Source organism: Anser brachyrhynchus (genome assembly GCF_964034855.1).
Source record: "Anser brachyrhynchus genome assembly, chromosome: 4".
In the NCBI taxonomy this organism is placed as follows: Eukaryota; Metazoa; Chordata; class Aves; order Anseriformes; family Anatidae; genus Anser; species Anser brachyrhynchus.
The window spans coordinates 75,589,038-75,661,126 of NC_137698.1; the positions used below are offsets into that span (position 1 = coordinate 75,589,038).

Here is a 72,089-nt window from a genome sequence, read left to right on the forward strand (position 1 = left end):
AACATGCATATGCCTAGGAAATTAGTAGGAAACATGTTTAATTCTACCGGAGAGGTTGGAGGCACTTGTTAACTGCTAATATATCCAAAAGGTGTCCCTCCCTATCTTTCTTTGAAGATGGAGTTCATTTCTTCATGCTCTCCTCCCTCCTTTAATTGCTGCAGTCTCAATTCTCCAACCTGAATTTCACATCCCTCTTGTCCACACTCTCATTGCCTCTGAATCTGGCACTTGATTAGTGCCAGTGAATTAGTACTCTTTCTAGCACACTTGTTAGAACTTTTTACAAGTGTTATCAGTGATGATACAGTAGCACCAAATGGGGCAGATTGTGAAAAGTAAGAGAATGTTCTAGAGAAAATTATCCCAAATGGACAAAGAAGACACAGAGAAGACTCTTATCCAAAAACACATGGGTTGTTTCTGTACTAGCAAATAAATTAAGTATAAGTGTGTTCACTGTGCTAAAAGTCATTCAAGGAAGACCAAGAAAATTTCTTCCATTAATAAATTGTGGTTTAACAGTAAGATAATGGATAGAACATACAAGTATTAACAGACCAATAGATAACACAAAAGAACCCTGTGAGACAGTTCTGGTCAGTGTAGTAAGGAAACTGTAATAGTACAGTGGAGCCAAAGATGGTCAGAAAATCAGCCTTTGCCTTCCTTTTTCTTTAACATACCTAAATTCCAGAACTTCAGTAGCCTACGGATACTTAATAAACAAGGTTCTTTTTGTTCTTCCAATTTTGTCCTTGCTATTAGGAGGCCCTGTTTAACTCTTACCTCTGTACCCTACACAATCTGCATTGATTAGATGCAGTTCATGAGGTTTTAGTCTACACTCAGAGCATGTAGTCTCAAACTTTCATGCAATAGTGTTCCAGGTGATAAATGGCCAATGCAGTAGTGATTATGCACATATATTCTCTGACTCCTGTGTTTATTTTCTGTTTTCCTTTTCCAAAACAAAATTTTGCACAGCTTATACCAAGCATGTCTCTGTGGAAGTCAAATAATTCAAACAGAAGAAAAGTGAAGTAACATTTTTCTCCTCTCCAGCACAATAAGTCTCTTTGAATTGTTGTTAGTAGAATTTGTTGGATCTTTGACTTGTCTTAAGCTTGGTTCCTGTGATTTCCTCCAGAGAGCAGGTAAGAGAGAGTAAAAATTGTGTGTTGGATTTTTTAGCTTCTATGTTAAATGTCCTGTAAAAGTCATTAGTTTGAACCGAACTCCTAATTTTGATTGACTCCTTTCTGTCTTTATTATTTTCCAGTAGATCCCCACTGTTGTGTACTCTTTTACTTTTCCTAAAGCACTTCCTTAGGACACAAATACTTTTTTCTAATTTTTTCCTTCTCTCCAGCTGTCCTATTTGTTTGTTAATTCCTTCCTTATCATCTCAAGAGCAAGTTAGTACATTTTTAACGTCTAGTTTCCCCTTTCTGGATCAGTGTGGGATTTATAAACCTAATTATAGTTGCTGTTGATAACATGATGTCACAGATTGAGTTAATAGAAAAGGAAGACATAATGATATGGTTTAAAAATCTACCACCCTCTGTCCTAGGAAGTCCTTCAAATGGGCATGAACTGAATGCACTGAGTTTAAGAGATATTAGCAAATCACAATAAAACAAACTAGATTTCACAGAGCTATCCATTTCCTGAGCTCACTATTAACTAACCTCCAGTATATTGGTGACATGCCAGCAGACTGATTTGCAAAATTTCTCTCTTTATAACATGCTATAAAGTACTTAATGTGAGCAAAGGCAGATATATCCCTATCTTAGAGAGCTTCAAAATTACAGCTTAATTAAAACACTGTGGGACACAAAGGGAAGACAAGGGCACAAGATAAAAATCAGAGTTTTTTATTCTTGCACAATGATTTCCTATTACCCTAAAAAGAATCATATCGGGGAATATATGTCTCTCAGCAAGAAATCTTTTATGACACTGTAAATACAGCTAGTAAATGCTAGGGTTTTCATTTTGTTGGACAGGGAGAAGCGAAGGTCAGTCAGAAAAGAAGAGAGTCTTTGAGGTATAAAAAGGTCCCTGGAACAAGGTGACCAGGGAAAGAAGAAGAAGAAAGAAGAGCCTCTTCTGGGCAGATTCCTGGCAAAAAGGCAGCAAATCTGGGTGGTAAAAGCCAGGCTAATGCAATGAAAAGACATGGAAATAAATCTCTGTTTGTGCCAGGGGAAGGACCGAAGTCACCTCCACAGTGCTGCAAATTTTGAATCACTTTTGGAGCTTCACTGTTGTGGGAAGCAGCTTTTCGTGCTCATTTAACTCCTGCTCTGTTTATCTTTGGGTTTGGGTGCTCATGCAGAACCTATTACACAAAAAGTACACAGAGTGGAGAGGAGGATGATAAGCTGTGTGATAAATGCATGTTTATGTCATTACATTTTGAAAACGTGATATTGCTTTTATCGAGGGAGAAACAGCCAAAGTGAAGGCCTCTCAGAATCAATAGCAAAACAGCTGCTTATTTCAGCCTGGCCCTAAACACTTACCAGAGATAAGAAACATTTCTGGGGACATGAAAAAGCAGTATCTGGCTACTTTTTAGAGACATGACTATGTTGAGGTGAATCTAAACTGCCAATAAATATTAAAGCTGCTAGGCTCACTTATGGAGAGCTGCAACGCAGGAAGATGAATAGGCCTGTCTTAGTTCAGGGTGTCTGAATGCCAGAAAGAAGCAGGGCAAATGACACTCAGAAACAAGCAAAGAAATTATTGATTAAGGTGAACGGACTGATTTAAAAAGAAAGAGAAGGTGAACCTGGAATGATGTAATGCAGGTTGCTTTAGAGTTTCTTCTGCATTGGAGACGTGCTGCTGCAATCCTGCCAGGGGGTTTATGTCTGTAATGGGCTTTGGGGTTTGGTTCCAGATTCAGAATACATATTTAATCACTTATATGTAGGATTAGTGTTTGGGGTCCTCATCATTTCATACATACATTGCATACAAAATATGTATATAAAATTTATCCCTGAGTGGGAACTGTGGGATACTGACATTCTTTGTCTAGGTAAATGAGTTAGGATTTTCTACCTGTGTTAGAGAAATGAAGCGATACAGAAGGTGATATCATACAAGGTCATCCTGAACAGCATAGCGTGCTGGTTTAATTCACAGCCCCATAATAGTAACTGGAATATCGTTAGCCAAACTGAATTATGTAGTAAAAACACCACAAAAGAATTTCAAGCCAGCATGTTTTATTTTGCAACTGAGATGGGCTGCGAACCCAACTGGTGGTTTTCAGGGATCAGCCAGTGAGCAATAATTCAATGCATTCAGTCATGTGTCCACCTTCACATAATTCAGGAACCAACAGAGGGAAAACCAAAGCAAATAAAGCCAAGGTTTTTTTTTTTTTTTTAAATTTTTCCTTTTTTTTTTTCTCTCTGAGTTTTATCGAACTAAAAATAGAAGTATGAAAGGAGGTTGAACAGGCATTAAAACATATACACAAGAATTTTTTGGCTTCAATAAAAGGATAATTAGAAACAGCCAAAGTTTAACATTAGCCTATTTGTACTAGTTGCATATCAATATCAGAGCTCGAGACTGGCCAGATTGAAGTAACTTCCTTCTTGTGGGTACATGTTACCTTGCAAGAAAAGAGATAAAATACCTAGAGCAACACATAATTAGTTAATATCAGGAAATAGTTCTTTTTTTGTTAAAATCATCAGTTTTGTTGAGATCCATATGTGGCTGCCTCTTGGGCATTTTTTTTTAGCACAATTAATTGTAGCTGATGGTATTAACTGTCTTTTGCATTTGTATGTCAGATATGGTAAGAGTTTTATTGCACACAACCTCTTTCTGATCTTTGTTTTCAGAAGTAAGACTGGGGGAGACTGAGAAGAAGAGAATGAGAGAAATATCAGCTCCCTATGTGGAAAAGCCTCACAGACGTCCCAAAGGAGGCTTACGGTATTCGTGTTCAAACTTTGTGGTAATAACGGGGTTTAATTTAATATTTTATTGAGTGATTTTTTCAACCCCTTTTTTCCCCATGCCTAATTTTTCCCATGGAGCTGTCGATGCTGCTGGTTCTGTCTTAGGGATAAAAAAGCATCAGATGTGCTCATGGACAGCACTCACTTCACAAAGTCTTAAAATAGCAGCATGTATTGATGTGTGGATGATATTAAGTCTGTCCCAGAGAACAGTTAGGAGGAGTGTACAAGTTCCCACTTTCAGCCCCAAACATGGCTGTATTTGATGGCACATGCACTTACAATTGAGTGCTCATCATAACTATCCCATAGCAAAAAGCATGCTATAGGGCTGTGGTCTCTGTTTCTGAAATATATGCTGTTATAGCTTAGGAGTCTATAAATGCAAAAGCCAGAATGGCTAGTGCAATCATTTTCTGTTATCGTTTTTACAACCTGGGCCAGAAAAAAGCCTTATGATTTATTATGCATCCCATAAACACAGAGCCTGCCTGAGAGGTCTTAATTGCAGCCAGTCTATTCTGGCCTGCACAGGACATGGGGGGAGCATTGAATTAACACGTGAAGAAAATTGAATAGGTCATTACTCAAAGTTCCTCCCTGCCTAGCAATTTGTGCTGGCATTTATAGACACACAGATTAAATCCTGAATGGGTTTCTTATGGGATGAAATGGGACACCGTATAAAAACCAAGATGCACTTTACCACACAAGGAACAGGCGGACCCGGCTCTTCTCATTCAGTTTCTACTTGTGCTTGTCAGTGGGGGAATTTTTCCATGCAGACAGATAGACGGACAACAGCAGAGTACCAAGCAGTCTGCAAATGTAAACTTTGTGTTTATCAAAACTAAAATCCATTGACAACCTTCACTTGCCTTTGCACAGGGCTTTGAGCAACCTGGGAGAAAAATCATCAAAGTGTTGGCAGTTTTAGATCAAACTGTAGATTTCCCTTAAGTCATGCTACTATAGTAGGATGTTTGTTGCCAAATTTGGAGGAGTAATCAACAATTTCCTAGTCTTAATTGGAAGCACTCAAGCGGCAAAAAGAAATATGAATATGAGCACCAAGCTCTCAAAAACAAGGTTTGTTCATGATGCCAGCTTAGAAATGAAGAACTCAGGAATCCTAATTGACTACCGAAAAATCTGGACAAGTACAACTACATCTTTATTGCCATGGGCTTTATTATCTTAGAAGTTAAGAGCTTATTATAGTGTAATGCAACATTTAAATATCTTTTAAACTTCAAATAATTATCTATTTTGATAACAAAACTCAGGATAAATAAATCTTAAAACTAATTATATTCAGATGAATTATTGAATTAATCTCTTTGTTTGCTTTTAAGATTGTTGGTAGTATTGCTGTAGGACTCGAAGACCCCATGGAGATGAAGGTCTTCCTGTGACAACTTCAGTTTTTAAGACTTCAGCTGAATCTGCCACAGTGACAAGGGATAGAGAGGGAAACAAACACAGAAAGTCCATGAGTTTTGTGCTCACAGAAACAGAGCTACTAAAAATCATGCCTGTATTAATACAGATACTTATCCAACAGGCAACACAACCTGGAAATTAAAAACCTGCTCTCTATTTGTTGACTTACTAATCCTGCAAGTGTTTGCTGCAGAAGGCTATGATGTGAAAAATAATTTTAATTCACACTACAGAGATGTGTTTTGAGACTTTCTACGTGACTCTATAAGCCACGATAAATCTGGTATAGAGAAAGAGAGAACAAAAGAGAGAGAGAGAAAGAAAGAGAAGGAGGAAAGCAGGGAAGGAAGGAAGGAAGGAAGGAAGGAAGGAAGGAAGGAAGGAAGGAAGGAAGGAAGGAAGGAAGGAAAAGACAAGCCTGAAACAAGGTGGAAGATAGAAAGATAAACTCAGAGATTGACTTAAACTCATTTAGCAGCTAAAGAATCCAAAGATACCAACTCTCTGTTATCAATGTGAGCTGTGCTTCAGGCAAAATTTTCTTGGTGCATTATTGACCTTTAAAATTATATCCTGCTCCCAAATATTGCTCCATGCTGCTATGTTTTATTATACTTGGCTTTCTTGCAGCAATTGTTTATCAGTCTGCTCTTCTGTGTTTACCTTAAGTCTTTCAGAAGCAATTATATAGAAGATGGACATAACCCAAAATAACAGGCACAGCACAAAGCAGAACACAGAAAAACAAAGCTCAGGGTGAGGGGGAAAAAATCGGGGAGGGACTAACGCTGAAAGAAGGAAAAGGTAAAATAAATAATATAAAACAATCCTTTCAATCCCATTTGCTTGCAAGTACTTTGACAGTACTGCAGCATAAGATATAGGAAGACACAAAAATGAGCGCCCTTGATCAGACCACAGGACAGGCACACATTCTGAGTAAAGCAGAGCTGAGGGAGGCTGATTTCACAGGACTAAAAATGATCTTTTGTTAGACTAAGACCCTAGAGTTAGGCTAAGCCACAATTTCACCAGGGAGGGCTGCTTAAATGTTGTTTTGCTAAGTGCAAATGGATTGGCCCATATATAGTACAAGGAATCATCCTACTACAGCCAAGCAGGGTTTCCATGTGATTTCAGACACCACTGAGATGCTGGACATGGGTTGGTCTTCCCTGCCTGCTGAGTTTTGCCTTGAATATTACAGTAGATGAAAATAGAATATAATTTCCTTCTAGATGTGACTTTCCTTGAAAGAATTTTCTTTGTGGGAGTGTTTCCAGACCATAGATATCCAGATAAAAGCTTAATTGTTCCTGCTCCTGTTAACGTCAGTCTAAAGATTCCTCCTGATCTTCAATCAGAGAGGTAAAAATAATTCCGTTTCTCTACATGAATGGCTTAAGTACTAGACCCATAAATGAAGCCAAGGGGAAGAGAGCAGCGCACTGCTTTCCTGGGCCATTTGTAACGCCTCATGTGGTAGAAAAATGCTGTAAAAAAAAAAAAAAAGAAAAAAAAAAAGATGAAAGCCTGAAAAAAAAAAGTAAGCCTGTCCTTAAATCTTCCTTTGATTGATATGACAACTTGCTCATTTGTCAAGTATAATTTTACTGTCATATTGGACAAGAATGACATACACACAACGAGTTTTCAGCAGGCACATGTCAGCCACTGGAGGGACACTGGGCAAACAACAGAGGGATCTTCCTTTATTCCTTGTTCTTCATTTTAAATTAATTTTAGAATTATGAGAAACGTCAGATTGACAACCTAGCAAGCACTGAGCAAAGTCACGTGGACAAAAGGACAGATTATCCATATTTTGCAGCTACTGGAAAATCATTCTTCAGTCCCTGAGAGTTTCTTTTAAGAAGCTTGGTTACATTCTTGGCCACTGGTAAGATTCACACACCTCAATAGGTGACCAAACCCAGGCAAGAATTTGTAATCGTACCTAGGGGTCACCTAAGCCCCACTTATTTTCTACTTTTTATCATAAACAATTCATCACTAACTATGTTGGCATTTTTCTCCTATGCATGAAAAAACTAAGCAATGAGTATTGAAGAGGTAGATTCTGCCTGGTTGAATTAAAGAACCCTTTGCAGAGTAGTCCCTAGATCTGTGGAGGCCTGCTTAGATGACCTATATTCTCTAAAGCATTCTCCTTCTGTAAAGCGTCATGAAATAGCCCTTTGCTGTTTCACGACTATTATGCAGATAAATACATTGTAATGATTACAAGGTGCTTGGAGACCAAGAAGACTGTAAGCATTATTAACGAATTACAATGTGGGTGTTGCACTGAGAACCCCGAGCTCATTTTCATGTAGACCTAATCAGTGCTTGTCAACAGCTAACTATTTTTTACTTTCACCAGCAGATACTAAACCCAAGTTGTGGTGTACAGTTCATTTGCCAGCATATCACAGTCAGATGTATTCAAATGGGTTACCCCAGGACTTGCATTCAGCTTCCCCAGTGCATATGTTCAAAGAGGGCAAATTCAGGTGGTGCAAGTAATCAGAACAGTTGTATTGCCTAGTTTCAGGCTGACAAACTTTGAACTATAACACTTTGCTTGTGATCTAACACAGGGGTGTACTTTTTAAGGTGACAAGGCACTTCTTTCACTTCACTGACTAGCTCTACTTCTGAATATTCTAACTTTGGGAGAGGGAATATCTGTTTTTTGAGAACTGGTAATCGATTTGCTCATGACTCAGAGAAGAGGCCACTGAATACAACAGGAACATTTACATAGACTTAATGGGCTTTGTGTGGGATAACATAGTAATGTGAGATAACATAGGGTATTATTACTTCTTCACCTAATAATCCCACACAGAGACGGCTTTACACATATTACATTGCTTTACAAGAGTAAAATTAACCACTTAATCAATTTAGCCTCCACATTAAATTACTCTGTAAATTATTTTTCTAATCCTTCTTTCCATCATGATGACTAACATCATAAACACCATTTCTATTTATTTTCAAATATCTGTGTGTGATGTCTGAAGTATACAAATCCTCTTTATCACAACAAACCACAAGGGAAAATGTATGTGTGTTGGTGCGAGTCTTCGTGTGTTTTATTAGGAATTTAACTCATTTTACTCTGATACCATCACGCACGCCTGTGTGTTTTAGGACTCAGAAAAATGCATTCTTCCACTGTTTCATTAATCATGTCAGACCTTCAGTTAAATTTAATTTTATGTACCAATCTGAAGAAATTCATTTTGTGGATTTTATCATTAGGCAGAACAGTTAGTGATTTAATATTGCCTTGTAGAGGAAACAAACAGAGCAAAACATGCAAGTGGTAATAACTATTGTTTTCTCATTTGGAAGCAGGAATTAATAATCAGCTGATTTTTCTGCTTTAAACACATTTTCTCTTAGTTAGTCTTGTGAGGGGATTACAAATTCGGGGAAAGTATATCTGAATAATCCCTCACCTTTTGTAGCATTAGACACAGCATTCTACTCAATGCTAACAGTGAGCATGGTAGCATTCTGAGGATATATTTTAGACCCGTGGACAGCCTCTTGGCTTACCCTTTGGCCTAAATGGTTCTCAAACAGTCAGGTGAATGACAGCTGCTTGGGCTGAGTCCAAGACAGAAGGAAGTCTCACTGGGTTAGGGACCTTCTCCAGAAATAAATCTCTTCCTTCTTCACACATGACCCAACTCTCATGCATACTAAGCTTGTACTTACTGTTCTGGCCATGCCAAAGGTCTTTAAATTTAATGCAGATAAAAATAATGTCCTTCAGGACAGATCCCACCCTCCAAAATCATCAGGACAAATATTTCTTTTAACTGCAATTAAGAGACATGTTTGGAAGTGTGCTGGAATTGGTATTTTTTTTCAAGACACATGAAACTGTACAGAGAAATGTGAGTCAGGCAAAAATTTTTAAATCTTCCCATGAATCTTCTTCATATTACATTGGTTTTGCCCTCTTAATGGAAATTAAAATTATTACTCCTTTTTCATCCCTCTGCCTGTCCTCACATTTTGGACAACAATGTAGCTATCACAAGTGGAGGGTGACGGATTGCCATCGGTTGACAGGTTGATCTCTTCAGTTCCTTGCACCTTCCTCTGTGCCAAAATATCAATTTCGGATCTTTCTTGACTTTCCTCCACATCCTTTCCTGCTACAGTTCACCCCAATGGCTTCCTCCTTCCTTCCAGAAGGTGGATATGCTCACAGTCTCCCTCTAAGCACTTACTCACTACATCACATCCCTCCTCACTCCCCACAAGCTTTCTCTTATTTTATTGCTTGCTAGTAAGGACAGAGGAAGGATGTAATTTCTGTGCACAATTATTACAAGTACAATGCACAATTATTACAATTACAATGTAGACAGAGCCTTTGTCAGCAAGGAGCCACATAACTCAGTTTTTAACTTTCCCTCAACTTCTTCTTCTCATCTCTTCTCTTTTAATAAAGTTTAGCAGAAAATTGTCTTGAGGAACCCCTTGTTGGTCATGCTGAGTTAGCTATTAGATACGGGTACAGGATAGGACCATGGAAGTCTTCACAGAATCCTTGTGATATCGTAATCTTCCTTTAATGTCTTAAATTATTTCATGAGAGTGGAGTTTTCTTTGGTCCACAGGGCAGTTCAGCATCCAAAAATGATTTGAACCCCTTAGGATAATTTGGGGCTATTTATGCAAGACAAGGTTGAATGAGAAGAGTTATGATCATGTTCTTTCTTACTCTGCAGTATTTCTCCATTTATAGCCCGGTGTTTTGCTTAAGTATTCTTATAGGAAATGAAAGTTTGAATCCCTTCTAACAGAGAAAGAAAATGAACCTGGAGAAGTGCTTTAATAAATCAATTTTAGGTTCAGTGGATTGATTTGTAAGTTCTTTTATTTGCTCCAGCATTTTGATCTCACATCCAGAGTGCAAGCCTGTTAGATAGCTCCCTGGTCTCCCCAAGTAGAACTACCAGTTCTGGACTCCCATGGGTGTTCTGTGTAATGACTGATGCCCTCAGGCAACGTCAGAAGAATGCTGACAGGTAATTTGGAGATTAATATGGGAATTAGATGTGAAACAGATACTGGCAATCACACTCTTCAATCCCAGCAGAAATGACACTTAAGAGCTCAAACAGAAAATTAGATTTTTTGAAAAGTTTTGAATAAAAAATTCCAGCACCCTCAATGTCTCTGTATTTGGTGTGTGTCAGTTTGTAACAGTAGATGAACAGGAGTTTGATTCTAGACCCTGAAATCATGCGATCCCCAATTAAATTTACTTTCTTATTTTGTTTTATACATCTCCGTGGTACAGACCTTGTATTCTTCATAAAGAACCACTTTCCACAAGAAGCAATTTACTTTGACTTTGACTTAAAAAAAAATAAAATAAAAAAGTGTAGGTAGAATTCCTTTTTGAAACAGGAACTTACCGCATGGAGCAAGAGGGGAAAAGGCATCAAATATCACCACTGGGTTGCAACCAAACATGGGAACGAAAGGAAATGTCTTACAGAAAGTATGAAAAGTCTGAAGGCAGCAGTGTCCAATATAAACAACTTTTTCAAGTGAGTGCAATTCTCATTAACATGTTCTGGGACTCGTTCCTCCCCTGTGGTAGATCACAGAAGGGGTTTTATAATTTGCTATGGCTTGTAGTAAATAGACTTATTTCCCCATCTAAAGCTCATTGAAGTCAATGAAAAAAAGACACTCTTTCAATTTGGTGGACCTTGGCTCAGTCCTCTTGGCATTTAGCTAAGGTAGCTGAAACTTGTCCTGCCTGAGCCATCCACAGGTTTTGTTAAACATCTTTCACTCACGTAGTGAGGTAAAATAGGCCACAGTTGAATGCATTGGCAATAAGGATTGCCAGAAATCTTGCTTCCTTGTTAGCAACACTATATGAGATTAGAAATCTGTTAAACACTCTAGATGACTTTGAGGCAAAAATCACAAAGGGAAAATGTGCATGTGAAAGCCAAAAAGCAATTGCACACAAATTAACTGTTTTGTTTGGGATCAAAGTAGATAAAAATTGAGGGGAAAAAAAAGGCAAAAAAAGGAGTAGATTTGCTTCGACATTGCTGTAAACATCTGTTGTAGTAAAACAACATGGACGCCAGAACAAGATGCGTCACAGGAGACCAGCACCTGGCTTGGCAGAGCAGCAACTGAGGCCCCAAACTGGCCATGTGCTTTGCTGTAGGTAATGCTTGACAGAGCAAGATGTTTCAGAAAGACATTCTTAAAATGCGGTGTACTGAGCCAGGAGCCATCCAATTAAGGGTGCTCTGCAGGGAGGGAAAGGCAGAACACAGCATTTTACCTTTATTTACCCCATTCCCTAGGGCATTTTATTTGTAGGGAAGCCCTTCCTATTTAGGACTGATAACTCTTCTCCTGAAAGTGGGAACCGAGATCCTTTCTTGCAGAGCCTGGCAGTGCATTATTCCAGTATTTCACTGCACAGCAGGTTGTTTCTACTAGGTATTTACAAAATACCTCTTATCAAAGCACCTGGGGGAAATGGAGCAGATTGGAGTGCTAGTCTCATCAGCTAGATTCAAACCCAAGCATCCTATGTTCAAATAGAGCATAATATGCTGCCAGGCAAAAGAGCTCGCCATCCATATTGCTGAACATTTCCATTGTACAGATAGGAATCAAGTGTATATTGCCCCGAAAAGTCACAAAAGTCATTCCAGGTCATTATGTTAGAGATTGTTTTTCTGTGTGAAGCTAAGGGAAGTCTGTTACTACTACCTACGGATCTTTGTCTACCTTGACAGCAATCCTACACTAGATATACTTAACTGAAAGCATTTCCTTTTTGTATTTTATTGTATTTTATTGTATTTATTTTATTTTATTTTATTTTACTTTATTTTATTTTATTTTATTTTATTTTATTTTATTTTATTTTATTTTATTTTATTTTTTGTTTTGTTTTGTTTTGTTTTGTTTTGTTTGTTTTATTTTGTTTTATTTTTTGTTTTAATTCTTCATTTCTTCTTCAATAAAGAAATTCTTCTTTATTTTTTATTTTTAATTCTTCAGTCAATTTCAATGAAACAGAAGAAATCGGTGCTAAGTTTGAAAGCCCAATTTTTGTTCCATCTCCTCCATTTAAGCCACACAGCATCATCTTCACTTGTGTAACATGCCAGGGACTAAGCAGAGGGGCAGAAAACATAATAAAACTGGTGTGATGGCAGGACAAACCTGGCAAACCCTCAGTATAAGCTGAACAACTGCAGGAAGTGTTATTTTCACACATCCAGTCAACTTTCGGTTACTCCCCTTTCTTATTTTCACAGAAAGAGCAATTATAAAGGTGTCTAACCCAATTGCAGAGCAGAAGCTAGTTGGGCTAATCCTTGCTAAGGAAAATCATCATCACTACATTATGGCTAACTTTCCTGTGAAATCTAATCAGGTTGCTGAGGCAGACACTGACTGTCAAAATGATTTTACTCTGTCAGAACCTGACATATTGTGTCCATGCTTCCTGTTTTCCCATGGACACTATCACTGTAAACATCACCCATACAGCTAATTTTGCTGTGTCAGTTGCAGGTTAAGTGCCCTGACAATTTAGAGAATAAATATACATAGTTTTGACATTTCATGATCTTTTGGGACATGTAGAAATAAAGGAATACGGGATAAGAAGAAGAAATATTTTAGTTTTTATCATTTATAAAGGTTTAGATGGTGGGTAGGTAAGTAAAAGACCATGTAAGTAAAAGACCACAGGACCAAGACAGTGTGAGTTGTGACTTTACACAAGGGATAGGAATGTGGAATTGTATGAGACAGAAACACAGATATACATCCTCTGGAACAAAGTGCAAGCGTGAAATAAATATGCATCTACTCTAGCAAGGCGTGTGATCACTGCTTTCTGACTGCATGCTTACCAAGGTGTGGAGTCGATCACCCTCCAAGATATGCCCCTGCAAAACATCTAACCCTCCATCCTGTGATACATGATAGGAATATAGCAGTAGCCTTTTAAGCCACATGTGAACTAAACACTGTTATTTATATCCCCAGCTGTGCCTGGGTGATTTCTTTGTATTATTTTTTTATTGCAGACAGAGAGGGATACATAACACCTGCTGTACTCTGTCTAATTTTAAATATGTTGAGCAATGGGATTTCTATTTGTTTCCTTATGAGGCTATTCTGCAGTCTAACAGTTCTCACTGTATTGGAACATCTTTCTTTGTAATTTCTTATTCCTTAAATTCATCCCATCACTCGCGAAAACCTGCACAGACCGTTTCATGATGAAATGACTGTTCCCAGGATAAATTTTAGTGTTCTGCTCCTGACCAAGGCTAAACAATTTCATCTGTGCAACAGATGATTTCATGGTTATGGAGTGAACATTTTTTTAGACTACCTGGTACTTTTCTATAGGTCTCTCCTCTATTTTTTGGTACTTTGCTTTATAGGTTTTTTTAAATTCTGCTTAGCCTGGTAGACATTTACAAGTTCACATGTTTCCCAGCCTTATTTCTTTACAAATTCAGACACCAGAAACCTACATAAGGGGAAGTGGGCTGGGGGAATAGTTACAGACATTTTATTTGGTGGGTGTTTTAACTTCTGTTTTACTCTGATTTGGCAATCTGCCCTACAAGGGTATCCTTAACATAAGTTTGCTGTGTGTAAATTCTTGACAAATGGTAGTCAATTGAGAATGCCAGAAAAGTCTCTCTCTATTTTCTAACAGCCTGCAGAATCGCAGATTCCTCATTCCTTAGCAGCAAGACTTTTCAGCATGATTAATTATTTTCAAATCTCCATAGCTTCATGACAACAAGAGACAAGATACGTAGTATAAATTTGCAAATAGAGTATTTATTAGAGAGAGTAAGAAGAGGAACATTTCCACTATCCTACAGAAGTCAAAATCATATGCCAGGGTATCTGTCTTGAGCAACTTCTCTGAGGACTAAGTTAATTCTACCTTCCCCCCCCTGCATCCCTCCCTCCACACACGCACCATGAAGTATTGCATAGCAGATCTGTTGGGAAAATAAGTCTTATTTTGCACAATTCTTCTGCATCTCTCTGGAGCATAGTCTTGAAATAGTTTGTCAAATTCAGGTGTCTGCTATTCGTGACACATAAAGACAAACTAAAAAGGGTTTGGAAAAAGTGTAACTAAAGAAAATCAGATAAATTTTTGATGCTGATGTAGATCATCAGAGTTAGGAAAGTGCTGAGCATATATCTTGGATTTCATTGATGCTGAAGTGTTTGCAAGTGTGAAGACAGTGACTTAACCATACCTTGCACCTTGAAGCTGAACTTTGAGCAATAATATATATATTTTTAATTAACAGTAATTAACATCTGGAACACTCCTAACAAGATTGTTCTCTTCAGATTGGAGCCTTTCAGTTTGGGGTGGAGAGCTTTGCAGAATATAAGGTATAGCTCAGTATTGCTAGCAAGTTACTGCTATCTTCTCTAAAAACAAACAAACAACAAACAAACAAAAACAATATGATGAATGATCCCCTCTCCATCTTATAACTATTTATCATCTCTCCAGTGTCCTTCAGTTATCTTATAGTCAAGAAGCCTTGTGCCTGGGCACAGCTGCCCTTGTGGTGCTTGGCATGGTCCCAGAAGTTCCACCTTGCTCAATGTAACTCATGGTATCAGCTGGGGAATGAGTGAGGCCCAAACCTTGCTCTTCTGCTGCTGCTGATAGGCAGAAAGGGGATGGTATAGAGCGAATGCCAAAGGAAATGGTAAGTTTGAACACACCATCAGCAGCTTCCAAGGAAAAGTCATTGTTACGAGGAGATCGAGTACATATTTTGAAGGATAAAGATCAAAGGCTGAGTATCATGGAGCAAGGAAGACGATTACGTGTGAATTTGGAACTGCTGATTCAGTATTTCTTGCTTTTCTCTGAGTGCCTTTTGAATCAGAGAGGAGGTGTCAATCATTGTGTCTACACAGACAAAACAGAAATGACACAAAAGTGCTCGGTGAAAAAGGACGTATCCAGGTCAAGGACCAATTTACAATTAAAGGCAGAGAATTTGACAAAAGAGCAAGGTCGTGATTGCAGTGGTGCTGCAACAATTCAATCATCGGCAAGGCATTGTGCAGTAGCATGTTCTGAGGCTGATTGCTTTGTTCAGTGGGAAGACAGATGAATAACTGTCCTTCATCTTATTACCTGCAGTCCAAAATGGTTATGAAGCAAGGAACACTGTAATTCTGATGAGGCAGACCTGCTTTACACAGATACCATTAAAGACTCAGCTTCAGAAAACTCTTTTGCCAAAAAGAGGAAGCAAAGTAACAAAAAATAGATTATTTAAGAACCAAAGTCAATGGTAGTGAAGACCACCAATTGATTTACAGGTAGAATAACTCCACTAGATGTTTGTCAAAGGTAAAACATTTCCATTCCAATGCCATTTCATCAAGAAGTTCTGCATGCAGTGAAGCCACTTTTAATTCAGAATTCAATAAGCAGATCCACACTTTGCACAATACAAACAAGCCAGTTCTTTCATTGTTGTTGTTGTTTATAACTATTATTATTTTCCTGCTGAGCAACCTATCCTACTGATGATAAATTAAAAAGTCATTGAGTTTGTAATTACACACTCTCATACCAGGTTCAGTTTCCAATTCATAGGTGAAGAAATAGCGAAGACACTCAAGGCTGAGTGACAAATGGTCACTGCAACACTAGTGGTTATCAGACTAGAACTCATAGCCATCAATTTGGGGTATTTCACTCTGAGCATGCAACAGGTATGCGGGGTGGAAGTTTGCAGCTTTGGCTTTTCACGCCCACTGCCCAACTATAATTAGGCCAACTCTGAGGAAAGGAGGTGAAGATTAGCCATGGAAAATTATTAAATGTATAATTATGACAGATATCATAATAATTCAAGGATTGGGGGAGAAAAATAGAACTTGGGGGGAATGCGAGAGGTGAAATGACAGAGAGGGATGTCAAAATGAAGACCAGAGACATAACATCACACAAATCTTGACCTCCAATTCTTACTCTTAATTGATTTTTATATTTTATTACTGGTTAATATTATCTAACAAACAACAAAAAAGCAGACAATGTAGAGAATAAATGTTTTTTATTGTTTTTGTTTTTATTGTTAATAACATAAATGTTTTTATTGTGTTTTTGTTCCTCAACAAATGAATATTTTTTGATTCCTGTTAGAAAGTAAACATTGTGCTGCTTTTACACAGGGCCACAGCAGTGGCTATTATTAGTTTATTCCTGTTAATTGCAGGATGTCTTCTTTCTCAGTAGGTATTGACCAAATCTGCACACGATGGGAAACATTTGCTTCTGTATAAGCAATAAGTCATTATACATTATCTAGGCTGGTGGTTTTGGAAAATATTAAATCCACATTATGTCAAAACAGAGGAGATGGAGTTGTAATCACACTGATGTATGACACACAATTAAGAATGTTTGTAAATTTGCATTTATGAATAAAATGCAGATTTAAATGGATATTCAGCTGACAACTAATGTGGTTTTAAGGACACAAGGTCCTTAAGGACACTAAGGTATGTTCATATAATCTAAATCAATGAAGCATGTGTGCTGAACAAACATGAACATGGATGACATTTCTTAGTGAAAAACTCAAAAACAGAAAAATACTAGCAGGTTTAGAAATAGAAAAATACTGGCACCATCAGCCTCAACATGCTTTTGAAAGGACTAAATACTGGCAGCAGGACTGTGTGCTGGATCACCTTGAGGGACAGCAAATATTGCTCTGCTCAGATGAATTATGAAAAGGTGCACAGGTTCCTCATAACTCTTCCTGTACTTGAATGTCTCCCCAGCATGTAATCCGTAGCTATCCCTCACTGTTTACCAAATCAATTTGCTTTCACTTTGCTGCATGAAGGAGAATATTAGAGCACAGCTGACATTTGAATGTGCTGGAAAACTTTGGTAGTTTTTTCCTTTCTCTCTTCTATCTCTTTTTCCGGATTTGGTGACCCTCCAGTGTTTTTATTTGCAATATTTCATACAGACAGGTTTGGCTTTATTACAGCCTCAGGCATCTACACACAGATGTTCATAAGTAATGTTTGGAAGCACTGAGTATGTGTATTAAATTTTTGCCTTAGGCAAAACTGATGAATATTTGAGTTGGGAGAGAACAGGTATTTTAGTGAACACAGTAGTGTAAAATATTCAGAAACTGTGAACTATTAAAAGATGTTGGAACAACTAGGATGTCTGCTTTTCCCATCCATGCCTACAAATGAGATACCTCCAATTTTTCTAGAAGAAAGAAGGGCTAAACAGGCCTTTGCCAGCTTGAAATGTATTTCAAGGAGATTGGTAAAACAAAGAAAACTGAGCCAAAAATGGTAATTGCAAGAAAAATAGCAAAATCCAGTTATCCATCTATGAAAGGTAGCCATTGTCACTGGCATGTTATTTAACACACTGCTCACTCCTTAGCAGCTCCATCCCAGGCACATGTTGATAAATTGAAGCAAGATCTAAGAAAAAGAATGATTAGTAGGAAGAAGGGGCTGTCTTTTGAAAGATCAGAGGAGCTAATTAGGTTGAGCTTGACTAAAGGAGAACTTGGGAGAGGAGCATGAATTTACCTGTATCTGTAGGCTGAATAGCAAACCAATACCAAAACTAGGGTTAAGTAAAATCATAACAAAACTGGTGAGCTGGGAGGGAGAAGGGGAAAACAGTTCATTTACTATAAAATACCTGTTGAAAGTGGAAATGAAGATTCTCAAAAATTTAGGTTGAATTTGATATATATCAGACCCCCTGCTCCAAAATGTCGTAGGTATATATTTGAAACATTTTTTTCAGTGGTTTTGAATGCCTTGTTTTGACTGTTTCACATTTCACATGATGCTTCGTGGTTGCATATAGTTACACTTCATTGTTTATTACAATGAGAAAAAGTAAATGAACCAAAGCATCTTGTTTTAAATTAAAAGGACTATTTTATTTAACCCCAAAAAATGCTGGAGAGGGGGGCTTTTTTATGGTGAGAAAAATTAAATGTTCTTCATTTTCCATCAACCTTGAATAATTTCCATCCCCCCAGTTTGGCAACAACCACCCCCCAAATCAATTATTCACAGAGCCCTATTCCTGGGGGCACAATTAAGAGTAATTGGAAGAAATTAAGTGAGAGAAAATGTAGGCTTCAATAGTAGGTTTATCTTTTTCTCCTGGTGAGAAATACAGCCTTGATCCTGCAAGACTCTGAGTGTTGCTTGTGAGATAGATACTCAGTCTCATATCAGCATCCCTTGGGAGCTGTGAGCATCACTGGGGCACTATTAAACATCCTGAGAGCACAGTTCAAAATGGCATTTAGTCATAACTTCTTGGAAATATTTTTCAGCTTATCAGACATTAAGGTTCACTTTCATATTCTCTGTAAATCAACAGGATAATTTGTGTTGGTCATCAGTGATTCTATATTTATTTCGCAAAGATTTGACTCCCTCACAGGCAAACCATGTTACCTGGCAGGCCATATTGATATTTTGTAGTGTTGTATTTTTAGTCAGAAAGTTGTGCAATATGAAAGTGAGTGCTTTAACAAAGTCTGCTACATTTATCAGTATGTTTTCTAACCAAAACAGTAATCTCCTTAAAGAATGAAATCAGATTTGTTTGACAAGGCCCATTTTCCAGAGACAGATTTGATTGGCATTAATTATATTCACAGTTTTTACCCAGAGAACTCATGTAAGCTTTTCTATTATTTTGCTTGGGATAGATAGATGTTAGGTCTCCAGCTTCTTCTATGCTTATGTAATATTACGTCACATATAGTCTTTCCATATTTTGGAATTTCATTGGAATGAAAAGATTTATTAACATTCACAGAAATGCATGAAACGTCTTCCTTGCCAAATCTATCCACGTCTTCTAAAAGTTATCTGAACTGGTTGATCTTGAAAAGTGGTGCTCCTGATACATTTGGAGATTTATTCCTTGACTAAAACACAAACAGAGTAGTCATCACCAAAAATGTGTTATAACTTCTTGTTAATTTTCAGGTCAACACTTCATAGGGAGCATTTCTTGATATTCTTTGATATTATTCATAATTGGTATCTCTCTCTCTAGCAAATAATTTATTTGAATATATTTTTAAAAGAAAATCTGATTTCTTCTATCCCTATAAAAATAGGGATAGAAATTCCCACCATGTTTGACTGATAATTTTCCTCAACACTGGGAAATGACACTTTTTTTAGCACTGAAGCAAATTATTACTGCAGAGGACTGCCCTCTATTTATTCTGCTTATAATCAGGTCATGACCACTGGTGCCTTAACAACCGCCATCTTCTAGCCCACTGATTAATTCATTTCGATTCATCCTACTCAGATTCCAAATAGAGTTACCCTGCATTGTGTGTGCTACTTTTTTATTGAAAATTAATGTTAGTCTGATGGAAGCAGCCTGGAGGACATCAAACTAGCAGCAAAGGTGAAGACACTAAGGAGAAAACACAGTACATAGTTAAATCAGCATTTCAAAGATAAAAGAATGTTTTGAAAAATGAAGGGAGAGTTTTGAAGCTCTTTGAGAGGATGCTGAGGATGGAGGCCAAGCAACCCAGAAGAAATACAGGAAAAAGAAATCAAATCACCTTCTTATCTGGCTCTCACATCACTTTGGGAAGGCACAGAAAAATACGTTAAGAAGTGAGGTATGGCTAATAAAAATGGTCCCAAAGTATTTGAAAAGCCCTTTTTTGAGTTTAGGTGAATGTGTATTTATTTGATCTAAATATTTCCAAAGAGCAAATGAGTTCGTTTTAAGACAAAATCCATCTGTTTTTCCAACACTGTTAAGAAACAGTTTTTTTTTTTTTGTCTAAAATTAACTTGTCTGACACATTGTCATGCTTGGTTACCACAGCAACAGTGGAAACAACTATGCCACATGATTTATTTTCTATCCGAATTTAACCACCTTACTTTTTACTTTACATGTGTATCTATATGTACATAACTCATGGCTTTGCACCAGGTTCTTATCCGGCTGAAATAAAGAATACATCCTGCTCAATTGACCATCTTTAATAACACTGTCCAAAACAATATTTCTAACCTGAGATTTACTTTCTGATGATGACACTGCCAGCAGTTTTACTAGTTCTTTATAAGCAAAATATGTAACGCTCTTCCCTGCTGAACCTCTGGTTTCAGCACACCTTGGTCCTGACATCCTCAGAGTATTTTGAGCAAAAGCACAGGGCTGAAAAACATTTGTGCATCATCATAGCTGAGCAAGCAGAACAGACACTTTTTGCTGACATTTTCCTAACATTTTTACCTGCTTTCCCCACTGGAAAATTTCAAAATGAGGCCAGCTCTAATGGGGTCCTAATATTACTGGTTTATAATGGGAATCCAGAAGCTTAAATCAATGTGAAACATCACCATTATAACGATGTAGTCAAACTGCGGATTTTAACAATCTGCCTTAAAAGTATGTGCAAAGTATATTTAATCCTTCCTTGCTACTATAATTTCAGTCTGCCATACATATCCATAACAAAGCAAACATGGAGACTGGTCACCTTCCTACAAAGTTGTTCTTGGGCAGTATATAAGGAATTTATAAACTTTGCTTTCAATGCAAGCAAAGCAGGAAAAAAAAAAATTAGTATCACTTTTAAAGTCTTATAAAAGTGAGTTTAAAATTTAATTTAATATGAAAGAGAAGAAAGGTTATATCTGGCTTTGGTCTTTCAAAGTTGTCAGTGTGTTCAATGGCCCTAGAAAGCCCCAACCTGCAAGAAAGAACTTGAAGCTAGAAGGAAAAATCGATAAGAAGAATTTGTGCTGACAGTATCAGAATCAATAATTATTTGAAGGATCTCTTCCTTGCCCAGGAAAAAGTGCAAAGCAAGGGAAGAGAGGGACTTGGGCAACCTGCCCACCACAGGCCAGCAGAAAATGTGAGGAGGACTGGAAAGCCATATGACATCCTTCATAGCTTGGAAAATCTTTTAGCTAAGTGCCAGGCAAAGCAACAGTGAATTTAATTCTTCATGCATAAGTCACAGAATGATGTTAAAAAAATGCTTGTATTGCACTCCATAGGCTGTTAAAATTACCCTTCTTAGTTGTGCGTATTTTTCTGCGACTTGAGTCATTTATATGAGCAACTATAATCTTAATGCCTGCTACTGAAAAAAATAATGCTAATTAGATCCACTGATTGATTAAATCCCTAATTGCGACAAAACTACTGAGAATCTCCTTCTACACAAATGTCTTATCCTCTTCTCCAATCCTTCTTGCTCTATCACTGAGGCCCACAAGGAAGATTGGTGTTAGATATCAACTGGGACATCATCAAAATACGAACAAGTGTGGTTAAATAAATCATGCATTTATAGTGAACAAACACAAGAGGGTGCAATAAGCATGTCCAGAAACCTTTTAGCTGTCATGGAAAAATCTTAGGCTCAGAAACTACATCTCTAATGTATATCCATTGATCCGTATCTGTAACTTAGGGCACACCTGCGTCAGGGCCACTGCCGAGTTAACCATCAACATTTAGTGTACAAGATGAGGCACCGTGAATCTGGATTCATGAAGCATGTGTGAAGTAGTGTTTTTTTGGAAAGAAAGGATGATGCTCTGTCTGAGTCAGGACCAGAGGGAGCAAACCAAGCAACATGCTAATGAGTAAAAAAAAAAATAAAATAATAATCACAGAGATGCTATTATAGAAGGGGTAGGTCATGTGTAGAAACTCACTGTCCAACTCCTGGTATGGAGCATCACAGACTAGTTAGCAAGAATGATCACTTATCACAAAATGACAACACACATGCTCTGTGTCATGGAAGCTGACAAAACCACTTCCTTTTGCTCCATGATACTCAGTTATCCCTCTACTGAAATCAGATTGGACCGAAACCAGGACTTCAAAAATCCCAGGCCGCTCAGCTAGCTGTTGTTAGACCCAGATCTTCCAAGTTTCTATCCTCTGCTTTAGAAAGCAGGAAGAACTTGTTTGTTATTGCTGTCTGCCTCAGCTATGTCCCAGATGTCTGGAGAGCCTTGGACATCATATTGCGACTGCTAAGTAGTCCTTCTCTGGAGACAGATACAATATGTCATCACAAATGATATGGAACTTTTAACGATAGAAAGGCCTGAGGTCCAGTGCTGAGGTTAAAGTCTGTAGCCAGGGATGATTTCCTAAAAACACTTATTCTCCGGTTATCTGTTTGACTAAGGTGGCATAAGGGAACAAAATCCCACTAATGGTAGCTGAACGTACCTGTCCTATGAGGCCAGGATTCCAGCCCATTAACCTTTTCTGCATATAAAATAAGATGAATGCATAAAATGCAGTTGTAATTTTCTACTTGATAACTCTCTCCGATTGGGCTTCCAGCTCAGTAGTGTTCTATTCTTGACTTAAGCAGTACAAGAACTGCAAATTGATTTTATCAAAGTTTAATTAAATTTGTGCTGTGACCTGCAATGCAGTGTAATTCACACAAGTTAAAACTCTGATTGCAGCAAGGCCAAACATGGTCATAAGGGCTTGTCCTTTGGACATTGCTGCAATAAGTAGGGCCCAGCACAACTCATTCTAGTTTATCCGTTATAGTCCTGGGCAAGTGAAGACTACTTTTGTAGCTGCTCTGTGTCCACTCAAGCCTGAGCATATGAGGCAGATTAAATAAAATATCCAGGAACCCAGACATTCTCCATTGGCCTTAGACTAGCATTTCTCAAGGGACATTCTACAGTGGCAAGACAAATATCAACATTGCCATTCTCTATGGCTGTATCTACTTCCCATGTGTAAAACTCTTTGAGAAATCAATGGACTATTGGCAAACCTACTGATGTGAATCCTTTGGAACTGAGATTTTGATTTTACAATGAAAGCCATTGACTCCTGGCAGTATGTAACAGTAATAATTTTAATTACCACCACTGCAGCGTTAGGATGGTACTTTAAATGCTAAAATAGACTGCTGTTTTTCATTGAACAGTATTGAATTGTATATTATGACTTATTATGACTGCACCCAGAAATTATTGCATTCAATACATTCACTTGAAAGTGAAAGTAGCAAAACATCTGAATTCACATTCTCAATTCATTGAATTCACTGAGTTCATATTTTTATGCTATTTTTTTCTCCTTTCTTAAGTTTTTTTTTTTTTTTTCTCCTTTCTTTCATTTGTCAGAGCTCAGTCCCATGCAAAAATATCTATGCATTCTTTTGGAGGAAGATCCATTTACAGAGGAAAATTTCTAATCACTGTACTCCTCCTGGAGTGTAGAGGATATTTCCAATCACTCAAGCCACAGAAGCCACTTAGCAACTTGAAAAGAAGGAATGGCGCCCTTAGCCTGACTCAATATTTTATGGAAAGCTGGCATAGAAAGCCAAGAGCAGGCTAAGAGTGGTGATGCCTCTGAAATGCGTTGAGCACTGATACTGTGGGTCTGCATATCCTGTATAATCAATGTTCAGCAGTAAAAGCAGGAATACCTGGGACTCAGCTACCTCTGGCTACCAAAATGTTACTTGAAGTTTTATCAACCGGTGATGGTACTACAGACTTTAGTGACAAAGTGGACACCAAGAGCTCTCCTAAGCAATTCCCCAGTTCAGATGCAGAATGTCTGGTATAACATATGGATACAGGCACTTATGGGAAATAAACACCAGCATTTTTTATTTTTTTATTTTTTTTTAATTTCAGTTTTGATAAAAATCAACCCCAAAACTAGATTGTGGATTCAGGTAATTATCCAGCTAACCATTCGTCATGTCACTGGAGGTGGATGGGCATCTACTGATAGGGAGATCATTTTCTCATCTTAAAGCAGTTTATATGTCTCATCTTTACAGCTCTCTATTCCTTTCCACCAGTGGTAGAGGAAACCTCTATTATATCATTATATAACCTACATTATACCATTAGTGTCAAACAGAGAAGGAAAAATAAGAATGAAAAACATTACAGGTGAGCATCAATACATGCCTGGATTGAATTATAAATGAATGATTTATTATCCAGATGTTTTTCAGCAAAAACTTGTATGCGCTTTGTCCCATGTGGATCTTTATGATTGTTTTCACTTTAATGCTTACAAAACATTTAGAGTTTCCACAGTGTTCAAAAGTAAAATGTAATAGTGGAAAGTCAAAAGATATTTTCCATCAGAACTCTTACTCTTAGTCCCTGATAACCAAAGAGAAACTGGGTTGGAAGGATGTCTATAAATTGCAAATGGGAAAAGTGGTGTATACAATCCCTAAAGCCAATGTTTTCAAAACTAATTGCTGAATTATCTGCTTCAGTATGGGCTTCATTGTACAATTTCAGGCATTTCACTTTGAAAGCATTAGCTGAAATCTAGAAACCCAAGAATGGTTAATTAAGGACAAAAATTCCACTGAATAATTCACGAGCATTTCACATACTGAATAAAGAGAAATAATTTGAGCAGGTCTAAGAAAAAAAAAAAGTTTGAAAAACCTTGTCTGAGAAGTCAATGAAAAAACTTTAATATTTACCTGTAAACATTTCATTTAGCAGATCTCGTGATCAAAAGAAACCATGATATCATTTTGTACATAAAAGCATTGATAAATTAAGATTATGCTGAGACAAAAATTCTTATCCTAGAGTAGGGGTATTTATCATCTGTCTTCAGCTTGTCTCTAAACCTTAGCTGACATTTAATGTTTTTGTGCTTTAATATCTCTGGCTGCAAAATGAAAATAACAATGTTTCCGCCTTACCTATTTAAAAAATCATTTATTAATAGTTTTAAAGGATTTGGGGACCTCCAGACAGAAATGCAAAGTATTATCATTGTAACTGTGGAACAGTCCAACAGCATCCTGCACTTTCCTACCTGCTCTTACTAAATACAGCTGTTCCTTTCTCAAAAAAAAAAAAAAAAAAAAGAATCAGAGCTACTAGGGAGGCCTGCTCAAGAATTTTCTGAGCTTTCTGTGACAATTTTACATCTGAAGTCTGCTCAGAGACTCTGCATATCACCTGTGAGACTGATTTAACATCATTTAGTCCCACGATTAACAAGGCCTGGGATGCAATTTCACTTTCGGGCAATGCCTTCTTTCCATATTGCACATAGCTTGTGCTGGAGTATTTGTTTGTTTTAGCAGAAGATTTGTTTGAGTTAATGCTGCTCTTCACATTAACTGCATACTTTGGGTGATGGATTGTCATTAAAAGCTGCTGTTTCACATTTATTTGTTAAACAAGAGCTGAACAGTATTGGCCACAACATTTTAAAATGTATTAATGTTCTTGATGGCATTAATCTGCTGGGAAACTGGGTTAGACAGAGGGAATAATGAATGATAACAATGCAAACTCTTTTTTGACTTGTTCCCATATAATTTTAAGATAGTATTTTCTTTGATGCTTACTGTCTCTTTGGCACTTGTGAGCCTGTGTCTGGAGTACTCTGTGCAGTTTGGGAATCCCCAGCACAAGGAAGACATTGTCATTGAGGAGTGAGACCACTGGACATCACAAAGAGAAGGTGAGGGTGGTGGAGAATAGGACGCAGAAGGAGAGTCTGAGAGAATCAGGTATGTTCAACCTCCTTATAAGGCTTATTTACCATTAAAAGCAAAACAAACAAACAAAACAAACAAAAAATAGGTTTGACCTCATGGGTGATCAGCTGCATGTTGTCATAGAACTTCAGTGTCACCTGTGACAATACAACAACTCATTGTAAGTTCCATTTTCAACAGCTATGGGTTTCAAGTGAACCCATCCCTGCTTGTATTGGCGTGCCTCTGGGGTCCTCCGCCACCACATATTTGCCAAATGCTTACAAAAGACTTGGGGATTTGGGGAGTCAATCAAAGCAGAATAAAGTAAAGACTGTGGGTAGGTATCTTTTGGGGGACTGTGCTATTTCTACTGTATCCATGCTTGGTTGGCCAAATGTAATAGTCCAATCTCTGGCTTCCAGAGCAGCTCCCTGCACCACCACACTATCTCATGTCTGGTTCTTCCTAGCTTCAATAGCCTCTAAGCTGCAGCTTTTACCAGCCTTCCCTTCCTTACCTCCAGTCCCTATATACCTCCAGAAAAATCCCCAGAGCAGCTGCTTTTCCCTGCCTGAGACCTGCTTCTGCTGGAAATGGGAATGCGGTTGCTTCGGACAATGAAGTTCAAGTTAAGCTCAACCCCACTCACCAAATTATTTCGCACATTAGGGAAATGGGAAAATAAATGCAATATGTACCCCATCAAATAGTTTCTTATCCCACTTTGAAGTGTGTGCCAGTATTTATCTCACTGGCTAGAAGCTGATGTGGTACTATAGAGAGGGGTTTTGGTGAGTGAGTGAGTGAGAGGATAAGAGACTAAAAGGACAAGTGGAAAGAAAGTAGGGAATTTCTCTGCCAGGATACAGCTTAATTCTTACATCATAGTTTGTAAAAAGCAGATATACAAATACCTAAGCTGGTATTCCTATGTTAACCTGAGCTTCAGGAACAAATATATTTATTACACTACACTCAGCATGAAAAGCTCTTTAAGAGAAACCAAGTACCTTAGCTCAGGCAGGCTGCCTCGCTGGCATGCCCATGCTCTCACTAGCCTCATAACTCTGTACTGTTTTTTTTTACATCATACAGATATAATGATATGTACTCTATTGTAATGGCTTCAGTTCAATCCAAAGATCCCAAACCCAGCAGTGCAGCAGTGTGACATAACTTCAAGAGTTTCTCTCCCTTTATGGTGTTTTTACAATTTTGGTAGGTTATCAGGGAAAGGATTTTATTTATTTATTTTGAAATATAGTATCTGAAGAAGGCACTTGAAAGAAGTTGACCAACACTGAGAATTCAGATCAATAAGGAGCCATATAGGGAACAACAGGTAGGAAAAAGAAATTTGTCTTTGCTCTGTTGTGGGCCAAATAGGTAAGGCATTGTATTTTCTTTTTTTTTTCCCAAGCACAGTATGACCTAAGGGTAAATTGTATGAAGTAATGGAGTTCAGGAGCTCAGACCTCTCCTTTGATGGCATGTGGTGATCTTAGAGGTCTTTTCCAACCTGAATGATTCAATGATTCTATGATTTTCCAGTGGGCTATGGAGTATGAATGAAAAAGTGAGTAATGACTACGTTATTAACAATACATAAATAAATAAATATCAGCAGTGGAAACGTGTCTAGTAACAAATGCTTCTACTCCAAGCTGTCACTCATCCATCTGAGCAATATCCCCCTTCAGAGATAATCCTGCAATTACATGAATCTACGCTTAACTAAACATAAAATGCCTTTCTGCTGACTGCAAAGACAATGAGTGGAGCAGAGTGTTCCTCAATTTATACATTCAGCAAAGAGAAAGTGAAGCAACTTGGCCAAGCACAATAATCTTATGATGGATACCTTCAGCAAACAATAGGCTTCTGCATAGTGTTTAGCATCATCCTCAGGGGTACAAGCTCTATGGGGCTGAAGCTTCAGGCTGCATCATTAAGATAAAATAAATTCAGCTGCAGCTTCTTGCATCCTCTGTCTTCCTTAATGTTTTAATGCTAAGGGAAACAGATAAATGGCTAAGAAGTGGCTGCCTCTTTGAAGCCTTTCTAATATCAGGAGGCCCCAGAAGACTGCAGGAGAGAAGATCTGCAGGTGGAGAAAAAATAGGTAATTCAACCCATGATGATTTAGATAATAGATCAGGAGCTACCATGTGACAGTGGAAATAAACTACTCATTTTTTTCATGACAATAACCATCGTATTTTTAAATATTTTCTGTGAAGATAGGTCTCACTTCTGCAGCATAAAAAAAGAAAGAAAGGGAATAATCCTTCCCACTTATCCACTTATCTTCTTTTTCCTAAAAAAGCCAGTCCCGATACAGTTTTGAAATACTGACCCATTCCTCCCCAACGTCAGTAGCATGTGATTTCTAATTTCCATTGAAAAATGGGGAAAAGATTAATCAGAATGGATAGCTTGAATTTCTAAAACTCCTCTTTAAAATGTCGCCAGCCATAAAACAGGTGCAACTGTTGTATGAAAAAGGAAAAAGAAATTAAAAGGTCATCTGTTCTTTTTGGTTTGTGGAATTCTCATGGGAAGATGGAGCAGTATGTGGATGAAATATATAGACAGACATCCTCAAACCGGCAGCCAAATCTTTTATCTTGGTTGGAAACCCCTGACCTCAGAGGTTTAATATCACATCTTCTTGGTTAGTTGTAGAGATTTTTTTTCTGCACTGTGGAGTTTCACATTCAGGCAGAAAGGTATCAACTTGTATGCCTTTTATCTGCTTTTTAAGGCATCTTCTGAGCAGATCAGATCTTCTCAAGCTAAGGCAGAGATTTCTGGTGTGCTGGTTTCTATAATCTCAGAAATATCATTTACAGGCTCTCCACCTTGAACATGATACCTTTACCTTCCACTAGTGAGTATGTCGGTGCCTGCCTAAAGATCCATGTTTTTCCTGGGCTTTTGCCTTTTCTGAGTCTTTGCTACCATTATCTCCCACCATGTATTTCATGTGCTGAGAGTCAAACTGTGATTTATGAGGACTCTTCTATCTTGAATGTTTATGATCTGTCACTACTCTTTAACAGAGTTGATCGTTAAACCACTCTCAAATAGTTATTACAGCCAGGCAGGGTTAATAATTTCTAATCAAACAAGATTAGCTTATGAAATGGGATAAAGAGATTTTATAAGACACTCCATATTAGTGTATCAAAAAAGCTAATCATTGAACCTACTCAGAAGTAGATGGTAGAATTTTTGCACTTGGCTGACAAGATCAGGAAGATCCTTATGCAGCCTTTTACTAAAGGAAATCCTACACAGCTCTGATTAACTGGGAACTTTTAATACTGTAGGTCTGACATATGGTCACAGCTCACAATACCTCCAGTGAGAATTACTGGGAAGGAAAGAAAAGAGTACCCTTTCATTAACAGTTCCTACAACTACATCTATAAATATAGTGACATACTACAGTACTTGACCTAAAGCAATTTTAGAAAGTCATCTGTCCTACAAAGAACAGCTCAATCTAGTGTATATTGGAGATGTTAGAGTTTAGGTCCTATCCATCATGTGAAGTTCTGATACAGAGTTATTACAGTAGCACATCCTTTGCTTTTTTTTTTTTCTTTTTTTTTCTTCTCCTCTCTCTCTCTCTAACTGCAAGCTATAATCCATGTAAAGATTTATAGACTTATTTCTTCGATTATATGGAAGGGAATATCACAACTGTGAGTTATGAATGTGAATTTCACTGTACACTAACAGAAAAATCAGTCCAGGTGATTTTCCCCATTTAAGAAACAGGAAGAAGACACTTTTCATTTTCACACTGATTTATTACTGTCTGAATATATTTGAAATAATGTCTAAAATAGTTATGTTTGGAGAGTCTCGAATAATTTGTGAAAATGGGCAAAAATACGTTTCAATTGTGCATTTATGAATGGGTGCCCAGCATCCATTCAGTACATGGTTTAGATTGTATTATTTCAATCCCTTCCTAAACTACCTAAAATAACTAAATTCAATGAATATGTTGATTTCTTCTTTACCTAGCTGTGCAAAACCACTTTTTTTTTTTTTTTTTTGAGGCTAATGAACAGAAAATATGACACCTCTGAAAAGTTTTACACAAAGAGGCTGTTAGAAAAAACAGCTAAAATGCCAACTGGCTATAAGTAGGCCTGCTGGGAGAAAAGAACTGTTTTCAGATGGTGTGTACATATGGAAATTTCACCATTAGTGTGGTTGTTTCCTAGAACTGCTTTTGCAGCAGCAGTTAAAAACTGTTACATAAGCTAAAGGAGGGATAATTTGGGGGTAAGAAAGTTAAACTTGCTTGATCCAAAAATGACAACATTCCATCGTCTATGGCCTGGGAATAGAAACTTACTTTTTCTTCAGTCAAAATCTCTTCTGGATTTTAAATTCAATTTAATATTTATCTTCAGCTGCAAGAACTTCATTTTGATTTCTATTGGATGAAGCTTTAGCAGCACTCAGAGTCTGGTCACAAAAGCAAGACCTGTCATACTAAATTGGTCAGGTGAACTGTCTTTATCGTAGAAAGTCCATACTGTGGCAGAGCTTTTTTATTATATGTTGTTTTTCATTCCCCACCTGCAAAAATCTGTCAAGGGAGCTTGACCTCAAGTTTAATTGTTAATCGTAGACACAATGTGTACATTGCTTTTTATTGCAGTTTAGTTTAAAGTACCTGTGTAGTTTGAAGTACCTGTGTATTAAATTCCTGTGGACATCTGAGACATGCCTCATAAAACTTTATCAAATACCTATTAAACTGAAGTACCAGGTACTATTTAATTATGTAAGATGACAGTCCCTTCCCAAAAGAGTTATGCAAGGAACTTATGTAAGGAAAAGATAACCATGGAGCAGAAAAAATTTTTAATGGACAAGCAAAATTTCATTTAAATATCACTATAGTTATCAATGTGGTAATTTCCTAACTGTTCTTCCACTAAGCTACTAGTCTTAATAGTCTCTCTAAATAGACTTTTTTAGTCATCCTGGTAGCTGTGGAGCTGCTTTCAGAAATTTCATAATTTTGTTGACAAGGATTTTTTTTAAAGTTTTAAGAATACGTGGTAATATATTTCTTCTCAATTTCTAACAATTCAGTGTTTTATTCCAAGTTTCCAGATAAATTATAATACTCAGGTTTTATTAAATTTTTGTTTGATCAGCAAAAATATTCTGATTTTTAGTGAACTATTTCCATCTCCTCTGTCTTTGCTACATCAGAAAGCATAAACACTATTTAATATAGGAATAAGTTCATTATTTTAACTTCCCTCCCACATTGTCTCAGTATTGAAAAAGAACTTATGTTTCTGTTACCAGCCTTTGATTACCCAAATGAATGAATCTCAAGACAGAGGCCTGCACCTGTCTCAAGTAAGTAGCTGGGACATCAGGGGAACACATAAGGAAGAAGTAATGAGGATTGGGAACAGTACATGTTATATCACATTTAACTTCACCCCTAAGACTAAAGTTTTACAGGTTCATCTGGGCCCTGTTTTGTGCTCCAGAATTAGGCCAATAAGGTCTGCCAGCATGACCTTCAGATCAACCCTCACACAAACATCCCTTTTTCATTTCTCCAGATGAAGTTCAACACAAGTAAGATACAACGCCCTTAAAGAGAAGAACAGCGTTTTGAAACTCTAGGATCAAAAGAAAACAAAAGTTGGTTCATTTGTGATTCCTCAGTGACAAAAGATTTCCAGAATTTTAGGCGCTGTTAAACTGAGTTCTACATGAGCACCATGTGCTACCAATTTACTTCAATTGTCTCCATTGCTAAGGACTGATGCAGCTGGCTGGTTTGATCCAAATGGCGATGATTAAGATCCTGAAGTCAATTAAATTTTTTTCCACTGATTTCAACAGACCTTGGATAAGGTCTTGATGGTTTATGAATTAAAAGAAACATACTGAAAGAAACGTTTTCCAAGATATTGGGGAAGAGGGGAGGGAAGAGGGAAAGAGAGAGGAGGAAAACAACCTCTTATTTACGAGTGTTAAAAGATGAACTTCAGAAACATTCCTGGCTTCTCTGAGTTTTTGTCAGAACATTTTAATGTATGTGCTTGAAAATGTTACAGTCAAAAAATACTATTGCTTGACTCTATCAAGATTTCTTCTGAGTTCTTGTCAATTTTGATAAGCTCTTTTTTGACATATTCTCAGTTGACAAGCCTACTAATATTTAGAAATAATTGGGCTCCTTATTACTTCTCTCTCTCTCTCTCTCTCTCTCTTTTTTTTTTTTGTAAAAATAAGCCTCATTTTCTTTTACTTCATTTCCTATCAGAATATGAAATGCTCTTTATGGTAAGAAACCAGTCTGTGAGAGTCAAAGCAGTAATCATCAGAGAGCCACCTCAAATATTATCCTACTCCTCTTCGATGCCACCTTGTCTCTGGACTAAGTTTATGATTTCATGAGATTTGTTTTTCATGTACAATTCCACTTTCCATTAGGAAAGTTTGAGAAATATGGTCAGAAGAAAAATTCTCAATGTGAAGGTTATTAACACTGTTGGCAATATTCAATATTGGTTTCCTAGGACTGTTCTCACTAAATATCAAGCCAAAAGAGAATAAAGTTGTAATTCACAGAGAATCCTAAAAAGTGTCAGGGATAATTTTGGTAAGAGTCTCCTGCCCGCTTTAGCCACTTCCCCACATACCCTGTCCTCCATCAGTGGCAACAGCAGCCAGCCAGACTTTCAAAGGTTCTGGAGTAGCCAAAACCAATAGATACTTTTCTGCCTATTGCAAAGCTGCTTACTTTGTTCACAACTAGAACCAGCCCTGAGAAATAATAACCCGTAGCTTAACCCTGATCTCTTAGGAACAAAAATCTTCCCTGAGCTGAATGGGATTTCAGCTGACTTTATTTCTCCTCACATAGCAATAGAGTACTGTTGTAAATTACCAGCTCCAGCAGTGGAGGACACCAGGTTGACAAGCCAGCCTTTAATCTTGTTTTTCCTCAGCAGCGTTTTTGCAACTGTTACAGGGAATTGTTTTCTCTTATCATTTTCAGCAGAAATGACAGGCTGGTCTTTTTCCACATAATTAATATCATTCTAGCCCATGGCAGTATGTGCCATGCAAAATGAAACTTCGTTAGTCTGGAGTTGGAGGACGTATGTTTTCTCACATTTTATCCAAATGAAGCAGGGTTGGGCTTTATCCAAGCCAATTCATAATGTTCCATATTCTTTGTCACAATCTGCCCTGGCTATATAGGTCTGTTTCCAGCTGTAGTTATCACAGCTCTCCATCCATGCTCCAGCACATCCTGCATGACTGCATCTAATATTGACAGGGAGATTTCAGTGTGTAAACAGAGAATAACATATGCCTTCAAAATAGAGCTCATGTCCTTCTATTTTTTTCCACTTTGCAAGTGTTGTGAGTAGTTGTGCAAGGATTTTTAGTATTGCAGTTAGAGCTACAATGTGTAGGTGAATCAGGGATTTCTTGGGCTTGCTAACACTGTTAAAAATTAATTCAGTCCTAACAGAATGATATAGGTTATTCATTCTAAAAATCCAATAACTAATTTTCATTTTGGTCTATTTAAAAACTGTTTAAATCTAAGCACAATATTATTTTGAATTGGAAAATTGACACATATATATTTAAGTAAAGTCAAAATTTATTTTGAAATTTATATGTTGTATTGAATATTTTGTTTTGGATGTTATTTCTTTGTTATTTTCTTCTTCTTCATAGGATTGTTGCTGCTGCACATAAATTTCAGGATTATGATCTGCAGAATGGATCCCAGAAATGAGGTATGTCAGGCACATACAGTTCCTGCAGCAGATGGGGAAAAAACAACCACAACGGAGCCCCAAATAACCAACCTCGTTAGTTCAGGGAAGCTTAAAATTAAAACAACTGATGGGCACAATGTCTCATACCCCTTAGGAGATTGGATCAAGGTCCCAGGGAGGTATCTCTATTCATTTGAATCACAGAATCTTCTAGGTTGGAAGAGACCTCCGAGATCACCTAGTCCAACCTCTGACCTAACACTAAGTCCTTCACTAAACCATATCACTAAGCTCAACATCTAAACGTCTCTTAAAGACCTCCAGGGATGGTGACTCAACCACCTCCCTGGGCAGCCCATTCCAATGCCTAACAACCCTTTCAGTAAAGAATTTTTTCCTAATATCCAACCTAAACCTCCCCTGGTGCAACTTTAGCCCAATTCCCCCTCGTCCTGTCACCAGGCACGTGGGAGAATAGACCAACCCCCACCTCGCTACAGCCTCCTTTAAGGTACCTGTAGAGAACGATAAGGTCTCCCCTGAGCCTCCTCTTCTCCAGGCTGAACAACCCCAGCTCCCTCAGCCACTCCTCATAAGACTTGTTCTCCAGACCCCTCACCAGCTTTGTCGCCCTTCTCTGGACTCTCTCAAGCACCTCCATGTCCTTCTTGTAGCGAGGGGCCCAAAACTGAACACAGTACCCGAGGTACAGCCTCACCAGAGCCGAGTACAGGGGGACAATCACTTCCCTAGACCTGCTGGCCACACTGCTGCTTATACAAGTCAGGATTCATTTGGGAACATCCTCCTTGAACCTTGACATATAAATGGTCATGGCTACACTTATAATATTGATACCTAAGCAAGCATTGGGTAAGCATCTGTTAAGCATAGAAGCCACCAGGGAATGAAAGTGGGGTGTCTCTTCTCAGTTGGGTTGCCAAGGGGTTGGTGTCTGGAGCTAGAGTGAATATTTGAGGAGCTGTCTGTAAGTTGAGTGATCTGTGCCAGACTGCCACGAAGACATGGAGGGAGCTAAGTCCTTGTTAGAATGAACAGTCTGATAGTTTATTTTTTGTACCCTTCTTCTTTCTTCTGTTCTTTTTTTTTTTTTCTTTTTCCTTCTGTTTCAAGGGACTTCACAGTTTATCCAAGCTTTGTGTAAGTCACTACAGAAATTTATTTTCAGATGACTTATTTTATCTGGCTGGTTGATCTTGCCAAGAATTTTTAGTGAACAGATTTGTCTGTGTGTGCGTGTACAATGTGGAAACGGGGAGGGAGAATTTTGCATTGGGATCAGTGCAAGTGGGACCAAGCCAGACATCTGATTTTCACAAAAAGCTAGCATTAAGGAAAGATCTGATCTTCTAAGTGCAAAAATATAGAGAAGAAAATGAAGGAATTTTCCACTGTTGGAAATGGTTCAAGATTTCAGACTATGGGAGAGAGTAGATTTTTCTATTTATTTTTTTGTGTGTCCTACAGTTGGGCAAATTTCTAGTTTATATACTTTACAAGAATAATAAATTAATGTTTAATGAATTACCCTCAAGTTGCTGAAATCCATACAATTTTACAGCACTATATCAGTTAGGATTTCCCCAAAACTTTAAAATGTTCCCCTAAAAGTTGAGTTCTATCTCCATTTTCCTAAAGAATACACTGAGGACTAAAACTGTAAGATGACTTATGCTACAACTTGCATATTAGTAACAGGTCAGGGAATAAAACCCCATGAAGGTGATGGTCCATGCAAGAACTAATAACTCATTCTCTAGAAAAACAAGGAGGAGAACAAAAAAATACTTACTTTATCCTAATGCATAGTCCCGCCTGTCTGTGCACTGTAAATATTTATATCAATATGGTTCTCTTTCCATCAGGCTAGGTCTTACTTAGCAGAGAGAATAGAATAGGATTAATGTTTATACTCACATTCAGTGAAGTAGGCTTTCACCATCTGTGAAGTTAATGTAACAAAAAACATTTTCACATGTCATTTACTTTTAATTTCTTTTCTGTTTTTAAAAATGTAGTCTAATTAAAGAAAGGATTATGAAGGAGAGGAGCAGGAGGTGAAGAAATCTAAATGCAGAGTTTGAAAGCACCATATTGTAATTTGGGATTACAGGAGGAAGAGATGAATTTGCATGATGATGCCTTTCATATTTATTCAGTTAGAGAAGTGTTTATTGAATGCTTTAGGCACAGAATAATGATTACAGGCATGCTCAGAATCTTAGCCACTCAAAATAATCAACTAAAGTATACTCTCTCCTTCATGGAATACTCTTTCCTTCATAAATGGAATACAAGGAAGACTGAATAGGAAAATAAAATCAGAAAGGCTGATATTGAATGTGAGACAACTAGCCGGAGCCACAAAAAGGTGGTTTTGGCAATATTAATAGTAAATGAAAAAAACAAGGATAGTTCTAATCCTGCTTCAAAAGACAATGGGAGTTGTCAACAAATAATGCCAGGAGATAACGATGCGTAATGTCTTTTTTGCTGAAGCCAACACTAAAATAGTTAGTCTTTGCCAGATATACTAATAAAAATTGTTCTAATCAGAAAGGCCGATCCAGTGAATGCAAGAGGTAACTAAGACTAGAAGACTGAAAACATGCAGACAATGTTAGAAAATAGTTTAAGTTCCCATCTAACTTTATATTGTCTAGTTGCACTCATATGGAGAACTGGTTGAAATAACTTCCAAACAGTGGTTTTTTTTCCTAGAGAATGGACACAGAAGTCCTAATAGCTGGAAAAGTGTGTGTGTGTGTACACTATATATATATATGTACATACATATGTATTTATTTTTTTAAATGCTAAAATCAACTCTAAAGAATTATCATCATCCATGTTAATCTCCAGCTGCTAAAACAAAACAAAAAAACACAACCTAGCACATAATAAACATTTGACATACACATAGAAAATCAGGAGTTTAGGAGCCAACATGAATTTATAAAAAAAAAAAAAAAAAAAAAAAAAAAGCCAGACTGATCTATTTTCCTTTCAAGACGTAATAGTGGTCCTCACAGAAACTAAAAACCGTTGATGTAGTATCTTGACTTTAATGAAGCATTTTATGTTATCCTATATAATATCCTCACCGGTAAGATGTGAAAGCATTAGCTGGCTGTACAAAGGGTGTAACTGCTTTACAGAGGGTACAAAAAGACCTGAAAACTGTCCTCTAATTATCAAAGGTTGACTGCCAGTTCAGACAGTGTGACATGGCACAGAATCTCTCTAGGGTTTTGTGCTATTATATATACCCGTTAATCTTGAGTGGAGAAAAAAAAAAAGTATGATTTCAGGGTTGTAAACAAACTAACATTTTGTAGCAAAGAGAGGTTATCAGCACACTGAAGGGGATAGATATAATAATAAGTATTCTTGATAAACAAGGGAAAAATGGTACTATTCATTGCAAATAGGTGCACGGTTCTACATTTAGGTGGGGATAATCTTTGCAAATGCAGAAAGAGGAAAAATGGTTAGACAGCTAATCCATTCTAAAAAAGATTCGCTGAAATTCAAATTGACAGCAATAAAGAAATGTCACATTTTTTAAAAAAAAAAAAGTAAAATTCTTGGAAAAGAACAAACTTAATATTGGGTTGTATAAACATGAGTGGCATCTGTAAGACACAAGAAGGGATCATTCACTCTCTTTCTAAAGCTTAATCTGGGATCTTCTGTCCTTGACTTGAATGTCACTTTTCAGTAAAGCTGTGCCTCTTTTCTCTGCATCCAGAGGAAAGCAAGGAGAAAGATCAGAAGCTTTGAAAATACCAGTAGAAAAAATGGAGGGAACTGCAGTGACTTAACCTGGAGAAAACAACAGTAGGTGTTCACACCATACCATGGTGTGGGTCTTCAGACAGAGAAAAGGAAAATGCAAAGGCAATGTACTGCTTTCAGTATACAGAGGTAAGACAAGAACTAGTAAAAATAATTTCCAGCAAGGCAGATCCTTAAGTATATGGGGTAAATTAATTATCAGTTAAGATCTCTTCCTTTATTTTCTATTACTACTTTCCAGAAGTGGGCACAACTTTCATTTCTTATTGGAATAAATGTATATAGTATTTTTTTTCTTCCTATTTTGATGACTTTGGGGATGGAAAACTTGCTAAATTGCAACAGAAAAGGAACACCACACCACTGTACTTTTCTTTTAGGAGTCCATACCTATTTCAAAAGTGCAGGAAATGATTTTAGTAACCTCCTTGGACCTAAACATCAGTCTGTTGCTTTGGAAATTCTTTCATTCATCTACTTCTGAAGTTGCGGTGGATTTCTCCAGGGCTTGCATTAAATCCATAAATGATAACAATTTGACACTGGGATGCTTTGTTAAAACAGCATGAGACCCAGGGCAGTTACACAACCAGCAGCTTTCATTCCACAGGCATCATACGGCATAAATAATGGCTGTTTTATTCTTAGCAATAAGTAAGCCAGATTGCAGATACTTTACTTGCAATTTTGAATGCTTACTCCCATGGGCCAAGGCATTTAGAAATCTGGCACTTTCATGCTAGTATGATATTTCTACCAGGCTCCTCAGGATATCTGACATCATGTTTTGTGACACATCTTGCAGATAGCATTTTCTTTTCAATTGCTCACCCAAATGTTCCCTGTCTGTTATACACAATAGAATTTAATATTGCAAGCTGCTTCTATACCCTGCTGTTAAGATGCAATTTGTTCTTTGTGTTTCATCTGTAAAGGGTTGGTGACGTTCATTTCTAATGCTCAAATTAGAGAACAAGCTCAGAAGTGAAGTTTATAATTAGCCTAGCAATTTGATAAACATCAAAGAATTAGAAGCAGACACTTTTTAAAACCAATTATCAAAAGAAATTCTAAAATGTATATGGGCTTGGATGACCAACCATTCTTGCATTCATAGTGAGTGCTTCTGAAATGATAAACAAGAGAAATATCTGCACTTCAAAAGAGCCTCAATTTCAGGGGGAAAAAAAATGTAATTTTACAATAACTTTGTAGAAACTTTTAATTATGTGGAAAATATTGCTTAATGTAGTCACAATGACAAGAATGGGAAGAAATGAAGATACAGAAATAAAAAGCAAATAACAAAAACAAAAAAGCACAATAAAACAAAACTATTTTCATCATTTTAAAGTGAAAGAATGAATGAAATTTCAAGAGGAATAGAGATTAAAAAAATTAATTATATCTTAGAAGATCTGAATGAGTCAAGAGGAGTTTTTCATTTAGCTGAAACCTTAGAAGCCTTAATGCAATTTCCATATTTAGAATCTTTGTGTCACGTTTTGTTTTAGCCACAGCAAAGGGAACTTTCTGGAAATTCTCTATACTTTGATCACTAGACATGAAATGAGAAAGTAAATGCATGAAACAAAGTTTGCTCATCAGGTGACAAACTATGTCATTTGATTCCATGTCATTAAGTCCCTTGGGCTTGCACTGTATACCAAGAGAAGCCAAGCACAATTCATTAATTTGTAATTTATTACTTGTCCAGATTTTTGCTGACAGTCTGAAAGAAGCTATAGAAGACCCTTTGAAGTCTGTGAAGTTTTAAGGAATAATCACTTGAAGCTCTGCTTCCCCATTGTGTTGTCCCCTTTCTTTACAGAGAGGTTTGCAAGGAAAAAAAGAAAAAAGAAAAAAAACCCTACAGTTCCAAATTTACAGTGTGCTGTGGTGCTATTCAATGTCTTTATGCTCAGACACTGGTGTGTGGGTTGGCAAGTTATGTGTGTTTTTTGAGAGGAGGATGGGCAATGTACTACTGCAACATACAAATAGCAAACTCCTTACCTGATGTGTGTTACATGTAGCCTGATGTGGCATACAGCTGGAGCTGTGACTGAGATCTTCAGGCCCATGGCTTTACATGATTTGCCCAGGGATGTACAAATAAATGTATTTGGATCCTGCGCTGCCTCATACCCAGTTTGTATTCTGAGATTTTTTTTCTACCTCACTTATTAGTCGTACTCTGAGCACACACTCAGAAAGCACATTCTGAAGGTAAGAACCGTAATTTAAACTAAGGCAAAAGTACTCAAGTAATCTTTATTTCCCCATTGAATGCTTGTTAATATTGTTAATATTGTTAAAATCAATCTCATCAAGAGAAGTCACAAAGATTTGCTACTTTTGGCATTTAAAACCTAAATTCAGATTTTCAAAATCCTGCAATACTTTGATACCTGCACTCCTGTCTTTCCCAGTCACCTATATTTTTGGCAGTGGGCATAGATACCCAAGTCATTATGTTTCTGGTGCCTTAGACCTCAAAGGTACTGCAGCAATCACAAAATAACTGTCCCCAGCCTACACTCCCTGCAGGGTCAAGTCCAGCCTCAGAGGTCAGCAGTCAGGGATGATGTGTCCAAAACAGATAGCTCTGCATTTTCCCCTTCAGTTGAATTAAATGATAAATTCATCTTCTACTTTTGGTTCTCATTCTGGCTTGAAGAAGAAATGTGCTTCCAGCTGTCTCATATATCCCTAAGAAAATTAAATATTTACTAGGCCAAATCAAGACAGAGATTTGCTATGCAACTCATCTGCAGATGTTTCTCCTAGGCAGCAGGAGATTGCAGCATGAGCCCATTTGGCAACTAATATTTAATTAGCTGTAGCTGTGAGAGGAGAAACCAAGAGAGCCCCATTTCAGAATAACCTACAGCTCATGAGTTCTGGCACAAGCTCAACAGGTAGGAGGCATCAGCACAAGTTTACACTGCTTTTTACATCTTGAAGAGTTAAAAAATGAACCTAGCTTTGCACCAGCTTTTAGATTTGAAGTGCTGCCTCTGCAGCAAAATCTGGCAAGATGACAGTCTGGGAAATTTTACTGACTTTTTAACACAACCCCTTTGTAGCAGTCTGACATCTGCCTTCTTCTCCCTGGGTGCTGTGTAGGAAGCTCAGGCACTTAACTCAGATTTGTTGAACCTGTGAGATAACTGAAAGCCTAACGGGCAGTGCTGAGTTTAAACCTCCTTTGTAGGTCTTGCAGAAAATACTTGTCCTCAGATGTTTTTCCCTTGGGAGAGCTTGGCAGTTTCTGCAGCAATGAAGACAAGTCCACAGGTTTCCTTAAACAAAGGAATAATAGTAAGATGCTTCCTTTCTGCCATTTATTTCCTGACATCCCTTCAACCACTAACCTGAGTTGTCTCTGCTGAATACATTAACATTATAATAGGTCTTAGGGTCACAACCAGAGACCGACTATACAGAGACATGGAACGAACATCCTGTTGGCAGGCTTTTATATTCCCAGCAGGAAAGAGACAAAGATGGTACTGCAATGACATTTACGTATACTATACACAGACAGGAGCCGTACACAGCAACTCTAGAAAAAATGAAGGTGTGATACCCACTGGTATCTACAGAATTTTTTTAGCAGAAATATGTGTATGCTCAGAAAATTAACCCGAGCATACACAACAGATGCTGAAGGCACCAAAATGCCTAAGCAGGTGATGTATTTTTAAGATATAAGTACAGAACATTCTTTTGTCCCAAAAGCTGGATGTTCAGCAATCCATACAAATCACTTTATTCCTCCACAACAAAGCTGCATGTGACACAGAAACCACAACCTGCAAATGAAAGCAGGAAAACTGGGAGGAAAGAGAATGTAAAGATAGCACGTGCTGATTTTAATATAGCAGCACAAAAGAGATTTGTAACCGCTCCAGTGCTTTGGTGATGAAAGTCTATAGTGTTCCTAGCTGTTTCTACAACTTCTTTAAGAAGTTAGTCTGCTAAACAAGCAAATGGACAGAACCTGGTGAAAGCTCACAGTTGCACAAACCAATGATCAAACTAGCGAGATTAATGCTAAAGTTCTCTTCTTGCCAAAACCTCAGGATATGACCCAATATTGGGAGTATGGATGTACCTTTGGGGTACACAGAATTATGAATTTCAGTTGCTTTATTCAGTTTGCGAGTGCAGTGGTACAGAGAATAAATAATAATAATAAAAATGATTAAAAAAAATAATTTATTTGGGAAACAATATATTGACTGGTAGCAGGAAGTTGTGATTTTATAACCATGAAGAATGACACCGAGGTAGAGGTCAAGCACAGCATTTAGAAGTGAGACTGCAACTTGGTCAGCAGCACGTATGATAAAACTTTATAAAAAAGCAATTAGCTTGTCACTTTATCAATTTATTTATTTAATTCCTTTTCCACAAAGCTGTCTGGGTCAAGCTATATGACCTTTGCATTCAATTGCCTTCCAAAGTAAATATAACACTTTCTTTGAGAAATTAAAGAAAGAGGAAGCTACATCTGAGTGGAAAATGATACCCTTGCCTTTTCTACCTAACTCTGAGTATTTTAGGCTCCAAGTATAGTGTTTTTCAATACTGATTTAAATGAAATTCTAATCGTTCATATTGTTAAGTACAAATGGACATCCAATAACCAGAGCAACATGGAAACTGTAGATACTCAGCACTTGTCTATGATTCATTAACTTCAAAATGGCAAGGATGGTTTCAGTTCCATTTGCAAATACAATGGCTTTAGCAGAATCCAAAAGAACAACGCGGACAGCAACCAGGGGTCCCACCCACTTCCTAGAAGGCATGAGTTTGAATTTGGAAAGTCTCATCAAAGGTAAACTATTGGCTACTAGTGTCTTTTGGAGAAGAAATATAGAGTAATCTAAAGTCGAACACTTTGTGAACTGCAAAGTGCATTTTGAGTCATAAAGGAGGTTCTGGGATTCTAGAAAAAATCCTTTTGTTGGATAGGACTGTAACTTTGGGCTAGCACTTCGTAGGTACAAAGGCCAGCATTTTACGTAACTCCCCAAAAACTGTCATGATGAGTGATCATCCGTTTGTTCTCACCACAGGGAGATTGCTTGTTGGAAGTTGTTTCTTTGACCATAACCTAAAAAGAGGTACTTCATAGAAGAGCACTTGTCTCTTGGGAAGTTTTATTCAGTTTTTGGATTCTTATCCTAATCTTAAAATTTGGGTTTGTTTTTTATTCCCTGTCCATACCACTGCTACCTGAAGGATAAGCTTCCATGAAATTCTGATGGTAGCTCCAAGGATCTACATATGTTTGTATCACCTTTGCAAATATCAAAAAGACAGCACAGAGGTAGAATCACTTTATAAGTCTCTTGTTTAGTAAAGAAAAAGGACTACACTTAAATATTTCAATAGGAGATTCACATTAGTGCTCATTGCTAAGTCCATTACATCAAGCAAAATAGAAGTAGTCTTTACTAGCTGTATCATACGTGAATCTAGGTTCCCAATAGGCACACTTTTGGGGGCAAATCAATGGTAAAGGTATTTGGATAGATTATTTTATTTTCAGAATACACTAGTGACTTTACAAGGATAGAATTTTCCCAGGAGTTTGGAATGTATGAGTCTATTCTAATTGGAAACATAAAAGATAAAATAGAGAGAAGAGAAGGATTACACTTGCAAAATAAGAAGGATCTGTTTGTGTCGGAATCCAGTTTTTGGCCATTGTTAGCAAATGTCATTTTCTTCTTGTAGACATACAAGAACTTGTTCAGAAATACTAAACTTTCCATAGTGCTGGAAATGGTCAAATATTTTAGAAATTGTTTTGTTTTAATTTATTTGTCTCATATCTACTGAAAGCAACGCAATATTGAGAATGTATCCTCCCCCTACTCATGAACGCAATTGGTGTTCGAGCCAAAAGAGAAAAACTGAATATTCTCTGTGCATTTAGGCAAAATTATAAGCACTGAAATTACTATGGGGGAATATGTTGCAGTAGAGATATAAGAAATCTTTCCAAGTAGTCCAGCCTGAGCCTGCATGAAGTTGGTCTCGGTAGACTTTCCTCTGTGACCAAGCTGCAAGAAGACATTTTAGGCTGGCAACACTCTGAATTGAAAAGTTTTCTTCAAGGCAGAGGTTTCTCTTTCTTTTCAGGGAAACTTACTCTGAGAATAGCAAATGGAGTGAGTACTAAAGTTTGGTGAATACATCTTGAAGGGCTTTTTCCTCCACTGATATATAAAAGATTTTGTCCCATTTAGACTGAATATAAAGGACAATTTCCTGAACAGAGAAACGGTTGTGGAATTTTGACAGACATTTAGTAGAAGCTAGTATATTGGACGGAAGTGCTGTTGTGAAAATTAGATGCAAATGCCTGGATTAAGAATAATTTTGTTGAAAGCAAGCCCAGTCTAACACAACTTGGCATATATAAGGACCTCTATAAGATTCCCCTGTGGAATAAGACTTTCCATCTTTTTAGCTAAAGACCTGGCCATTGGGTGAAGATATGATTACCCTATCCCACTCTTAAATTTCAGGGTATCAGGTGAGGGATCCTGAGAACTGCTGAGACTTTGTTTCTGTGTCCAGCTCTGGGCTCCCCAGCATGAGTGACATGGACATAGGTGGAGCAAATCCAGCACAGGGCCATAAAGATGATTAAGTCTTGGAGCATCTATTATACAAGGAGAAGCTGAGAGAGCTGGGCTTCTTCTGCCTCCAGAAGAAAAGGCTCAGGGGGATCTTACTGGCATGTATAAGTACTTGATGATGGGAGTTACACAGTTCTCAGTGGTGCCCAGTGAACAGAAAAGAGGCAAGGGGCACAAACTGAAATACAAGAATGAGGTGATCTGCAGCGTTCCCTACCAACCTCAATGCTTCTGTCATTCTGTGATTCTGTGTCCTACTAATGGTGTAGCTATTGAATGTCCAATTCAAGCTTTTAAGCAACAAATGTCCAAGCACTAGAAGTCAAAAATGGAGTCAAAAAGGAGTAGGCACTGGCAAATAAATGGCCAAAGGGGTGGGATGCAGGGGAGCCCTTTCATCTCAGGCTCCAAGACTTTTGGCAAACAGATTAAATATCATGTTTAGCTCAAGATGCCATCTGCTGGTGCATGCATCACAGCCCTAACCTGTGCCTATGACTGGAATATAGCAAAAGCAGAAATTTACATGTGATTCAGTCAGTAACAAAGGAAAGCAAAAAATAAAATTCTTTCTCCCAGTCCCTCAAAGAGCTTTTAATGAAAATGTTCACACCAGGTGTAGGCCTTGCTTAGACACGTCCTGTGGCCCACGCTGTGCACAATAATAATAGAAGCCACGTAAAAACACACCATATTCCAGTTTTTGTTAAGTGGTCCAGGTTCACTAAAATCAATAAGGATGTAACTAAAGCATTATCACAGTTCTTGTAGCAAGTAGGGACCACATGTTGCACCATGGTACGAACATGAAAGGTATAGAAGAATTTAGGAGCTTACTTTTAACTTGTAGGCACAAGCAATGAAGCCATGAGATTTTCATCAGCTCGTCTGTTTTACATGTGCCATGCACATCATTTGCTTATTTTGGGAACAGTTTATTTCTTTGTCTGATCTACTGTAAATGTTAATGCATGTAAATGCTAATCGAGATTCTTGCTCTGGTTTCCCACCTCACCTAATTGTGTTGCATTAGAGCTCGTTTGAAAGTTTGCATTCAGAAACACAAATGGGATCATATCACATTTCCCTTGTCTCAGCATGGTGGCAGCTGTGCTACAGAGAAAGAATGGAAACTAACAGTAACAGGGCCAATATCTCAGTGAATCCAAATCCCCTTTTTACGTAAATAAGTGTCCTGCACAGCTACTTGGAAATTGTCGCAGACCTCACTCCAAAGTGCTTAATAAAAAATTCTATTACTTTTCAGCAAACAATAAGGGATTTGCAATGACCGCGGTGTTTAGGGGAATGTGGGGTATGCAGGAGTCTGATTATTGAAATATAGTTTATTACAAATACCATCACCAGACTTGGGCAGGGGGAAATACGAATTTCCTCCTGCTGCTACAATTTGGCTTGGCTGGTATTGAAAGCTAAGGAGTGGCCCCACTAACTACTGAGTGGTCCTCAGTGCAATATTTGGATTTGATACAAGTAGGCATTCCTGAAACACAAGAAAACAAAAATATAAAATTTACTATTTAGCTAAGTGTCTCACAGTTTTAGTGTGTGACCACTTCTGTCTGTGCTATTTCAGCAGATACTAGGGCTGACACTCTAGTGCAGACTTATTCATATACAATTTTTTTTTTCACTGCCTCAAGTCGGTATCCCCAGGAGCTTTACTTGGGCATAGTTTTTAACCTTTTCTAAAAAGAAAAGAAGAATAAAAAGCCTCTTCAAAGAAATAAAATGTTTCTTTCATCTTTAAGTTTTTCTCAAGCTTTTCAGTGCATTAATGTGACTGCAAAGAAATACCTATTAAAACTACCTAAATATTTGGCTCTTCTCTGCATAGAATATGTATAACATTTAATTGATAAAAATTATCACAAATACTGCTGGTCAGAAATTGTTTAAGATAAGAAAGCTTAATAAAAGCTGAAACATTTGCAGAAAATCCATAGTGAAAATCTTCTAGTTTCCCAGGTGAAAATGCCCTGAGTTTCTGAAAGCTCTTGTGGGAGGTCTAATGGGGAGCTCAGCTTCCCAGGACTGAAGGCTTGACGATAGATCCTGCTACATGGAAGAGAGACAGTAACTCCAGCTTTCCTGAGGCTGAGGCAGGAGCGCTGTCTCCAAACCCTCAGCATAACTCTCTCCAAAACCCCTGTTGCCCAGGCTTGCTTAGTTAGACTTGCCAGAGCTGAAGACAAGACAACTATCACTTGCATGGACTTGGAAACCCTGTTCAGTTTTTGTTATTTTAAACAACCTGCTCTGTGTTTTTCTTTGTTCCACGGAGAATTTCAAATATCCATTTTTTAGTTTCTGAGCAGAATCTCTAAATGATGAGTAGTTCATGCTTTCCCATGACAGACGTGGAAATAAGAGCTCAGATGTGTTAAGAAATATACCCTGAAAGACTGCTGCTAAAATACATGGGATTTTGGAGCCTAAACATCGCTTCAAATTTGGACCTCACATATGATAATTCCATCTTCACTGTTTTTCCCAAAGTACTTATCTGGCTACCAAGAGGCAAATTTGCCATTTTACGTGTTTTAATGTTACTCAGTGAGATTGTCTCTAACGCATTCCAAGACAAAATCTATTAGACTATTGGTAATTTTATTAATGATGGAACTGAGGAATGCGAAAGTACCAGGAGTTCCAGATGCAGGGTTTACCCTTTTTTCTTCTACTGCTCCTCCATTGACAAACACTCTTTGTCTTCATTTGTAATTCTGTGTTATAACACACTGAGGTTATTTTACAGTTTTCTTTACATCCTGGACTATTGGCAGAAAAGAAGCCTCAAGAAGGGGACAGCATCATAGAATCACAGAATCACTAAGGTTGGAAAAGATCTCCAGGATCATCTGGTCCAACCATCACCCTAGTACCAATGTCACCCACCAAACCATGTCCCTAAGCACCACATCCAACCTGTCCTTAAACACTCCCAGGGACGATGACTCCAACACTTCCCTGGGCAACCCATTCCAATGCCTGACAACTCTTTCTGAGAAGTCTTCTCACTTCAATTCTCCACTAAGACAAAGATCAAATGAGACTTCTTAGTCAGGTATGATGCTCATGAAACTTTCCAACAAGCCAATTTGAACCTGTTCTTGTGTTATGCAGAGGTTCCTGGCATGCCAAACTGATTTGGCTTTAAATTAAGCAAACTGTCTGTGAATCAATTTGTGGGGAAGAACAAAACAACAACAACAACAAAATGTACTAGGTATTTCCACTGATCTCTATTAGATCCAAGGAAAAAGGATGAGCAGAAACAAATCCATGCTGAAAAGAGGAACTGAAAGGGAGCTGTTCTGCAGGAAGGTGAAGGTGTAATAACCCCAATATGATAATTGCCATAGTCCTGTTGATTAGCTGTAATTTACAAATTCAGAGATTAAGGAGACCTACACTGTTAAATAGCCTCCATCTTTGCTATAAATCAGCTTCCCTGTTTACTATAAACATAACCTGACTGGGGAATCAGCGATGACAATGATGAAAGAATTACTTCTGCTCCCCTGAGAAGCTTGGCAGCTTTCCTATTGCTAATGCTTTCTCTTTGCATCTCCTAACAGTTCAAGCCTATTTACTGCAATCTTCATTGTGGGTCCTGAATACTTTCTGTCTTTAGTCTCTTTGTAAGCCTGACATTGAGTAATAGCTTTCTGAAAATGCCTTGAAGTCCATTTTAAATGTGACAAAATGGTCTGTAACAGAATAGGTAGATGTACAAACCCCTCGGGATTTATATAAAAACCCCTGAAGAAGGGATGGAAACTAATTGCTGTCTATATTCACCTACTGTGTTAAACATTTTTCATGGAGACAATACCAATGTATTTTTTACTATGGAGCTGCAGCTTTTCTCACAAGAATGTCAATCAATTAAAGGTGAAGATGTTACTCAGATAAAGAAAAAGTCCAGAAAAGAATGTCCCATATGGGAACACTTTCAGGTACACTACTATTTTCCAGGACATTTCAGAACTTCATGGAAGATCCTGCCATGTGTAGATGATCTTTACAGACCCAGACACTGAATGAGAGGTGTAATGAAGTCTCTGGGAAAGATGGTAAACAACTAAAAAGATCAAAGAAAATATCTCTCATGATAGCAAATACTTTTGTCTACATAAATCTAACTATAATTTGTATGCTAAATTATACTTGGAATTTTCTCCCACAGTTATAAGTGCCTAGAGTTGGTAGCCGTCAGTACAAGATGAAAGAATAGTCTCTTAAATAACTCTTTTTACAGTAACCAGCTTCCTAGGACCAGCTAGAAACAACTGAGAAAAAAAAATGCTTTTAGGATGAAAAACTTATCGTACAAACAATTGCCAAAAATGTTACGTTTAGATGACTATCTTTTTCTTTCTCCTTTAGAATAGAGCCAAAACTGAAAATCTTCATTGAGACACATTTTATGTTTTGTTTTGCTCATTATACAGAATCTGTGCATGCTGTCCAGATGCTTTGTCCAGGACTGAACAGGGATAAGGATGCCATGGCAGTTCTTGCCACGGGTAAGTGTATTGCCAGCATGTTATGACAATGGAGCTGAGCATGCAATGAAGAAACAGTGACTTGGACAAACATTCATAATGAAATATATCAGGATCCTGAATAAGTCACTCATTGTAGCAGTTGGGATGATATTAGTGATGGAAACTATGGTGACACTCAGACGACCATAGTGGAAAAAGGTTTCATGAGTTGTAAAATAATGTAACAAACAGTGACCAGTGAGAGAACTACCCATCACTATATGCTCTGTCAGTATCACTCTTGAAGCTGCCTGCATGGGATTTGTTCAGTTACTTTCCACCACATTGGCTTTCCTATGACTCTTGCTGGTTTTGGTCACCCACAAACCATCATGCATTGCGCATCAGATACAAACTCCCATCCATCGGGAGTGTGGTCACTACCTGCAGCAGGTATGGGCCCATCACCAAATATTGTTTTCTTGACCTGCGCAATAAAAAAAGATGTGAATATGGACCAGTCTCCCTACCATAGTGAGTAATGACTCATAGATGTTTTTGTAAAGGAAACAAGTACAGAAAGAAAATCAACCTGACACCCTTCACTCAAACAAATCCTTTATTGCAACCAGGCACATGCATACTCTCTATTTTTCAGACTAAAGACTGCAGGGTGTAGCCTGAGATGCTCAGATTTTTTTCATAACTGTTCTGCTTTATATTTCATTCAGCTTAACTCTATTATTTTTACAGTCTACCAAATACATTGCAGGGGTATAACAACCCTTTTCAATGTCTTCTGTTTATCCTTGAGGCAGTTCCCTCCTGCCTGTTTCTAAACTGCTTTGAGTAATGTGGTTATTCAAAAAATAAATAAGTTTCTCTGAAATGCATCCAAATGTGATCCTCCCTGAAATGTTATTTAAATTCTATACTACATCTTTGGCTCAGAGGTTTGGGGATTTTTTTTTTTTTAATTCCTGTCTTTCTAGTCTTTTGGTCATGGCTGAACTTTCCAGGAATAAAACTTTCAAGAGTGTTGTACATGATACCATGAAATTCTGCAACAGAAATGACACAAACTTTTATCCACCTGCTGGAGTTAGATTATTTCAAGAAATATATTCTGCTCAAAGTACCAGTCATGTTCCTCTGCTGTATGCAGCTCTGAAGCAGTCAAGGCTTTCATTGCTTTGCATTTGAGTCTTATGCTGTTTCTCTGTATGCTGTACTACCAGCAGTGAGAACCTGTCAGCCTGAATTACTTTAATTCTGAGTCATTATAAAGAAGAGGCGAGAAGAAAGTCTTGTTAGGAAATAGCATTTTTTACTTTTCCCCATAACCACCTTTATTATATGTTGAGAAAAAAAAATCTATGAAGGCATTTGCTTTCAGAGATACTCTGAAATTGGCTGAAAAATAAAAAAGGCATGAAAATCAGAACAACTTCATAGCTTCCCAGCTGCATCCACTGAATTTCATGATCAAAACATCGCTAATTTCAACCACAGAAATAAAATAAATTAATAAGTAAATTCAGGCACAGCTCATTGTGTGATTCAGCTGAAACGTAGCAGTTCCCAGGAAAACAAAATTTCAGTTAGCTGACTGCCCTCTTTTGATTCTTCTCCTACAGCCACACATTTTTCTGTGACCACAGTTGCTGTACTCCACAGACCCAACACCCTTCTCCACAAGCCTTTTTAGTAAGTTAAACTTCCACAATCCTAAGTTTCTAACGGTTTTGTTCACAGAGCTGAAATGCCCAGGGCAACAGGATCTTGCACTGACCACACAGTTTAGACAAACCTGCTGGGCAAATGGGCATCACCAGAAGGACTGAGGTTAGAAGAAAGGGTCTGCTACTCAGCAGTGTATTGCAAATACAGTTATGGCCTTGGCTTGGGAAGGAAAAGCATGACATGCAGCAAAATAATTCACAAGAGGCAAAAAATTGGAACACAGGTGGCTCCCCTTGCCCCTCAGGCAGAACTTCTGTGCCGGGCGGGTACCAGAGCACTGGCACAGGCTGCCCAGACCCTGGGGGACTCCTCCTTGGAGAGCTTCAACAGCCGCCTGGACGTGGGGCTGGGCACCCTGCTTGAGCTGGGGCTTGGACCAGGTGGCCTCCAGAGGTGCCTTCCTTCCAACTTCAACCAGTCTGTTATTCCAGGATGAGAGGACAGAAACCTATGCAGGAGAAGTGAATGGTGTTTTAGGTGACTTAACTCAGTAGCTCCTCTATTTTACACTTCTGTGTAATAGCAACTGAAACTATTTAACAATGAAGGGTCTGTGAATTAATTTCCAACATCTTTTTAAAAATAATTAAGCTGAAATTGGAGAAAGCATGCAGAGATGTCAGGATGAGATTCCAAGTGCTGTATCACAGCGCCACAGCTGCTGAGAAAGTTGATTTTACGTGCTAGAGGACGGAAGCTGGTGATAACGAAGATGGTGTCCACTGGCAGTTTGCCTTTCTTTCTAGCGGTAGTTACACAGGAGGCCTTTTGCACTGTGGGATAATATCTGACAGGAAAGTGTGGTTACTGATGGAGAAAATGGTATGTGTCCAACCAGAAAGGATTTATCCATCTGTTGTCAACTGCTAATAAATATCTGATTATAATGGATATGGCCTAAAACTATTTTAAATTTTCAATTAAACATTCCACTGCACAAGATCTTCTTGGGACTTCTCCTCAACCTTTTATTTTTTTTAATGTAGAAAGATTTCTTGTAAAATATCTTTTAATTTGTTAATTCCTAAAAGAAAAGGAAAAAAAAAAAGACATTCTGACTATGGGATAATCAGCTGTAATCCAATTACGATCAACTTTTAATAACCCTTTATGAAAAGAAATTTTTAAAAAAGTAATAGAGGAAAAGCTGTGAGGTTAATGAGAAGGTCAACATGCAATTTCACATTGAACTGCTGCTCCAGTGTTTAGAGAAGAATGAGCAGTGAACTTATATTGCTTTTGGCCCAGAGAGTTAGACTTATCACAGAATGGGAATGATCCCAGATAACACAGCAAGATTTTTAATAGAGTTCTGTGCATGGCTGGGTCAGGGCCCTGAGAACTTAGTCATTTCTGTATGATTAATAAGCACCAATTTAATGGCCAGAAGGGACCAACAGATCAATCAGTCTGACTTCTTGCAAAATAAAGCTCATGAGATTTGATCCACTTGTCCTGCATCACTTCCAGAAACACATCTAGTCTTAATCTGCAGATAGCCAAAGATGGAAAATCTGCTGCCTCCTCTGGGAGTTTGTCTCACTGTTAAAAATGTATGTCCTGCTGGCAATTTGAATACCTCTAGTTTTATTTTTTCCAGCTGTAGGTTCTGGCTAATCTTTTTCCTCCTGAGTTAAAGGACTCTCTTGTATTTGGGGGTTTCTCCTCACCAAGCTAATCAATACTGATAAGTTTTCTTATAAAACTTATAAGTTCTTATAAAAAAAAAATATAAATTTTCTTTCTCAGGTTTCTGTCCTGTTTTAGCTGGGATAGACTTAATTTTCTTCAGACTAACTGGTATGGTTCTGTGTTTTGGATATAGGATGAAAATAATGTTGATAACACCAATGTTTTAGTTGTTACTGAGAGTGCTTACGCTGAGTAAAGGACTTTTGGCTTCTCATGCTGCCCTACCAACAAGGAGCCTGGGGGTGCACAAGAAGAAGGGAGGGGACAGAGCCAGGCCAGCAGACCCAGACTGGCCAAAGGGATATCCCATACCATGTGGCATCATTCTCAGCAATAAAACTCGGTGGAAAAGGAAGAGTTGGCCCGGGCTGGGGGCTGCTGTTGGCTGGGGACTAGCTTGGCATTGGTCAGTGGGTGGTGACAAATTTAATCACGTTATTATTATTATTATTATTATTATTATTATCATTGTTGTTGTTGCTGCTGCTGCTGCTGCTGCTGGTTGCTTCCCTTTCCTATTAAACTGTCCTTATCTGAAACCATGATTTCTCACACATTTACTTTTTTTTTTTTTTTTTTATTCTATCCCCCATCACACTGCAGGGGAGTGAGTAACCAGCTGTGTGGTGCTGAGCTGCCTGCTGGGTTAAGCCACACAAATTCTTTTTGACAAGAATCTACAGTATAAGGTTTTTCTCTCAGCCCTCAGATGTTTCTTGTAGCTCATTTCTGTATTTCTCCAACATTGTCCCAGGCAATGATCATAGAATCACAGAATCATAGAATGGTTTAGGTTGCAGGGAACTTAAATATCATCTAATTCTAACCCCTCTGCCATGGGCAGGGACACCTCCCTCCAGACCAGGTTGCTCAAAGCCCCATCCGACCTGGCCTTAAACAGTTCCAGGGATGGGGCATCCACAATGATGTATAATGTGGAAACCTGACCAGAAATATCCCAAACATATGCATCTAGACATATGCATACTCAGTGTTATAATGAATGTAGCATTACATATCTGAAAATCTTTTATCTTTCTGCCTTCGTGTGGCTAAGTGCTATACATCTGGCTTTCCAATGCTTAATAAAATTAAATAAACTACTGCATTATTTCAACTCAACTAGCAATTTAGAGATGTAATGGTATGCATTTACTCATTTGCATTGCACTTGTGACGTGGTACCAGACAATTATCCTAATGAATATCAATTTTGATTTAGACCTCTGCCTGCCACCTTGGCTGTTCAACTTGAATTTACTGATCGTATTAGCTTCCTCACAGATAAGAGGCTGTTTAACAGAGGCTGTACTTTCTCATTTACAGGTGACTTCTGACACTGCAATCACAGTTTTCATTGTAAGAGGCAAACTGTAGCTCACAGTGACGCTGATGGTGAACTGAATTTTGCTACCTTTTGTGCATGCTTGCACCAGATTTTAAATACTTCCCAGATCTGAATGTAATTGATAGACAAATCCTATGTGTCCCACAAAACCTCCTTCTTGACTTGTTCTGATCTTCCAGAAATGGTCTCAGCTTCCAAAAGAACACATTATTCTCACTATTGCTTTGTCATGGTCTGGGTGACAATTATGGGTAACATTTTATACAAATGTGTTTGGTCTGCCTGTATTTTGTGAAAATTAGGCAATCGGAATCCATTTCTTTCCCCTCTGCAATTTTCTCACAGGGTTCATCAAAGCCCATTGTCTCCTCACTAAAGAGGACCCTTTTCTTTTAAGCTCTGTGAGTGCGTACCAAAAAGGTGATAGACAGGGAAGGATCAAAAAGAGTAATAGTCACAGGCTTGGTAACTGTTTGTAGGGAAGAGTGAACAGGAGTTTCATAGTATGAGAGAGACAAATTATCCATACAAAACCATTCTGGAGACTTAAAGTCAAGGTGAAGTTATTGAAATGGGCAGCTGGTTACCTCATCCCAGCCGACTGTTTTCTTAAGGTTCTTGTTTTTTATTTTTGTCCTAATTTAGACATCCACCTCTAAAGTTCCAAAATCTAAGATTGTCTTACCATCCTTAAAGTTGACAAAAAGAGGTAAACAATTTCAAGGTAACTCATGTTAAGTCAGGTATCTAAGGTGAGTTACTTTTTGACATGAATATTTCCCTCCAATAAATAGAAAGGGATCTGGGATAACTAACCTGGACTTACATGACACATTTTTGTGTGCATAAGTTAGGGAAGAGGAATCTGATCTTCTGCTTCCCATGCTGTTTCAAATTTATTTTTGGATATATGTTAGCAAATAAAGACTGGATTTGGATCACTGTATCTCAGCACCCATAAGATCCACAGGAGCTTGCTACACATTGTGAGCATCTCCATTGTACTTCCAGTTCCTGTTTGTGGTCAGTGGTCTCCTGATTCTGGTCAAGAGCAATTTATAATTGCAGAAAATTTAGAAATCTGTAGAAAATCAACAAATCATTGAACAAAGTTTCCACTGCATCTTTCTCAAACCCAAGGATTCATGGGTTTTACCCCACTAATGACAGAATGTAGATCAGACCTATGAATCATATACTTACCTGGTCATTCTGTAGAAAAGACTGAACACAGTCATTTTATGAAGTCTTTCATCTGTAGGTTGTTGGTTGGTCTTGACAACTGGGCATCTTGTCTGGAAGATTTAGAGAAGAGATTCATGCCCCTTTCTTCATATTACCACTGGATGAATGCATAAATAGCCTATAGGAGTGGCAAGCTATCTCATTTCTAATGGAAAAATCTGTCTGATATTCCTGATTCTTAATTATCTAACCACAGGCTTTCTGGGGGTGTTCCAGCCTTTATCATTACTATGTCCCAAACTGTTTGTCCTTATCAGGTTAGGTTACAGTGATTTAAATGAGGAAGTCATGATCTCACATAGCAGTTATAAAGCAAACTGAATGTTGCAGAGGGATTACAATCAACTGAGCATCTAAAAAATAAAACGGAAGCTGCAATCTGTCAGAACAACAAACCTCAAAATGTCATTTCATGTATGTGTGATGGTGATATCATGTCCATGTGTTCAGATGATCTAAGAAAGTTGCCCTTGGCTCTCCATGGGTAGCAGAGATGTATAAGCATTTCTACACAATGATTTATCCCTTCCTAAAATAAGTGAAATAAATCATTTTCTGATGCTTGTCTGTTTTGATAGCTACAAGGGGAACCTTGATAAATAGGTTACAGAAGGCAGATGACTTGGTCGACAAGTAAAATGTAAGATGAACCTTATCTAATATTTGATTGTAAACCATAAGAATGGAAGAGTAACCACACTGGGTGAGATCAAAAGCAGTCTGTATGCAGTGATGCTTAAATGTAGCTGTCTGCTGAAGAGTACAAGAACAACTGAAAAGTGATAGTTCTCTGCTTTGTGATAGTTCTCCCAACCTCTAGACGTCTCAAGATAGCCATGGTTACTGTCTGCCGTATCCATATAATATTAATAAAAATGTAGAACTATTTAAGAATATTTAATGGATTTCTACTTCATGAACCTGTCAAGTCTTCCCTTGATTCCCGGTAAAATTTTGCAACTACAGCTCCCTGTGTATTTCTACATCTTAGCTAGGTATTACGTGATATTATACCCCTTCTTTTTTGAAATTGCATCTTTAGAGACACTCACACCCTATCCATCCACCTCATGCCACTCATAACTTCACTGATCGATAACTGATCCCTCATTAACTGTCTCTCTTGTAGTCAGAAAAGTCCTACCCTATTCAACTGTTCCTTGTTTAGGATTTACTTTTATTCTGCACAATTGCCTTTAATTCAAGAGAACGTGAAGTCTGATGTCTCGTTTTTTTTTCCTTATCATTGTCATGTGGTCAGCCCAATACCCCTCAGATGACTCCTGTTTGGGAGAGTTATTCCCTCAAGACATCAGTTTCAAATGCTGGAATTAATACTGAATGGTCTCCTGAATGAGAACAGGCAGGCAACACAGAAGTACATACAGAACTTTTTAAAGGTTATCTGAGATTTTCTGAGCAGGCAAATACTGCTATGAATATTTACAATAAAATCTTAAGATTTATATGAGCTGTCTTGTTGAAGTACCTATCTATATAATTATTGCATCACTTTTTAGAAATGCCTTTTTCATGAAGAGTAATGAAGTAAAATAACTTTGTGAAATTATGCTGTTCTAAATTAAATACTGGGATAGATGTCTTTTTTGTTGTTTTTGTTGTTTTGTTGTTGTTGTTGTTTTGAAAAATAAAACTCCAAAAGTTTCATATTAAAATTTTACCAAAAATAAAGTATGCATTTATGATACACACACATTTCCATAGAGGAAATGCTACTAATTACGTCAGGAAAAATCAAACAACTATATATATATCATTTGCAAGTCACTTTTTTTTTTTTTTTCCTTAATATAATCACTCGCTGTTTCATAATGGATTTTCTTATTGAGATGTTTTGTGGTAAGAATTTCAAAAGTCCTGCACACCCAAACTCCTTGCAAGCTGAAGTCAGCAGCAGAACCTGCTAATTTCAGGGAGAACATATTGCACTCAATGCGAAGCAGTTTAGCTACTGATTTTTACATATTTACCTCTTTTGCCTGTCTATATCTTATTTGTCCTCTTGTTTTCTCACTTGTTTCACCCTAAAAGTACTCAGAAGTACCCATAACTCAAAGAATTGCTTACGCTAAGCTACATTCATGGACACGACACTGTAACGTGTCTGGATTATGCTAAACTAAGGCTTTTGGCATTGAGCTCCCAAGCACAGGAATTCCCTTTATCTGTATCTGTATCTATCTGTATCTGTATCTTGTTACAGGTGGCATCCCATCAGAATGCCATCCTCAGCTCACAATTGCACAATCCTTTTGAGTGAGCACATTGGAGAATGGTTATTTTGTAGAATTTTGCTACAAGTCTGGACAAAATTTTGCCTTTGAAACTCAAAGGATGCTCATCCACATAAACTATAAGTTATTTACCCAGAACAATCTTGTTGAAAACATCCCATTTTATTGTACATTCCTGTTTTTTACCATAAAAAAATATTTTTTTCTTGACAGACTAATTTTCTAAAGCGGCTAGAAGACTTGGAACCAAAGAGAAAGGCAATTCAAAACAAACTAGAAATCCCATTAAATAATACTTCGTGGTTATTTATAGGTTCATGTAACACCTACATAGACAAAACTGTCATTCTTCATGGCTTAAATACCAAGGACATGGGGGTCAAGGATGCCCCAGATGGCTTTTGTATTTTATGTGTTGAAAGGATCTTCACAGAGAATCTCCTAAGAAACTAGGTGATTAATGAGCTCAAACCCACCCACTCACTGGCCAAAAGCAGTCTTGTGGTCAAAGTATCATTTGGGAATTCAGAAAATGTAGCTTCAGGTCTGAGTCTCTCTTAGTGTAAGCCAACTATTTAGTGCAGATTAGTTAAGGAAGTTAGGTGTCCTACAAGAGCAGATTTGTATGCACGTACATGTTCCTTGGGTGAAGGCTGATTTTACTGCAAACCTCAACATTCCAGGTTCAGCTGGGACTACAAAGCTGGGCTTCTTTCAAAAGCAGATTTTGGTTTGAAAACGAGCTGTCGAAGATGACCTTGAGGCTTGTTTTCTTCACTGAAAACCCACCTCATAATAGTAGGAGTCCTGTGGTACAGAGTGTCACAGGCGACTGGACAGGGTGGTCAGCTTTCTGTTTACAAACATGGTTCAGCAGAGGAGGCCTGGGGAAATAAATCCACAGAGGACACCAGGATACCACCTCCCTCATCTACTCTCCCACAAGCACAGCCTCCCTCAACCCAAAACTTTGTCCCTGCACCCGTTTCTATTTTTTCTAAACAAAAATGTCTCTAAGCTGTCTCTAAGCACTACTGTGTCTGTCAACTTGAGTTCCCAAAACCTTGTAAAAAGGAATAGTGGCAGCTGTCATTTTTTTAGGTTGTAAGGAAAGCACAATTATCAAACTGTGTTCATGGCCTGGGTAGGTTTTCTCTGTCTTCTAGTTATTTAATTTTTTGCAGAAGGGTGACATGCATATTATTATTAGATGAGCAATAAAAATCTATTGCTTACTTCAGCAAAATCATGTCCTTCTCTCAAAGGGTACTTTTAAAATGCCCATGAATCATGAGATGAAAAAAACGCTAAAATTTCTGTCTAGATAATAAGTTTTGTTTGTCTGCACATGAGGGGCTGAAGTGATTGTTTTCTGTTAGATATGATTCACTGCAGACAAAATAAATATCTGTCAGTGGACATCTGATTGGAGAATGATTCATAACTTCCACAACAAGAATGAAAATAAAAGTGGGAAGAGGATGTCAAATGGAGAATAAATAGGTATTTCTCACTGTTAAGGTTTTCTGCTTTTACCTGAGGAGGGTGGAGAGATGTTTTCGCTTGGAAAAGAGAAGAGACAAGTATATTCATTACACAAGAGGGGGGAAGATGTTTAGTATCAGGGGTACTTTACACATTAGTTGACAAGACTAAACTGTTTCTTTGTTTAAAAATGTATATTAAACCATCCTTGGGTTATCTAGAATAATGGAATGGTTTAGGTGAGATTTAAGATGGCCAAAGAAAGGATTAAATGCTGAAATAAGGTAGCTGAGACAGATGGGGCTTCTTCAGCCTTGGAAATTTTTAAGAGCAGACACTGCCTGACATGATGGGTTTACACAAATCTGAATCTGTCCTGAAGCAGGGGAATGGATAAACTGACTCCCCAAATTCCTTTCTAGCCATATTTCCTTGAATTTAGAGTTTCTCATATATGATATAGGAATGGGTTCATATAAATACACCAATGAGAAGGATTGAACTGGGAGCTGAGATTCACAGGTCTGCCAGGTTTGCTGCAAGGCTGCTTTCTTTTCCTGCATGGCATTTGGAAGTGAAAAGATGGGTCATTAAACAAAAAGCTCCTTGCATGTGCTTTGCACCAGCTCAGAAGTAAACTTTGTCTTTAGAATTTGCAGAAACATGCACTGAGATTAAGGGCCAAGATTATGATATTCAGCAATTTCAACAAAAAAGCGCTGTGAAGTGCAAGGGGGTGATGCTGGTATAAGAGAAGAGGTCAGGTTCTGGCTCTAGGTAAAGGGGTAATGGGATATTCCCTGGGCTGAAGGAAATTTTCTTGTTTTACAGAAAAATGGTCCGAATAACGGAAAGGTGTTTTTCACCCACAGCCACCCACAAAAAGACATTGTGTATTAGGACTATAATTCACAGAGATTAATTTTAGTAGGTGGTCTACCCATTAGGAAATGAAGCACATCTTAATGAATTATACTTGAATGCTAAAAAGTAGCTATGTCAAAACGGCTAGTGATCTTTGTGAGAGCAGCCATCAGGACTATTACATTGTATTTAATGTGTCAGGGTAACACTGTATTTCTGAACCCACAGTCATAACCCCAAAGAACACTTCAGAAAGCTTCAATAAAATATTTAGATGAGCCAAGAGACATTACTTTCCAGCAGCAAATAAGTAACTGGAAGTACACTTTTTCTCCTCTTCCCTAAGGGTCACATGGAAACATGAGGGAAAGGCAGATGAAAGAATAATTCTGGTCACTAGGTGTGAAAATAACTAATATAGACACCTTGTAGCATTTGATTTTCTCCTTGCAGGTAGAAAAACCTTTATTAATTCTGATATAATGTAATTCTACTTTCAGGGTCACATTTAAAAACCCCAAACAGCTCGCTTCATCCACAGCACACATTCATTCTGTCAGTGTCAATCTCTTTTCCAATTATTACCCTCCAAATCCTTTTGCAAATAATAATAATAACAATAATAATAATAATAATAAATTCAGTGCATGCAACTGGCTGTGAGACTTCTGGGGAACAGTGAGCAGAAAGAGGTCTCAGCCATAAGGTGAGTCCAAATCCATACATGACATCTTTCTCTGTTCTGAAGCTGCTGCGAAAGCAAGATAAACTCAAATGTGAAGTCTGACCCTTTCTTTGGGTAATAAGGGATGATAGACAAGGAATTATAAACTTAGAAGAGTTAAGAGCTGTCTCTTGGTCTTTGCTATTTTATGGGTATTTTTGAAAAAACAATTTGCAAAAAGAAAAGTTGTGTGTTCTTATTTATTTATTGATTTAGAGGATGAACCTCAGTGAATTAATGGAGATACTTAGAAATAATTTTAGATCTTTTTAGTAATATATAGGTATAGGACTTTTTTTGTTACAGTGATACTGCTGGTATCCAGACACACATCCTGGGAGAGAATGGAGCCAGGAATATGAGAGCTTTTTTTAGGATATTTATTTTAAAAGAAAAAAAAATAGAATTTCCTTAGAACCAAAAAAAAAAAAAAAACTATCTCTGAGAAGTTATCAAGGTATCACTGACAATTTTAGTTTTAATGAAAAATTATCTACGCCCAGGGAGTAACTGTTCTTGCTTTCAGGACTCCCTTGTGTCTTCCTAATTACAACTCATAACTTTCTGCTTGAAAGACATAGCCAAGTTAATAGACTATGTATGATCCTGCCTCACCAGAACAAGTCACTGAAAATGATGGGGATGATCTTGTTTTCATGAACAATATGTCCAGATGAATGTTATTATACTCTTTTTTTTTAAAAAAAAAAAAAAAAAAGTTCAGGCAAGAAGGCACGCTTACAATCATTACAACAGTTCCCAGAAATCCATGTTCTTGGAAGCCAGAACCTGGACTTCAGAAGATGACCAGGTTCAGTCTGCAGACCCGTGAAACGAACAGAAATATGAGGTGCTTAAAAAGCAGAATTTGACAAATAAAAGGATGCCAAACGCTCAGAGAAGCTAGTAAAATGATACCGGGGAAGCAGTGGTACATGTGAGAGCCCAGGTCTGCCTTGCTTCTGTATTGAAATGGTGAGCCTCTGGAAAACCCTACCTTTGCTGAATTTGCTTCTGCTGGGGGTTCAGTATGTGGATATGTATAGTGCGCCCACATTGTAGTATGGCCCCCATCATCCTTCTCCTATTGCTTTCAGTCCATGTGCTTGCAGATCTCATTTTACTGTTAACTGATATCACATGATGCACTTATCTACACAACAGACAGTCCTTTTTTGTGAAACATACAATTGAATAAATTTTATAAAGCACACAATAGAGAAAATGATAGGTTGGAAAGCCAGAAGTTGAGGATCCAAGCTCAGTGATATGAATTTTGATGCTTCTAGCAATTTTTAATTTATAATTTTTTTTTTTAGTATAGGCATTATTTATAGGATTGGACACTATTACAATGCTTCCTGGAAACATCAGAATAAGAGCTGCTGGATGTTTTAAATGAGATTTATCTCCCTTTACTATATCTGTCTCTTTTGTATTGAGCCTGGAAGAACCTTGGATCTTAACACCACTTCAGCAGTTGCTCCATAGACTTGTACAAGAAGAGGAAAAGAAGAATGCAAGGCAAGGTCTACAGAAAACTAAAAGGTCAAAGCATGAAGTTTTGTGAAATTTTTCAGCTGAAGACCAGACATCTGAAAAACTCCTAAAAAGCCTTAAAAATTTTGTAACTTTTTTTTTTTTTTTCCTAGCTGGGAGGTAAAAATGAGATATATTGGCATGGATTGATTTATATTGAGATATATTAAGATATATTGAGATATATTAAGATCTTTGCCATCAGGTTGCTCTCCAGAAGAGATGCTCACAGTACAAACTCAGGCCCTATCGGGATTTTAAAATTCATTCAAGCCTACCCCAGTATTCAAAGAACCCTGGTTAATTCAAACCACATGGCACTCTTACTGGAGAAGAATGGCAAGCTCTTGAACTTAGTTTTCAGAGTGGAGAACGATATGGAAACTTTCACTTTACTTTGCTCATATTTTCCCAGAGTTTTAGTTAAATAAAGGTGTTTGATCTCAAAATTTCTATTTGGCACGTTTACTAACAGTAAGTCATATTTCTGCAAGGCAAGAAGTGCCTACTGCAAATCCAAAGGAAACAGACAAATAAGAAGTAATTATAGGTGAGTGTTTTTACAGGCCTTTGGGGAATGTAATATTTAAACAAATCTGCGCTTTCTCTCATGTTCAAGGAGTCCTGTACAGAAATAAAGAAATGTTACTTCTTTTTAAAAGCAGTGTAATAGAAAAGAGAAAAATATGGAACTCAATGAAAAATGTAAATAATTTTAAGGTTTAAAAGGATAGCACTTCAGCACTATGGTTTAGGGGTTTTGTTTAGTTTGGCGAAGGGAGGTTGCTCTTTGTTTGCAAAACAGCATTATGTTTTTCAGCTCTCTTCACAACCAGAAGTATCTAAATGGCAATTCAAAAAAGTGAAAATAAATAGACTTACACAAAGCATTAGTCAAATTTAATAAAAATTCTACAACGACTTTCTTTTCTTTAAGCATTTATATCACTTTTTTTGTGAGCTAACTTGATGTCAACCAGAAAGCCAAATTTACCTGTTGTATGGACAGCAGTTTTTTGAAAGTCTATACACAAGAAATGAGCAATAAGCTAAAATGCTGTCACACCTCTAGGTTGCCTAGACACTGTCAAAGGGAAGAAAAAATGCAGCTGGGCTATGAAGCAGAATGATCTGTAGGACAAGGTTGCCCCCACCCATAAAAGAGGAGGTAATATCATGGGGTTATGGCGTGAGAAAGCATCATTTGTTTTAAACCAAGCAACACCCCTGTATGCTCTGTAAGAGAACATCCTGGGCGACTTCCAAGCTAGCAGATAAGCCAGTAGCCATGAATATCCAATTTGGAATGCAATAGCCCAAAGCAAATCTCATAAATTGAGATAAAATATGAATAAACCATAGTTTATTGTGGACAGGGCTGTCCCAAATTCTTCTGAAGGTCAGACATGGGCTGACTGCACTCAGTATAGGACTAAATCAGTGCTTTGCATTTTGGTATGTTTTAATTAGTTTGATTTTAATCTACATCACCACAGCCAGGAGCTAGTATAGGGCAAGGATCTAGCTTGCTTGCTGCTCAAAGGTAGTGCCTAAAGTTCTGCTGTTGTTTGCATTGTCTGAAGATACATCACCCCAACCCCTTCCACAGCAGTCTAGGACACTCACCACGTCTGTGTGGCACTCCAAGTGTGGTTGCCCTCTTGTGACCTTATTAACTGCATTTTCTTCCAGAGGTCTGTTCTGAAGCTCCTGGCAATGAGGCAAGCACTGCCAGTTCTGGCTATCTGTTTTTTTAATGGGGTGCTGACACCCCTCCCCAGTGAGCCTACAAGGGACAAAGGGCAGAAGTCGCCAGTTTCCCTGCTGAGCTCAGATCTTGAGGCATCTGAAGAAAAAGCTCCAGAGAGTCTATCGCATCTCTTGGTGATGATTTATTAATTGCAGAAACGTAAATCCCGTCCAAGAATTCTGACTTGGCTCTTCCCGTTGCAGATATTTGTGTTCTCTGTCTGCTTGGGGGAACTGTCGACCTAGAAAAGACTGTGACTAGGAGTGTCAGGCGAAAGCAATCAGTCAAACTTTCTACAAATATTGTATGGAAAATGTCTTGACCATTGTTTGTATAACAGCTTTAGCTGTGATTATCATTGACCTCAGACCATTCCCACATGAACTGAAGGACAAGGTCTCATGAGTGGTGGCTGCAAAAGCAGCACACCCTTTCTTTCTCCCTGGGTGCAGAGAGGGATACCAACTGCTCACTAAATAACCATTCATTTCTCTGAGCATCCTTAAACATTAAATTGCCCACATAGGATTTTGCTTTCTGCAAGAACAACTTAGGTTCCTGGCAGCTAAGGGAAAAAAAAAAACTCAGAGGTTTAAGGTCCCTTTCCCCAGAAAAAAAAAAAAAAAAAAAAAGGCATTAATTTACAGGATCAAGTCTCTAAAATGTGTTTTCAGTAACACTGGTGAGGGCAGAGCCAGGCAGGGACAAGGTTACTGCGGGATGTTAATTAGCTGCCCGCTTGACCCCATCTGTGACCCAGAGTAAGTTTGTGTATTTAATTTTTTTCACACATGACTTGCTCTTACAATCCTTTTCCCATAATGCCAGCCAGGCTGTATGCTGACCCCGAGCTCTGCTTCTGATATTAACTGCTGCAGTGTGCTGAAGTCAGGACAAGGAATATACGCGTGTGTGCACGTGCACGGCAGGTGGGTTGTGGAGCATTCTTTGTTTTAGAGAAACAGCTGATGTGTCTGACATAAATTGTGCGTGTTCGATGGATTAACAGGCAGGGATTTGCCGCCTTCTTGGTCTATCCATTTACAAAGGAGGCATAACCACCATTCCCTGTTACCTTTAATCAATGCCTGCAAAACTAGTCTGTACCACACACAGCTTAAAAGCTGTTGCCCTGAGCATGTCCTTTACATATCTAGGAGCTGTGGGAAGCAACGTTTAATAAGGACCTTACTGTACAAATAGCTTTTGCTGTGAGACAGGGGAATAGCAACTGTGATTGAACTGGGGGTCACACAGCAGCCAGACCAACAACAGGAGCTCACCACGTGCTACAGAATGGGGAGGGAATACATCTTCCAGGAGAGATAACATAGCACCTTGCAAGTCTCTTGCCACTTTTCTGCTCTGGTTCCCTTCCAAAGAAAAGCATGCGATGGGCAGTGGGCAGGCAGAAGTCTTCCTGACACACCTTCAGGCTTGGGCCGGAGTGGACAACCATGCTGCTCCCCTCTGAGCAGCCCAGGGCTGTGGTGAGGACAGTGAGGAACACGTAAATGCACCCACAGACCTCTTTCTAGGCTGATTTAACATCAGCTTGCCTATACAGATGGTTCAGTACCCAGAATTCAACATCCATCCATGTTTTACATGACAACATGAGCCAAATACTGACACCGTGCACTCAAATGTCCATGCACCTGAGCTGGATTGTTTTAAGGCTTTGTAGCTTCCAGCTCAGAGCACAGCCCCACTGTGCTGAGGTATACAAATATAGAATAAAACGATTACCTGTTTCCAGTGTAAGTACAGGGCCATGAACAACAGCCAGGTTAAGCTAGAGAAAATGCCGTGACAGTATTGATCAGCAGGTAAGAGAAGACAAATGTCTTGCTTTGCATTACAGTAAAGGGGAATAGCCACAAATAAGAAATAATGTGCTCAGATGTACTTGCTCCAAGTCTAGCTACGTGTGTGTGGTGAAGTTGTGCAGAGCTGACAACTTGCAACCTTCCCACCTTGTAATAATCGAGACATGAAATCTTGGTGGCTTTAGCTCTCTTGTAGTGACGGCAAAGTGGTTTAGGGGTATTATGCCAAAAGCACCAGCAATTGTCAGATGTAGTCTGGGCTGACACTGAAGTCCAGACAAAAGCCAAGCGGTACTCTGTGTACAACATTCCCATGCTCTGGGAAACACCTGCAAAAGCATTAACTCAGTCCAGAGCTCATCACAGACTAATCCCCAGGATTTTTGCCTTCTTTTATCCAGTTTGATCACTGCAGATAGCTGAGCTATCTTGTTTAAAGATGGTTTGGATACATCTGAAAACCCTACCTGTTGTCATCTCCCTCTGTCCTGCACCCAGTGACTGCTGAGCAGAGATGCCTCCAGGTAAAAAGTGGAAGTTTCCAAGGGATTAAGAAAAAAAATATTTCCAAAAATATTGGAAGGGCTCCAAGGATTAGTCATTGTGTCTAGCATGAACTAACAGGAAAAAAAAAAAAAAAGCCACATGTAAGAGGTAATTATATGAGGTTCTTGTAATATATTGGCTGTCTCTAAATTCTGTATCAAATGAGGCACATTATACTCTTAACAGGCAGCTATTTTTCTTCGACATGTGCAAACTGAACCTAACATTAAATACTGAGAGAAGAGCACTCTGCAGTGTGGAGTATTAAAAAAATGAAAGCAAAGAGCTTCAGTTTTGAAACTGATGCTACAAATCAATTTGCCAAATAGAAAAAAAAAAAAAAAAAAAGAGGGGGTGTGGTGGATTAAGCCTAACAAGCTTGAAGGGAAGTAAACAAGCACACTGTTTGCTGTTGGAGATTGTTTTTCTGGTGTAATGTGTGTTTTAGGTCACCATGCCTGCATAGGTAATTACAATGAACTGCTCTTGTTAGCAGGATACATGTGATGTGGAACGTCACAGATACTCATCACTCTTTCACTTTCATGAATGTCCCTAAGCACAGAGACTTGTATGGTTCTTTATGAAAAGAATAGAGCTCTGATGTTGGGAACTTTGAAGAGCAAAAGGCTAGCGAAGTATGTGGGATTTAAACAGATGCATGTAAACCACAAACACACATAAGTAATAATCCAGCCCTTGAAATCAGTTTGGCTACAGCATGCCTTCTTCCTGCAGCACATGGAAGCATCATGTCTAGGTGAATAAATTCTTCCCAGAACAGGTGACCAAGTGTTCATTTCACAGCTGAGCTAAATAGAAGTGGTCTAAAAGAAGCCTAAACAATGTAATAGGTATTATTTATTACTTCAGTGAGCTGGATACTTTGCAGCGAAACAGGAAGATACAAGATCTACTTGGAAAAGGCCATTTTCATATTTTAAGCTTTTTGGTGGGTCAGTCTTCTACCTACATGTTGTTTTAGTAGTGCTCATTATGAATTATTACAGTAGTTCCTAAGACCCTAAAATGAGGTATCACTTTGTTATGCAGGAGGCAGAGCCAACAGAGAGAAAAACCTCTGGGTTATGCTGAGAATTATTTGGGATACATTTATGGATAAGTCTGGCTCCCAGCTGCTGAAAGCTAGTACTGGGTGCTGGATGGAGCACGGTAAGGCATGACCAAGAAACATTCCTAGTTATAATCCTAGGGAGTGAGCTGGGCCAAACGAGACCTAAAGATCTGCCCATCTAACCTCTGCCTGTCAAAGCCTCCAAATTAGACACAAGAAGTAGCAAAGAGAATCAGTTCAAAGTCAAGCCTCCCAAGCCTCTAATCAAATATTTAATGTAGTAGGATGCATCTTGTAAACAGATGAAAATTAATTGTGCTGAATGTTTCAGGAAGACATCAATCCCCGACAAAGCTGCTTGTCCCTTAAGTGTTTTGCAAACATTGGATGATTTTGAAGGTTTAAGATTAACCTCTCTGGGAGGGAAAGCTTCTTTAGGAAGACATGGCAGGGGACTGTGATTTCATGAGGAAATATATTTGTGCAGCAGGTGTCAGCACAGTGCAATATTTCATTTTTGCAGGAATCAGACCTGAATAGTATAACTGGTTACTCAGTTGTTAAATTGCTGCCTGATGTGTGTTTAATGCAGTCTGTAACTGCCCCTTTTTGCTATAATTTCTTTCATTAGTGTTCAGTTTTGTTTTTCTCTATTTGGTGAAATGGTTCCTTGATTTATTAGGCTGTGCAACCACTTGATTATTTTTTCCATCATTTTCTAAGAAAAAAGTATGTTGCAGTGAGAACCAAGTCTGAGAATAAATTAATGCTGTGCCATTTAGCCCAGAGTGTTAATTGTCTTAAAGACATTTAAACACACAATTCAGCTCATAGATGGTGTTTTAGTTATTGGTAAGATGGTGTTTTAGTTATTGGTGTTCTATTCCTTAATGTTTACGTCCAGATTTAAAGGCATTTAGGAAACTGATCCCCACTAAAATCAAAATAATGTGCATCTAGTGCATATCTTTGCTTCACATTTTCATCTGTGAGCTTCCAGCTTGTGTTGAATGCTGAAGCCAGAGTTGTTTTTATCCCTGCAAAAACATTACCTAGCACAGGGGGAAGGAAGGGAGGACAGCTGAAGATACCCTCTTAAATCTCCACTCTGCTCCATGTTATGGAAGATATTGTCTTAATCCCAGAAAAAGAACTGCAAGTCTCAGACCTTTCTGTAACGACAATCTCTTTGCCTGGAGATCTTCCATTTTGTATAAGTAAGTATTCTTTGGAACACATGCCTGACCTTGCTTCTTTCTACTGATTCCAGGACAATAATTATCAGTCTTTTTCTATTTTATTTTTTTTTTTTTTGCTTGTTTACCCTTAGGTGCATTGGATATGACTCTGTGCTGGTGCGGCCTCACCTCGAGTACTGTGTGCAGTTCTGGGCACCACAGTACAAAAAGGACATTAAACTGTTGGGGAGTGTCCAGAGGAGGGTGACGAAGATGGTGAAGGGCCTAGAGGGGAAGACATATGAGGAGCGACTGAGGTCACTGGGCCTGTTCAGCCTGGAGAAGAGGAGGATGAGGGGGGACCTCATCGCAGTCTACAACTTCCTCGTGAGGGGGAGTGGAGAGGCAGGAGACCTATTCTCCGTTATCACCAGTGACAGGACCCGCGGGAACGGTGTTAAGCTGAGGCAGGGGAAGTTTAGGCTGGACATCAGGAAGAGGTTCTTCACCGAGAGGGTGGCTGCACATTGGAACAGGCTCCCCAGTGAAGTAGTCACTGTACCAAGCCTGTCTGAATTTAAGAAGAGATTGGACTGTGCACTTAGTCACACGGTCTAAACTTTTGGGCAGACCTGTGCGGTGCCAGGAGTTGGACTTGATGATCCTTATGGGTCCCTTCCAACTCGGGATATTCTATGAGTCTATGATTCTATATCTATTTATTTACATAAAACAGAGCAGATTCCATTGGATGAATTTATTGAAAAAGGACCCAGCAGCCTCAGGACTACAACAACATCTCTGCAGGAAACCTGAGCCTATGTCTCTGCTTCAAATCGAGAGGAATTGAATACAGGTTTTCCAAATCCCAGCCAAACCCCTAACTACTGAATATTAGGGAAAAATCAAATAAAGTCCTTGTTGAAAGCGCTTATCACATCCTTTCTCTTTATGTAAAATGAAATTTCATCAATAAGTGTGGGAACCCCCAAAATGATAAGGTCTTTCTGAGACTTTTGGGGTATAATCAAATACTTAGAGCAGGATAAGCAGTAGGATGTTCATGTATGCCCACTAACAGACAGCACTTACTGACTGGAAAATATTGCCAACAGGAAATTAAGTACCACAGGAATATAAGTAGCAGAGAGGTCATGTGGCAAAGAGGCAGGATTTGGAAATCTTGGCTGCACCTGAATGTCAGGTTTTAGCATCTAAAGTAGCTGTCGGATATCTCTCTTCCTTTCCTGTTCCTGTTCAGATGGGGTCTAGCTTGTTGTGCTTCTATCAACTCAGCTGATGTGTCTTTGACTCTGATGTGACCCCCAAATGCTTCTGAACCTGGGCCTGGTGACTCAAACTGTAGTTTTGTGCATCTGATCTGAACAGTTTGTTTGTTAATAGTCAGCCTTGCTGTTCCCGTTACAAGGAGGACGTGACGTTGCCTCGGGCTTTTCCTTCATTGCAAAGCTGCTTATGTACAGAAAGCATCACACAGTCCTGCTTCTGTCTGCTCAGTACAGATTTCCTTTTCTTTCTTCAGTGCCTGAAGATCATATGCCAGCACTCTTCCCCATAAACCTTTTCCAGATTGCTTCACTGATCCTTCTGGGAGCATTTTCTTCCAATCCAGAACTTTCTGTTTTGTCCCATGTTTGCCTGTGTGCTGTTTCTAGTTCTGTCTGCTCATATGCCATCTTCATGACTGTGTAATTGCACTGATATATTAAGTAATATTCACTTATGATCTTGGCTGGTTGCTCCTGTTGTTTAAGATGCTCAGCTTTGGAAGAAGGTTTACATATTTGCTATGGAAGGATAAATATTGCCATCAGCTTCAGCCAATTCCATCCCAACACTCTGCATAATGGTACTCAAAATAAAAATGACATCAGGATAAAAACAAAGCAGATGAGTCTGAACATTGACTTTCAGTGTTGCTTACCAGCAAAATGGAAGTCATCTAACTTTCATGGAACAGTCTGGAAAGAGAGAAAATTGTAAGGATGCAATATTTTTAAAGCTTTTTCCAAGTTTTATCAGAAGTAGATAGGACCATTTTCTTTAAATGTTCATGGCTATGTATATATATGTATTAAATTTTCTTTTAGGTCAGCTGGAAATACAACCTAGAACTGGCCATCTTCAAAACCCACTAAGCCACAGGGGACATTTTTATAGATGTCAGTGAACTCTGGGTATGAATTTAAGGATGCCAGTAGAAAATCTGAGCATCTGCATTGTATGTAATTAAATAGGGTGAAGGAAATCTGCCCATGAATGCCTCAGCTGAAACTGATGTAAGGAGAGCACTTATTTTGACACTTAGAAATATTCATTTTATTTTATTTTTTGCACCTATGCTTCAATGAAGTCACAAAACATTTATTAATATCATCTTGAGTTTTGAAGCAGTTTTTATACTTTGAAATGTTTCAGTGAGCCTTGAGCCTGCAGCAGCATTGCGGGGAATAGGAAGTTTATTTTTCAGTTCCCTGAGAATGCAATTTTTTTTTTTTTTTTTTTTTAAGGACAAGGGAATGCAACACTGCACCTCCTTTGGAGCTTTTTTAACACTGTCTTTTTTAGGCACAGTGAAACACATAACAGAACTCAATTTCTGCACCATGCTGCTCAGAGCTCCAGTGTAAGGAACGAGGAAATCATACATGCTATTTCCATTCAGACACTCTCAAACAATCCTAAATGCCCCTAGAGCAGCTGGTGAGTAAGGAGAATATCCTAATGTGTTATCTTACTACAAAAGTCATCTGATCTTTACTGGCACTTACAGCTCCTCTGAGCATCCACCTTTCTGTCCACTGCTATTACAAATCTGCTTAGGCTGAAGGCAGGAGCTGTCTTTCTGTTATATCTTTCTATGCCATCTCCTATAGAAGGGCTTTGATCCATTGTAAGCTTCACTGTATCAAAACCATTACAAATACAAAATGATAATATAATGAGAAAAAGAACGAGAAAAAAACATGAATGCATGTGCAAATCAAGATAAATGTAGTAAAGCAGACCCAGGAAAGTCCAAACATTATGAGCATATAAATGACAGGAATATTCTTGCTTGCTGAGGTCTGTTTTCTAGTAATAGAGATAGGCTTGTGATGTAATCTTGTTCATAAACATATCAAGCTGCACCTTAAGACCAAACAAGTCTCTTGCAACAACATCTAGGTTTTTCAGCTGTAGAAACAAGCATTTATTAAGGCCTTTTTTTTGTATTCCTGGCAGTTTATACAGGATTCTTTTTTTTTTTTTTTTTTGTACCTTGACAATTTCAAGCATTTGAAAAAGCAAGTTAGATCTTGACAAAGTCTTTTAAAATTAGAGCAGTTGCACAGATCCAGGACTTTAGTTTGTGGATCTATTCAATTCCATAAATTAGAGTTTATATAGTTCCAGAAATTGCAGTCAGGTTTTCCTGAAAAGGTGTGAGCTGGGGCTTGGCCAGCAGTGAAAGGAGCTGGCATCTGCCTTAGTGCATCCTTGGTCTCCCTCTTCTGGCTCAGTTTGAAGGAGCACATTTCACCCAAGATGTGCTACAGCTCACCATTATTGGTACTGTGATGTGGTGAAGGGGACACTTGAACAGCAGACATGTCCAGAAGCTATGTTCCAGTATGTTCCTGCAGGTACCAGCATGGAGAACAGATTTTCAGTCTAATTCTCCCATGCCTCCTCCAATTTTCTGTGCACAAGCGTGAAACTTTGAGAAAACCATCAGATATCTCTTTAATACACACATGCACAAAGGATTAAGAAGATCTGGAAATATGAGTGGGTAAATATATACAGGTTGTGACTGTAGAAGTCCTGATGTAGCTGTTAATGCTCAGCTCAGGCTAACCTGCACGTTTTATACACTTGCCAGCACTAAGGGATCAGAAACTCTAAAACTCGGTTACTAAGTTGCCA

At 38.1% G+C, this 72,089-nt stretch overlaps 1 long non-coding RNA gene across 1 annotated transcript; it reads left to right on the forward strand.

The window, feature by feature from the left end:
• The first annotated feature begins 28,076 nt into the window (after positions 1-28,076).
• On the forward strand, positions 28,077-39,842 carry LOC308194761. The gene is made up of 5 exons (XR_013950845.1): positions 28,077-28,211; positions 31,436-31,489; positions 33,845-33,906; positions 37,661-37,836; positions 39,425-39,842. It is a non-coding gene; the product is annotated as an uncharacterized lncRNA (long non-coding RNA).
• The last annotated feature ends 32,247 nt before the right edge of the window (positions 39,843-72,089 follow it).